Source organism: Triticum urartu, chromosome 7 (assembly GCF_003073215.2).
Source record: "Triticum urartu cultivar G1812 chromosome 7, Tu2.1, whole genome shotgun sequence".
Classification (NCBI taxonomy): Eukaryota; Viridiplantae; Streptophyta; class Magnoliopsida; order Poales; family Poaceae; genus Triticum; species Triticum urartu.
In genome coordinates, this window is record NC_053028.1 from 50,010,599 (window position 1) to 50,082,687 (window position 72,089).

The window sequence follows — 72,089 nt, forward strand, 5'->3', positions numbered from 1 at the left end:
AATGATTGCGGTGAGGTCGTGGGTGGTGTCAGGAAAAGTGCCGGCAAAGCGAGGCGCACAACCGGGCCGGTGGGCCAGCCCTGTCCTAATTTTCCACCTTGTTAATTTGCCAAGTGGGCCCCGCACCAGGGGCTATATGTCAGCAGCCATGTTCCTGTTATCTTTGAAGATGCAACACCTGAACCTGAAGATGAGGACAGAAGGCTTGTAGCCGCTCAGGATCGTGCCGACAAGAGCAAGGCGCCAGTCCCACTGGGCCCAAGGCCCAAGTCTAACCGGCCCAAAAGGCTTCCCCAGTGGCTTGCTAGCCCAAACTGGGCCCGCTGAGCGGGTGTACTGTTAAATAGCTACAGTAGTCCATCGTCTCACTTTGGCTAGGATTTGGACGGCTACGGCCGTGGCTCGATTGTAACAGATAGAGGTGTGGGTGGTTGGGAGGAATCCTCATCCGAATTCAAATTCTTAGCTCGAATCCCCATGAAAATTCCTTCGATCCACTGACCACAAGAGAGATCCTCACATCTAGTAATCAGAGCCTCGTCGACCTAGAGTTGCCACCCCACCACTACGCAACGCGATTCGGCGAGCGGCGACGGATCCAAGCCATGGAAGAGCTCAACACCGATAGCCGCACCGTCTACGAACTACTTCGCCATGAGTTCACAAGCGACATGGACAACAAGCTCCGGACTCACGGTGAGTCGCTTCTCAAGTCGATGAGCAAGATGATCGAGGCCAACAACGCGATCCTCGACAGCCTCATGTCGGCGCGGGCGGATGGGATCCGAGACGAAATCGCCCTCGACATCGAGCAGATCAGGACAAATTTCTACAAGATGGAATCGCCGGATCCGGACCCCAAGGTTGACGGGACCTCTTCGCGCAACGCTTGGCCAGGTCGTAGCGCGGCCGCGACCAGCGCCCTTGGCTTCGACAACGAAAACCGGGGGAAGGCACATAACATCTATGTCCCTCCTCCGGTCAGAGGTGCGCGCGATTCCGTTTTCTCTCCCAGAAATTTTTCTCCCCGTGATCCACATACGATAGATACTGCTGAGTATTCCTCGTTTTCCATGCATCTGGAGATTCCCAAGTTCGATGGGTCAAATCCGAGACTGTGGCAGAACATATGCGAAGACCAGTTCAAGTTGTGGAGCACGCCTCCTCACAGATGGTTGTCTCTGGCTACAGCTCAATTCGAAGGTGCTGCTGCTCGATGGCTTGAATCTATGCACATGCGCATGCCAAATACCAACTGGTCAGAGTTCTGTGCTGCGTTACAGGATCGTTTTGGGAGAAACCAACACCAAACTCTGCTCAGGAAGCTGTTCCGAATTGCTCAAACAACTACTGTAGAAGACTATGTTGAACGCTTTGCAGAGTTGTATGATCAGTTGACAGCGTATGAAGATACACCCAACTCCCTGCATTACACCACCCAGTTCTTGGATGGGCTGAAACCTGGAGTAAGGATGGCGGTGGCACTGCAGAAACCCAAGGATTTAGATGCTGCGTATGAACTAGCTCTGCTCCATGAGGAATTAGGAGAAACGTACTCGTCCACCTCAAGTTCTGCTCCACGGAAATCGGGCACTGCTTCTAGTTATACCAGCTCAAGGGTTCAGAAACAGGATGACAGACGAAGTTCAGACTCTGTCAGTGGTGTAGCTCAGGAAGACAAGTGGACAGCACTTAGAAATTATAGAAAATCCAAGGGCCTGTGTTTTGTGTGTGGAGAGAAATGGTCTAAGGATCACGTGTGCAAGGCCACAGTTCAACTGCATTTTGTTCAAGAGATGATAGAACAATTACAATCCAATTTCACTGAAGATTCTGACTCTCACAGTGAACAGCCTGAACAATCTTTGGTTCATTCCATCAGGTTATCAGCTGCAGCTATGGGAAAGGAACCAGAAGCTCCTGTTTTGCAATTGGAGATTGAATTGCAGGGCCACACCTTTCAATTTCTAGTTGACTCAGGCAGTACACACTCTTTCTTGGATTTGCAGCACGGTTCATTAGCAGGTGTCAGTCCAATTAAAACAATCACAGTTACAGTAGCTGGTGGTTCAACAATTCAGTGTCAACAACAAATCAAAATTGTGTGTGGCAGTCCAATGGTGCTAAATTCATTTCAGATTTCAAGTTGTTGCCCCTGCAAACTTATGATGGCATGTCGGGGTTGGATTGGCTAGCTCAACACAGTCCCATGTATATTGACTGGGTTGAGAAATGGTTGTCTTTTAACGAGGACAGACAGTCACTTTACATGGCATTGGTTTTGAAGAATGTGCTTACACCTGTGTTGCTATATCTGCACTTCAAATTGAAGGACAACCTGCTGTAACCCCAGAAATCCAATTGTTATTAGAGGAATTTGCTGAGGTTTTTGAAACTCCTACTCAGTTACCACCCAGAAGAGAGTGTGACCACAAAATCACTTTAATTCCAGGAGCTAGACCAGTCATAGTTAAACCTTACAGGATAGCACCACAGTTAAAGGATGAACTTGAAAAGCAAATTGCAGAAATGTTAAAGTCAGGCATCATTAGACCAAGCAAAAGTCCTTTTTCTTCTCTAGTGCTTCTAGTTAAGAAAAAGGGAGGGGAATGGAGATTAGTAGTGGACTACAAGATGTTAAATGCTATCACTGTAAAAGGGAAATTCTCAGTACCTGTGATTGATGAGCTTTTGGATGAACTATCTGGTGCTACTTGGTTCACTAAATTGGATCTCAGGGCTGGTTACCATCAGATCAGACTAGCTGAGGGGGAGGAATATAAAACAGCTTTCCAAACTCATCTTGGCCACTATGAGTTTACTGTTCTGGCCATGGGACTGAGTGAAGCTCCAGGAACATTCCAGGGGGCCTTGAACAACACCTTGTCCCCTGTTAACAGGAAGAATACCTTGGTTTTCTTTGATGACATTCTGATTTTCAGCAAGTCATATGAGGAGCACTTAAAACATGTTAGAGAAGTGTTGGTTTTGCTAAGAGCTGATCAATGGAAAATCAAAATGTCAAAGTGTGCTTTTGCTCAACAACAGATTGGTTATTTGGGGCATACCATAACTACTCAAGGAGTTGCAACAGATCCTAGCAAAATCCAAACAATAGAGCAATGGCCTACTCCAACTAATGTCAAGGAAGTCAGAGGTTTCCTTGGGTTGAGTGGTTATTATAGGAAATTCATTCAACACTATGGAGTGATCAGCAAGCCCCTAACTGAACTGCTTAAGAAGGGAGTCCCATTTGTCTGGATTGAAATCACAGAAACAGCTTTTGTAACATTGAGGAAAGCATTGATTGAAGCTCCAGTACTAGCCCTCCCTCAATATAACAAACCTTTTGTCATAGAAACTGATGCATGTGAGTTAGGCATTGTAGCTGTTCTAATGCAAGAAGGACACCCACTGGCCTATATCAGTAAAGCTTTAGGGCCCAAGAGCAGAGCTCTTTCAGTTTATGAAAAGGAATATCTAGCTATCTTATTAGCTGTTGATCATTGGAGACCTTACTTGCAGTTCCAGCAATTCACTATTAGAACTGACCAGAAGAGCCTTGTACACTTGCAAAATCAAAAATTGCACACTGTTTGGCAGCAGAAAGCATTGACCAAGCTCATGGGCCTGAACTATAACATCGTGTACAAAAAGGGGGTGGAAAACTCAGCTGCATATGCTCTTTCTAGAAGGCCTCATTCCTTTAAGTTATTTCACATTTCCAGATCCTATCCTGTGTGGTTGGAAGATGTAGTAGCTAGTTATGCTGCAGATGACAAGGCCACTGAACTGTTGCAAGCATTAGCTGTTAATCCCTCTGCTAAACCTAATTTCCAATTGATTCAAGGGTTGTTGAGATACAAAGGCTGCATTTGGGTCAGGAACAGTGTGGAGCTACATGACAAGATCTTCTCTGCATTCCATGATAGTCCTATTGGTGGTCATTCTGGGTTTCCTGTTACATATCATAGAATCCACTCTTTGTTCAGATGGACTGGTATGAAAAAGTTTATCAAGGAAAAAGTGCAGTCATGTCTAGTTTATCAACAAGCTAAACCTAAGAGAGTAAAGTATCCAGGGTTGTTATCTCCCTTGCCGGTTCCAAACAAAGCATGGGAGACTGTCACTATGGATTTCATTACTGGGCTGCCGCATTCACATCAGTTAGATTGCATTTTGGTGGTCATAGATAAGTTTACCAAATATGGTCATTTCATGCCTCTAAAACATCATTTCTCTGCACAGAAAGTGGCTGAAATATTCCTTGACAATGTTTATAAACTGCATGGAATGCCAGAGTACATTGTCTCAGACAGAGATCCTGTTTTTACAAGTAATTTTTGGCAAACCCTGGCTCACAGGACTGGCACACAACTGAATATGAGTTCTGCCTACCATCCTGCTACTGATGGGCAAACCGAGTGAGTCAACCAACAAGTGGAATCACTACAAGAAATATGTCAACTTGTGACCTTCTGTTAGTGACCCTGGAAGAATTGGTCATAGATCTATGACCATTTCAGACCAATTGGTCAAAAGTTGTTCGGGGGCTCCAAAACCTAAACTATAACGACCATTTTGGTCAGAAATGTCGTAATTTCCTTACACGAAATGGTCATAAAGCAGATATCACTGATCTGCTGCCTTATTTCTAGCTGATCATGACCAATATAGATGGTCATAACCTTGTAAATTGTGGTGGGTTGCTATGACTAGGCGCCATCTCATCAGTTTTGCCTATGTGTCATGTCCATGTGGCAGTTTTTGCCCTAGGTTGTGAAGCAACCTATATTTCTGTCATTCCCAAAATTCCCAAAAAAATCTCATAAATTCTTTGGGTCATATCTTCATCAAATATGTAAAAATCCTTCCTTGCCTAGTTCAAAACTAATTCAACAATATTCATTTTCCTATTCTGTTCACGACAGCACTTTATGAAGGAAGTGCTATTTATATATTCTTGATTGCCCTCGGAATTTTTGGGCACTCTTTCCTATCCAAATCATTACCACATGACAAAATTCAGCTCCACTTGCCTAGCAAATCTTCCTCGGCAAATTTCCAAAGTTTTTGTCCACCTAGAAGCATTGTGAAGGAAGTACCTTTTTGTATATCGAAATGACATGAAATTTATACAGTTCCTTCATATGCCCAAATTATCACCCTCCTCCAAATTGCAGGTCAGTCAAATCATCTATGCGAGCCCAGGTTCAATTTATATTTTATGGCCAAATTGGCACGTTGCAACGCAAGTGTTATCTAGACCCCTCCTATTACCCTCGAACTTTTCGGGCACTCTTCCATACCCAAATCATTGCCACATGATAATATTAAGCTCAATTTTCCTAGTAAATCTTTCTCAAGAAATTTTCAAAGTTTCTACCTCGAGAGAAGCTTTGTGAAGTAAGTACTAGCTAGGCTTACCCAAATGATCTGAAAATTTACCAGCGCATGACCATACCTATGTAACTTACCTACACCAATTTTTAGCTCATTTCATTCATCCAATCTCTCTCACTAGTTTTCCCAAGTTTCTGTCCATAGAAGAGAATTGTGAAGGAAGTACCACTTTGGCATTTCCAAATAGTATCCATTTTCTACAGTGGTTTCCTATGCCCAAATAACCATCCTCCACCTAATGCCAGCTCAATCCGTTCATTATTTTGAGCCGAGCTTCAACATTCGTAGTTATGTCCAGTGTGGTAGTTCGCAAAGCAAGTACCACCTAGGCTCCTCCTTTTGAGCTGAAATTTTTTGAAGACGGTCTTCTTAGTAACTGATCATCCTCAGCCAAAACTCACGCCCATTAGCCATGTACATTTCCCGTACCGCTAATCAAACACTTGGCTGTTAATTCATGTTTGAGTATCGATCGGTCTCCTCGTGAGAATATTATGTTGTAATTTTCTTCCTAGCACCAACCTGGGGAGTGCCCAACCCACTAGACATGCCTAGGCCGCCCAGAACGCATGGCAATGCCACGGTCACGCGGTGACCACGCAGCGGGCATGCGAGTTTACGCGCTCTAGAGTTGGGGCCCTCGGCCACTGCCCAAACCTCTACGTATCGCCACCAAACCATGTATTTATGATTAAATAGGTCCTTATGTAACTAGAAATGATTTTTGTAAAAAATAAATAGCAAACTATGAGGCAGCTGCAGTTCAAATTTGACCCGCTTCCTCCTGAATCGGTGGAAATTTGTCTTTTTCACGAGAGGTGGATCAAAAAAATTTACACCCAAAATTTTTGTCAATTGTGAATTAAATATGACCTATTATTTTATAAAAATGAGTCCAATTTTGCAACAATTATTTGGTAGTTCCTTCACAAAAAAACCTCCTTTTGGGCGCTCGAAAAATGGAAAATGGTTTTTTCGTCCAACGAAAATGAAAACTTCCTTAGGCAACATTGTTTGCCATTCCAATATGCACCCTTGTGCACAATATGAGATCATTTGAACAAACTATGCCATGAATGTGGCCATAAGATTGATCATTTGGCTTGAAAGCCATTGACCTTCACACATGATAGCTTATTTCTGAAAACACTTTTTTACAATAATTATCGTATTACAAGTTTATTATTTTTCCCGGAAACTTAATCACATATAATGAGACAATGCGAATGTTTTCCAATTTTTTGATTTTTTTTGAATTTTTTATACCCGTTTCAAAATGTGGTCAAAACAGCGGGCTTGACCGTTCCTAGGTAGCGGTTGAATCTTGGAATTTTTCTGGTGTTTCTCTGATTAAATAGATACTTATGTACCTACAAATGATTTTTGGAAAAAATAAAGAGCAAACTACGAGGTAGCTACAGTTCAAATTTGACCCGCTTCCACCTGAATCAACGGGAATTTGTCTTTTTCACCAGAGGTGGATAAAAACTTTTTACAACCAACCATTTTGTTAATTGTGCATTAAATATGGCCTAGTATTTTAAAAAAATGATTTGGTCCAATTTTGCAACAAATATTTGGGAGGTCCTTCACAAAAAAAAACTCATTTCGGGCACTCGAAAAATGGAAAATGTATTTTCCGTGCAAAGAAAATGAAAACTCCCTTAGGCAACATTGTTTGGAATTCCAAGATGCACCCTTGTGCACAATATGAGATCATTTGAACAAACTATGCCATGAATGTGGCCATAAGATTGATCATTTGGCTTGAAAGCCATTGATCTCCACACATGATAGCTCGTTTCTGAGAACATTTTTTTAAAATAATTGGCGTATTACAAGTTTATTATTTTTCCTGAGAACTTGGTCACAAATAATGACACAATGCGAAGGTTTCCCAATTTTTTGATTTTTTTGATTTTTTATGCCCTTTTCAAAATGCGGTCAAAACGGCGGGAATGACCATTCCTAGCTAGTGGTTGAATCTTGGAACTTTTTTTTGGTGTTTCTCTGATTAAATAGATACTTATGTACCTAGAAATGATTTTTGAAAAAATAAAGAGCAAACTACGAGGCAGCTGCAGTTCAAATTTGACCCGCTTCCTACTGAATCGACGGAAATTTGTCTTTTTCACCAGAGGTGGATAAAAACTGTTTACACCCAAACATTTGGTCAATTGTGCATTAAATATGGCCTAGTATTTTAGAAAAATGATTTGGTCCAATTTTGCAACAATTATTTGGTAGGTCCTTCACAAAAAACCTCCTTTTGGGCACTAAAAAAATGGAAAATGGTTTTTTCGTCCAAAGAAAATGAAAACTTCATTATGCAACATTGTTTGCTATTCCAATATGCACCCTTGTGCACAATATGAGATCATTTGAACAAACTATGCCATGGATGTGGCCATAAGATTGATCATTTGGCTTGAAAGCCATTGATCTCCACACGTGATAGCTCGTTTCTGAAAACACTTTTTTAAAATAATTGCTGTATTACAAGCTTGTTATTTTTCCGAGGAACTTGGCCACATATAATGGCACAATGCGAAGGTTTCCCAATTTTTTGATTTTTTTGAACTTTTTATGCCCGTTTCAAAATGCGGCCAAAACGGCGGGAATGATCGTTCCTAGCTAGTGGTTGAATCTTGGAAATTTTTTGGTGTTTCTATGATTAAATAGATACTTATGTACCTAGAAATGATTTTTGGAAAAAATAAAGAGCAAACTATGAGGTAGGTGCAGTTCAAATTTGATCCGTTTCCAGCTGGATCGGCGGAAATTTGTCTTTTTCACGAGAGGTGAATCAAAAACTTTTTAGACCCAAAAATTTGGTCAATTATGCATTAAATATGTCCTAATATTTTATAAAATTGATTTGATCCAATTTTACAACATATATATTGTAGGTCCTTCATAAAAAACTCATTTTGAGCACTTGCAAAATGAAAAATGAATATTTAGTCAACTACGACCAATTTTTTAGTTAACTACGACCAATTTAGTTGGTCATGACATCATACACGTGTACTGCATTTTGATTGGTCCGTGGACGTTTCACGCGGATCATGAATGGAACACCGTTGGATGCTCGTGGATCCAACGGCAGTCCTCACCCCAAGCCCACCTAAGCCAAAACCCTAACTCTCCTGAGTCCTCCTGGACTTTTTCCATCCACCCCCCCCCCCCCCCCCCCCCCCCCCCCCTTTTTTCCCCCCCCCCCCCCCCCCCGCCCGCCTCCTGTCTTTCTCCCCTCGCTCTCTTCTCCTTCGTATCTCCCCTCCCCTACGCCGCACGCCCGCGCCCTCACCTCCTCCAAGATCGCTAGAGACCCCCACCCCCTCCTCTACCCCACCACCGCTGGCGCCCCCCACCTTCTCCTTCTTTCCCAAGCGTCCAAAACCCTAGCCCGCGGCGCAGCCGTGGCGACCGAGCTCTGGATCCGCGGGCTGGAGGTGCAGCACCGGATGCGCCGTCGACGACGTCCACGCGATCCTCCCTCCCCTCCCCTGCGTCGTCCGCCTCCTCCCTCCCTTCCCCTACGCTGCCTCCCTCCGCCCTCGCGATCCGATTCAAATCCATCCTCGCAGGGGAGATCTGATCGATCTGGTCCAGGGCGCCGCCATCATGCACCACCACCACCAGCTAGACCAGTGGCTCGCCGGCGGCGTGGGCGAGGTGCTGTGCCCGAGCAAGTCCGCCCCCTGCTCCCCCGTCAAGCCGGCGGTGGCGTCCATGCGGCGCGCACACTCCGACTCCTTCCATGCCTCAAATTCTTCATACTGGCTCGGCCACCTCTGATTCTCCCAGTTTGCTGCCTTGCCTTGCAGATGTGGCAGCGCAAGGGCGAGGTCGGTGTCTTCTCCAGGCGCGGCTCCCAGTAGCCGGCGTAGCCGGCGTGGGCGAGGTGCTGTGCCCGAGCAAGTCCGCCCCCTGCTCCCCCGTCAAGCCGGCAGCGGCTTGGGCGTGGTGCTGTGCCCGACCAAGTCCGCCCCCTGCTCCCCCGTCAAGCCGGCGGTGGCGTCCATGCGGCGCGCACACTCCGACTCCTTCCATGCCTCAAATTCTTCATACTGGCTCGGCCACCTCTGATTCTCCCAGTTTGCTGCCTTGCCTTGCAGATGTGGCAGCGCAAGGGCGAGGTCGGTGTCTTCTCCAGGCGCGGCTCCCAGTAGCCGGCGTAGCCGGCGTGGGCGAGGTGCTGTGCCCGAGCAAGTCCGCCCCCTGCTCCCCCGTCAAGCCGGCAGCGGCTTGGGCGTGGTGCTGTGCCCGACCAAGTCCGCCCCCTGCTCCCCCGTCAAGCCGGCGGTGGCGTCCATGCGGCGCGCACACTCCGACTCCTTCCATGCCTCAAATTCTTCATACTGGCTCGGCCACCTCTGATTCTCCCAGTTTGCTGCCTTGCCTTGCAGATGTGGCAGCGCAAGGGCGAGGTCGGTGTCTTCTCCAGGCGCGGCTCCCAGTAGCCGGCGTGGTGGACGCTGCTCGCGGTCGACCTGCACAACCTCCACTCTCTCCAGCCCGCCGTCTGCTGCTCCCACGCCGTCTAAGCGAATTGTGAGTACTTTTTTCTGCTGGATCAGTTCAGTCGATCCATGTCCAATTGTCGATGGCGAAGAAGGAAAACCCATAGAGAATCTGTTTTGTAAGTAATGCGAATTGGGACCTATCAACTGAGTTATGATTTTGTCCCATCCAAACATGGAGATTAGTGACTGTGTAGTTGCAGAAACGGTCCAAAGTCTGACAGTACGAATGTGTGGTTCAGAATTCGTATACCAGCAGAAGCTTTCACTTCTGCTTTGTTGTTACCTTCATGTTGCAGTCCATGACTGTTCTAAGGATGGCTAGCAGAAGCTTTCACTTCTAAGGATGCCAACAGTAGGAAGAATCATTATAGTTAAGTGGCCATAATACCTATTTTATGGTCCTGAACATTGTTGTTACCTAGATGTTGCAGTCCTTGACTGTTCTCATGATGTCGTACAGGAGGCCCTTGTGGTCGCCGCACTGGATCTCGATTAGGGTGTGCACGGGGATGAGGGAGTTGAAATGATGGACCTTATTTACTAAACATAAGCCATGCAGATTTTGTATTTCAAATGATGGACCTTAGTAAACATAAACTACACAACTGAAGATTACCTAATAAACTAGTATGAAAGAAAACATGACTGAACAACTTTCATACTAGTTCACGAGTTACGTATCCTAGTGTTGGCTGTTGCTACTGTAATTCTGGATATGATGATAACTACATTATGTAATTATTAAGCTCGTGAGATGATGACGATGAACTAGGATATGTATTGAAGTGTATGTATTACATGGTTCATACTAACTCATTGCAATTTTTGTTTGTTTGGTATACATTTATTAATCTGGCTGCTAAAATAAAAATGTTGGGTGCATTCGTTGCTTGTATGTTCAGTTACGTGAGAGCCAACTATCTGCAAGGTTGTTTGCCAGTCTAATGATGTGTGCTCAACTAATTGCAAGGACTTGCTAAGCAATCTTATGCGGGGAACAATACCGGTGTCGTTCGGAAGCCTAACTCACTTGCGGCAAAACGGCAGCAGTGCCATGAAGCAGCTCTGTTTCTTGTTCTCTACTCTGCTTTGAACTGAACTTATTTCAGTTAGCAACTATATACTAAATTTAAGAGTATGGGTGCTTGCTTGTGAATTGTGATGTTGTTCCCATTAGATTAGATTAGGTTAATTACATCCACAAGTATAGTAGCTTCTGCAGCACAGTTCGAATATAGCACATGACACTGATGTAAAAGGTAGCCTTAACACTTTGGCTCGATCCACACATGATCCTCTTAAGCTATAGATTCTGGCATTAGACACTAACCCTTTAGCTTGTTCATTCATGCTGATCCACCCAATTATTATGTATCTTCTTCTTCAGTTGCAAAGGTTACAATAACATGTTCTAGTCTTACAACTCAACTAAACTGCAGTAGCACGTGTCACTTGCAGTACAACTGATTATAGTACATGACACTGGTGTAAAAGAAAGAAAACAGAAATGGCCCTGCTAGTGTAAAGATTAACATGCAGGCTCGATCCACATGAGGATCCCCTTAAGCTTGAGTGCCTAGCTGTAGATTCCGGCAATGGAGTCCAGCATCATGCTTGTGATAAGCTGGTTTATTATCTCTGTTGGATGGACATCATTATCTTGTTCATGCAAATACTTGCTAGGTTTTACATGTTCATGCAAATCCGATGTGAAACTGGTCATCTTGTTCATGCAAATCCAGACTTGGTAAATGTGTTAGGCTCTTCCATCAATGTCGGTAAATGTGTTGTGGTCTGTGCATGTCTATAGATTTTTTTTAATTCTGTTGGCTGTTGCAACACCTGTCCTGACTAGCTTGCTAGCTTATGCTGAAGGGTCGCTGGCTCCAGAGGACTAACAACATATCACAACTTATGTTAGCCGAGGGCTTTAGGACACTTACTTATACGGTGACACTCCCCTCTGGGTTAGTAAAAGTAGAGCAACATAACATCCATAAAAACTGAATTCTGCATGGAAAGCAGAATATATAGGGCATGATGCATGAGTATACTTTGTTCTTTCTCCACAGTAGGAGTATTACTAATGTCTATATTTGGGGAGGGGAGAATCATTATATATAGTGACTGCATGTTGCAATTTTTGGCTGGCAGGCAGGGAAGATGGCTCTCTCATCAATTTTCAGGAGAGTAAACATGAAAGAATTGATGTCAAGTGTTCCAATGTACACTAGCTAGCTCAACAGGTGATGATGAGCAATGCAATAGGCTGCTTTAGGTAGTTTGTGAAATACTCCTAGTACTTGCATAGGTTTAAAAATGACTTGTGTAGGTTTAAAAATACTCCTAGCACTTGTGATGAAACCAACAATTAACTTGCTAACCTCTTACAGTGTTCAATCATATTTTCATTCTTAAATTTCAGTGTTCAATTTCAGATTATACAAACTGGAAGTGTCTGTTCTTTTTATTTTTGAAGTAGGGAGGTTCTTGATAGCAGTGTGGTAAGCAAAACATTAACTTTGTGATGCTTCCAGTAGACCACTAGCATGCATGTTTTGGGTAATCAATTTAGCTGCTCTGCTGTGTAAATTGAAAGTGAAGAAACCTGATAAGTTAAACCCAGGTGCATGATTATATACCTAATCTGATATGCTTTTAAACTGTACCTGGGTACTAAAACCAAGTTAAGTATACTCGAGTATTCTCACGCGTGCGCATAATATGCTGGATAGATAGCTCATGGTTTGTTCCTGTACCATTCTTGCTAAATGGGTAGCTCATGGTTCCATGTAGCAGAATATGTTTAAATTTTCTGGGGTACCCTTTTATACTCTGAATAAGCAACAGAAGTGCTCAACATCCATCATGCATAACCCTGAACATTTATGGTCTCTGTTGATATGTCTTGCAGTGTACGTATAGTGCCTGTACATGCATGGTTGTGTTTTGTAGGTGTAGGGTAACTTTTACTGCACAAGTTAACTTGAGACTGGTTAATTTTTTTTTGAAAGATGTGATGTCTTGCAGTGTCTGCGACAAGAGGGGAGGACTGCTTTGCAATCTCAACGTACCCTGTTCATCAGAGACAACATCTCCGTGGGTGCCTCCGTGCGCTCTTTGGGCAGCTCGGAGCCATGCTGTCAGAGCTCTTCACCAACTGGACCATCTACACCAACAAGGTGGGTGCATCTCCAACCAATTCTGCAGCGGTAGCAGCACCAGCAGTACTTCGTTTTGAAAATCCGTCGAATTTCTGACACTGTCAACATGGCTGGAATGCGTGCAGGCGGCGGTGCTGGTGACGCTGCTGTTCGTGATCGCGGTCAACCTGGCGATCGGCATCCTGCCGCACATGATGCGCCCGACACCATGGAGCACCTCACGGCGTGCTCGCCTCCCCCAGCATCCCAATCTCAACGAGCCTAGCGGCCGTCGTCCTTGTCCTGCTCGAGGAGCAGGAGGAGGAGGGGCATCTAGCCAGCCACAAAGGGCCTGCTCTGTACCACCACATCATCGGCCTTCTGCAGCATCGAGTTCAATATGTCAGGTGACCCTTCCTATCCTGTCTGATATGATGGTCAATAGTTGCTTGTAGATGAATGATGAAGTGTTGCTGTGAATGTGAATGAGTAGCCACAAGTCTGTTTGCATCATTGCCATAGCTAGTGAATGAGCAGCCACAAGTCTATTTGCGTCACTGCCATAGTTACGTGAATACAAATGAGCAGCCACAAGTCTGTCTGTACTGTCACATTGCCATCAATAGCTACCAATCGCTGTAGATAAATAGAATTTCCCCAAAACTATGTGGGAAATTTGGTTAACCTTGTTGAATCAGATATCATTCTGACACCTGATTAGCATATCACTTGTCTATGTTCAGTTAAGAGTATTCAGTTTAGATGCAGATTTAGTCAACACTTTGGATCAACATTCAGTTTAGATGCAGATACAGTCAACACTAGGTATCAATACATGTTTGCTGTCAATTCTTACTTATAAGTTATTGGATCCCTCATTGGCTACTATGATGTTCTGTACAGATTCTTATTCTTATATGTTCATTCTTGTTTTTTGCACAGGTGAAGTGCAAATCCAAGTTCGAAGCTGTGAAGCATATCAACAAAGACTAGCATATTATGTGTTGTAAATGTAGGCAGTAGTAGGCTTATCTGGGTTGTAGTATACTATAATGTTTGTAATAGACTAATGCCGTGTTGTTTTGGACGAATTTCATTTGCTATTTGGATTGTTTGAAATAATGATTGTGTATTGAATACCTGTCAAATGGAAACCTGACAAGGGGGTCCAAGTTATAATAGTTGTTTGACAGATTTTGAAATTTTTGATGTGTGGGATCAATTTTGTGATAAGCATGACAAGTGGGACCAATCTGATTGGTGGGACCAGTGGCAAAAAAAGGACAAAAATAAAATATCAATAGACTGTAAAAGGCTGCATCTTAGAAAAAAAGGCCGAATTAATGGCCCAAGCCCATGTAGCTAGCAAAAATTAACAAGAAAAAAATACAGTAAAAAGGCCGAATTGTTGGGCTAGGCCCATGTAGAAAATCAAATTGGACCGGGCTGAATCTTGTGCCACATCAGATTGCCACGCTGGATGCCTACGTGGCCTGGGGAGGTTGCTAGTGACCAAAACGCCACAGTAGACGTATTTTGGTCATAAACGTCTACGACCATTCCAGAAGAAAGGTCGCTATAGTCAGTTTATGACCGCCAGCTTTTGACCTTATGTTTTTGGTCACAAAAAGGTCACAAATTGAAAACAGTGACCATTCAGTGACCAATAGTGCTGGTCACAAGTTGACATATTTCTTGTAGTGAATGCTACATGAGAAGTTTCATGAGTTCTCATCCATACAAGTGGAGCAAATAGTTATCGATGTGTGAATTCTGGTATAACACTAATTGGCATTCTGCTGTGGGCAAAACACCTTTTGAAGTGTTGTATGGCCATTCTCCAAGGTACTTTGGCATCTCTGTTAGTGATACAGTAGCTCCAATGGACATACAACAGTGGCTGCAGGACAGAGAAGTAGTGGTGGTTTCTGTCAAACATCATTTGTTTCGAGCCCAGCAACGAATGAAGCACATGGCAGACAAGAAAAGAACTGAGAGAAGTTTTGAGGTTGGCGAACAAGTGTTGCTCAAACTACAGCCTTATGTGCAGTCGTCGGTTGTGCATAGAGCTAACCACAAGCTGGCCTACAAGTACTACGGCCCTTACACTATTCTGGAAAAAATTGGTGAAGTAGCCTAAAAACTGCAATTACCTCCTGACAGCCAAGTCCACCCCGTTTTTCATGTCTCTCAACTGAAAAAGGTGGTCTTACCTAACTTCCCTGTTGCTTGTAAGCTGCCGTCGTCTTTTGCTTCTCTACAGGTTCCGCAACGTGTTCTTCAGCAGCGCGTGCGTCGACAAGGCAAGCGTACAATTGCTCAGGGTTTGATCCAGTGGAGCGGATCGTCTCCAGAGGAGGCGACCTGGGAGGACCTGGATTCTCTCCGTCAACAGTTTCCCCGCTCGGCGGCTTGGGGTCAAGCCGTTTCTCATCGGAGGGGGGATGTCAGCAGCCCTGTTCCTGTTATCTCTGAAGATGCAACACCTGAACCTGAAGATGAGGACAGAAGGCCTGTAGCCGCTCAGGATCGTGCCGACAAGAGCAAGGCGCCAGTCCCACTGGGCCCAAGGCCCAAGTCTAACCGGCGCAAAAGGCTTCCCCAGTGGCTTGCTAGCCCAAACTGGGCCCGCTGAGCGGGTGTACTGTTAAATAGTTACAGTAGTCCATCGTCTCACTCTGGCTAGGATTTGGACGGCTACGGTCGTGGCTCGATTGTAACGGATAGAGGTGTGGGTGGTTGGGAGGAATCCTCATCCGAATTCAAACTCTTAGCTCGAATCCCCATGAAAATTCATTCGATCCACTGACCACAAGAGAGATCCTCACACTATATCTCGGTGCGTTGGAAATCATCATGGGCGAGCAGCCCGCACGGCTCGGTCGGTCACAGTGAGCCGTCGATCCAGCGTGTGAGCCGGCTCGATCGACAAACTAAGTTGCAGTATGGAACGATCCTAATAAACTGTCTTCAACAGAGCCGTTGAAATATTGTTTTAAAGAAAGCGCTGAAATATTATTAGGACGTCCAGGAGTTTGTAGGCTTACTAGCAAGATGCCCATGCGTTGCATGGAACATCAAGATGCATTTGTATGAGTAGTTTATCTTGTGGGAGAAAATGATGAACGAGGGAAGACCTTATTTGCAAATGTGGAGAGGGGTGTGGGTATCTTTTTGCAAAATTGCCATAGTTTTCTTCCTATCCGTCAGATAGTTAGGCTGAGCAAACTCTTGTTGTTTGCAAGTTTTTGTAGGTAGCTTACCAGGCTGACCGCTTGGTAGAGCAGGCTCTTGTTGTTGTTGATATCCTGTGCGGTGGATAGTTTTTCTAGCCCTATCAGTTTCATTAAAATGATCAAATTAGCTTACTTTTTTCCCCTTCAACGAGAAGACCAAGATGACCATATATATAGTTCAAGCTCATCTGGGCTTCAATTCGGGGTCCTGTATTCAGTATTCCTTATGTTCTTTACTAATGCTACCAAATGTATCGACGATCAAGTTTCAACAACAAAAAAAGAGTATCGATTATCATGTTATAAGAAGTCGGAGGCCGGTTGTTATCGCTATCCGTCTACCCATACCCAAACCACAGGATTCAAGCATGGATGTATGCATAAACCGGGACAGCTGGTTGCTAACCTATATACAATCAACACAAAATAAGACTACTCTACTTGCTTAATTAATTAGTAAATTTAATTATCGGCTGGCCTAAGAACAACACGTATGTACCAATCAATTTGTAATTAGCCACGCAGCTGTAGTTTTGCCAGGGGACATGGACAGCCGGCCACCCCCAGGAATCCCGACGTGACTTCATTGGCGAATTGACCCTTTCATCCTCCAATCCACCAATCACCGCGCGCCACCTCGACGCCAGCCTACGTACGCGCCCATGCATGCATCGATCCATGCAAACTGTTGTCCGTCAGCTCTACGTGCGCTAGCTAATCTCGGTTGCTTCATGATGCGGTCGTCCCGTGATTTGTTTGCTTGCGTGTTTCGCTCCTCGGAATCGGCGTCGCCGCGACAGGGCCAGATCAATAGACAATAATAGATCGAGTGTATGTAGAGTATGTGCTTGAGTGTGTTGATGGCGACCGATAAGTCGATGATTTCCCCTAAGAAAAGAAAAGAGCTCGCTCGATGATTAGAACTGGTCGTGAGCATGCAGCAAGATCCAAGGTTTCCGTAGGCGATAACAAAGCAAGTAAACCGTACGTACGTGTGCGGACTAGTTTAGCATTTCGTCGTGTGTCCCAGCAGCTAGCAGCTAGCGTGCGGAATCGGTCCAAATCTTACTTAGGAGGGCTCCCAAAAAAGAGTATTGTTTAGCTCAGGTTTTGTTTCCTGCGAAAAAGAGTGAGTATATTATGGACTCACAGCTGGCCGAGTCTTAACTAATTATTACAGGAAATAATGATGATTACTAGCTCACACACCCAGCTAGGGTCTATCAGAAACATGTAACACTCGAACAATCGTCGCTTGGATATAATAAGAAATGAATATGGTGAAGGATATGTCGGGCTGAAACCCTTAAAATAGCCTTTTGTATCTCGTACGTACATGAATTTTATCAGAATTCAAATGGAGGTGAATATATGTGACCATACAAGAAACGAAAGCAGTTTTTCATGGGTCTTAGCGTCTTGTTAGAGGTGCTACACAATTATTATGAGTTGCGCGATTCCACCAGGATGTTTGGTCCACGCTGCATCAATTTTGAACATTGGATTTACTTTTTGATGCTGCAGATGGGAACACGTCGTGCGACGCCCCATCAACTTCAATGCGACCACCCTACCCGATATCACATCGCTTCTCTTGCTCCCTCATCGTGCTTGCTCTGAGTGCTGCCACGTCATCCTCACCGATGCCCATCAGCAGTCGTGTTATGGACTGCCCTTTCCGCCACACATCCTCCTTCAGTGACCTCCCGCAAGCCCATTTATACCTTCTCACCGCTGTTGTCGACTTCAAGTCAGGGCCAATTTTATGTTTCCGAGGGCCACTGGGCGAAGTCAGTAGATCCGTAAGGCTATATATGTACCTGTACATATACATATATGTGTCTACTTTTACATGAAAAGTTTTAAGAGTTATATTCCAACCATGTTTTTAGTTTGAGATGTCTTACGATAAGAAGATTAAAAGAACAACAAGATGAAACTAGTATGATTACCTCAAATAAGAACAAAATTCTTATGACTCCAAGACCATCGACAATGATGATTTTAGGCAGCATTTAAAGTACCCCTTTATTATTCAATAAACTGATCTGCTCGTCTATGTTTATTTTCTTTTCTTGGCACTCGAAAAATACTTTTTAGGCAACATTTAAACGCATAATAAAATTGCAAAAGAAAGTAAAGAAATAGAATTGTAATTTTATACTAGAACCCTAACAAATCTAATATGCTTCAGTGATAAGCAGGACTAAGAAAATGAGGATAGATGAATCATGGATGTTTCTTAGAGAGGACGAGAGGGTGACAAGCTCGTGCATTGCCGATCGTGCTTTCGGACGCGGCACAGAGGTGGCCGAGGTGCACGACAGAAACACGAGATGCCATATGTCTTGTATAGTTCGCCCTTGATATCCATTAGTTCTATTGTTGTTTTGGACGATACACCTTTGTCTTGTAGTTAGATGACCAAAACATTGTAATCCAGGTCACAAGCTTCATATTGGAAGCATGGGAATGCTCCTTACCATGTACTACCATACAATCGACAATGTAATTTTGGTTCTTTGCAATCACACATGGTTGTTTCATATGTTTATAGAGTTAATTTCTACTTCATTGTTTTCATGTTGCAGGACACCTGGGCGGTCAGAAAATTCCATTAGCATTTGAAGTTAAGAAGACCTACAAAAATATCGCAATAAAAAGACGGACATACAATTCAAAAAGGTGGGAAAGGACACTGGGAGCTCAAACTAATATTGGAACTATTGTGTTAAAGTTAAATGTAAAAGTCAATATCCATGTAGAAATTGGTAAACAAAGAAGAAACAAATTGAATTGATGAGATAAAGGTGATTCACTCTAATGGTAGATCTCATCAGGCTAAGATTCCACTTCACTTTTGGAGAGATATGGCTACTAATATAACATGATCTCATCAAACCAAGCAAGCACGAGACAACCACACGTACCAAGATTGGTGTACCCCTTCGGTCCTGCATTGAGTTCCAATGTGTACACATACACACAATTTAGCCAAGTTCTGCAAGCCCAAGGAAACGTCTCGGCTCGGCTGGGAGCCAGACAGGGCAAGGAAAGGAAGAAGATCCAGATCCAGGAGGAGCATGCATCATAGCTGGCTGCTATGATGAGGCGAATGGCATGGAATGGAAACAACTTATCATGATTATCTATTATTTATTTATAGCTAATCAATATAATACCTGGATACAACGAGTGCCAGGAAGGAGAGGATATCCACCTCCCGATCAAACATGATCTTCCATAAGCCGTGTACTTGTGGCATCTATCGTTGGCACTTTTTTATTTGTTGTAGTACGAGGTCTTATATTTTCCCATATAACATATGTGATCTCAATTTTTAATGTAGAAAAGAGCTGGCAATTGGCATTTTCTTAGTAGGTTTTATCAATGCATTAAAAGCCACCAAAGTGTTGGATTGGTATTTTGCATTTGTCTTCCATATATTAAACAATGGTATGAACCACGGTGGCTGGCGATGATGAGCGGGTGGCGCGGAATGGAAACTAGTATTTATCACCATTATTTACTCATTAATTCACGGACACTTAATAATACACCATTATTTACCCATTTAATCACAGCCAAGTAAAAAAAATTGAGTTGTTTGGATTGCTTACCAGAGGAGAGGAGATCCAGGCACCTCCCCCATCGAACAGCTCATCATTTGGTCGCTCCGTTGCCTACCGCTTCCTTATTTATAGCCCACCATCCCGCCGCCGCATGCCCACGGAACACCAGGCCAGATCATCACATCACCACCACCACCGAGCACTGCCACCGTACCATCATCCATCCTCTACACCGGAGAGTTCTCAGATCGGATCGGGCTTACCGGAGATCGATGATGCATCGCGCCGCCGGCCTCGACCTGGACCTCGGGCTGGGGCTCGGGCTCGCCTCCCAGGGCAGCCTCACGTTCTCCACCACCACCGACTCCTCCTCCCCGGCCTCCGCCTCTCACTCGCAGCACTGGACCACCGCGCTCAGCTCCGTCGTCGTCGTGCATGAGTCGTACGGGCTGCACCAGTATGCCAACCAGCAGCGGAAGGACGAGCCGGGGATGAGGCCGTCCACGTCGCCCGAGAGCGGCGTCAGCGGCGGGACCAAGAGGGGCCTGGAGCGCACCGGCTCCGGCGTCTCCCGCGGCAGCGCCACCGCGGGCGGCGACGAGGACGACGGCGGCGGCGACGGCGCCGGCGGGCGCAAGAAGCTCAGGCTCTCCAAGGACCAGGCCGCCGTCCTGGAGGAGTGCTTCAAGACACACAGCACGCTCAACCCCGTAAGTGTCTTCTCCTTCTCCGATGATCTATCCACCTCGCTCGCATAGCGTTCGTCCATGGATTCCTCGTGATCGATCGCATTGGGCTGACCGAGGTTTCTTTATTGACAATTTCCAGAAGCAAAAGACGGCGTTGGCGAACCGGCTGGGGCTGCGGCCGCGGCAGGTGGAGGTGTGGTTTCAGAACCGCCGTGCTCGGACCAAGCTGAAGCAGACGGAGGTGGACTGCGAGTACATGAAGCGCTGGTGCGACCAGCTCGCCGAGCAGAACCGCCGCCTCGAGAAGGAGGTTGCCGAACTCCGGGCGCTCAAGGTTGCACCGCCGGCAAACAACGGTGCCCCGGCGGGGCCCCTCACCACCCTCACCATGTGCCTCTCCTGCAAGCGCGTCGCGTCGACGTCCTCCGCCTCGGCCTGCAACGTGCCCAGCTTTTCCTCCAATGCCGGCATCGGCATGCCCATGCCATCCGCGGAACAACGGCAGTTCTTCTGTGCGTTCAGAGACACCGGAGCGATGTACGGCGGTACTTCGGGGCTCGCGAAGGTGGTCAAGCCGACCAGATAAAACGAGCTATCTCTGTGACGCCGCCATGATCAGCATGGCAGGCAAGCTAACAGAAATGATGGCATTGTCACAACTCACGAACTTAAGCAAGTTTAGCAGAAAGTTTAATCTTTCGTTTTTTTTTGGGGGGGGGGGGGGGGGGGGTATGCAAGTTAATTAAATCTAACAATTTAAGGCTGAATCGATCGATGAGTTCCGGGCTTCCGGCGAGGATGAATGTATGCATGTGAAAAGCTGATGAAATAACATGAGAAACTAATTCATACTGGGAACTTACTATCATGTTGAGTTATAGTACACCGAACATGTTGAGTAATTTTCTAATTTGCTACCCTGTCTTGCATAGATGTTGCAGTGGGCAGCGTAGATCAGGAGTTGGTGTATTATTACATGACTACTTGACTTGGTTTTTCTGGTGTGTCATCTACTCAATTTTGAGCTGCCAGACAGGTTGCATCTTAAAGGTGACTTCTGCTTTACGTTGGTCATCTAGCAAAAGAAGCTAGGCTATTAGTATACTCAGCATTGCACTTGCCTATTTTACCGGTTAATTTTCCATGTCCAAGTAACATGCATATTAGGTGCATGGTCTCCTCATTTTGGTTGTTCTGGTATTTCAGCCTCTATTTTCTATGTGATATTCGGAAAAATAATTTTATAGAAAATAGAGAAATAAAAAGTCTATCATGGATCACAGCGGAAAATCATACATAAAGGTTTCAAAAAATCATGAAAAAATGGATTGCATGTGGAGACAGATAGAAACACGTAATATATGTGAAATTTAGCACGAAAAAGGACTTCTTTGTGGATATAAACTATTGTAACTTACTTAAGCTTGATATAACATAACTTAATTTGTGATCTTTTTAAAAAAGAAAACAATGCTCTTCATAAATGTTTTTTACAACGACTAAGATTATATACTTTCTCACTAGCAACCGCCAATTTCCGCAACCCCATGCATGTCACAAGTCTTCCTTTTCTTTTGGTCGATCTGCAAGATCGTTCATATTTTCAATTGCTTACAAATGTGAAAAGTTGAAGACATCACTTAGATATTGTATGGTTTGAAGCAAACTACATTTCAAGTTTTCCAAATGGTCATGTTTCTTTACCGCAAGTGTATTATCTTAGTCAGTTTGACCAATTTCAAAACTTAAATATTCATATTTCTATGAAAAAGTCCTCAAATCTATTTCGATAGGGGGTAGGTTATTTTCTTCCTCCCGAACATGCTGATGTCGCAACATTCCTGCTGCCTCTCCATCACTGAAGCCAGGCAATAACTGTTGATCATAGATAAGAATCCATCGAGGCCATAGTCCTACTAGACCAGCACCCTGGAGAGAGAAAACGTCAAAGTCGTCGCAATTGGAAGATAACACTTCTCAACCTCGAAAAAATGGGAACGCCTCACGATGTCGAACAATGTAATGGAGAGAAGGGCAGAGGACCAAACTGCAAACGGAAGGTGTTGCCGCTGCCATGCCGACAAACACTGCGAACTTTGAGCTCATCGGCCACAAAGGCCAACAAAAATCTACAATGATGATCTATCAACACCGCCGCAGCCAACACCGTCGAGATGGAGAGGCGCTAGAGAAATATAGTTTGCCAGATCAGCGCCATCACCAATACAAATAGAGTGTCGCGGTCTAACTCTACTTAAACCCCAAAGCGGGGGAAATAGAGCTACCTAATGTAGATCGTGAGCTCCCCGCACTCCTACATCGAGGAGGGGAACGGCGGCTTACCGGAATAGGAGAAACAACGCCAGTTGAGTTTCTAGACCGTTAGATCACCATCGAAAAGGCATGATCGTGTGTGCACTGTTCACCCCCCCCCCTCCCCCCTTGTGCTTCATGTGCGTGACCTCCATCCTTCCCCTGTGCCATGAATCAACGCCGATCGAACTGACTGCTTTCGTCTCCGTGGAAGGCGCACGGTGCTACCGCGCACGCCTCGCTACCTCCCCCCGCCCTCCCCTCGCCACCTCCCAAGGTTGTGCTACCACCGCCCAATGCCAAATCATTAAATCCACCGACCTATTGTTCTTCCGCGCCGGCAACCCCACCATCCCCCAAACTCGAACCACCAACCCTCTTCATTGGCTCCCCCTGGGATGTCACCGTTTATTGCCGGTCGCAGCAGCATCCCCTTCTCTGGTGCGATCCTGGCCTGCCGGCGTCGGCACTCCTTGCCACCGCTCATCATGTGATCTCCGTCTTTGACCTCGGCGGAAACACCTGACGCACGCGAAAATTTCAGACACAAGATGTTTTGCAAATGAAAAAAAAAACTAAAAATGACAAAGACATGCGGACTCCTTTACCCGAGAAAGCAAGACATAATAATTCGTAGGTCGCTAGCCACGGGATGCGCAGCCAGGACGATCATGGTTGATGGAGTATAGGAGCAGTATATAAACACCAGTGTGAGTGGGCTTTGTCTGGTGGAATGTTTGACCGGACGGCCGGCCGGGGCAAAGCGGCCCTCGCCTTGGCTCGCCGGGCTGCACGTGCGGTCGACGTGCCCCCGCTGGCGCCGCTGCCTCGGGATTCCGCGCCACGCTGTCACATGCCTGCGAATTCCTGCGCGCGTACGTGCGTGCCTGCCACTGCCAGCCTAGCTAGCGAGCTTTCTTCTTCCCTTCGCCGCCGGCTTCGTCGTCGTGTTCGCGGGCGGGCGCGGCGACCGAGGGCAAGGGTACGCGCCACTGTCATTAGCATAATACGCGCGTTGTCGCCTGCTTTGCTACCCGTTTAATCTAATTTGATCTAGCCGATCGCCCATTATTAGGCGGGCAAGTGCACGTCGCCGGTCAGCCACCGGACCCGGATTTCATGCGCTTCCTTCCTTGTTTAACCGGAGCTACTACAAGATTGCATGGCCTGCTTAGACTGCCGTGCCTACGGAATAGTACAGTTATACTTCCTCGGGTCCTTTTTACTCTGCATATTAAAAATCTCTTGAGTTAAATTTCATAAAGTTTGACCGTATTTGTACGAAAAAATATCAACATCTGCCATGCTAAAGTTATATAATATGAAATTTTAAGTCATGACACATCTAGTGGTATTGATTTCAGTTTGTGAATGTTGGCACTTTTTTTACAAAGTTGGTCAAACTTTACGAGGCTTGACTTCAGTCAAAATCTTATATGCGAATTAGAAAGGACCGGAGGGAGTACTATAGGTGAAGGTGTGGCAAGTGGCCATTCTGCCCCTGATCATCGAAAAGAAAAGGACGGCCATTCTTTTAGGGGGAGGAGACTTGTACAAATATATAGTGATCAATCGGCCTGATGACAATAATTTGAAGCGTAGTTACATGCTTTTGAGAGCACCTCCAACAGGCGCCCAAAAGAGCTCCGCGCATTAAAATTTTGCTTTTTTGGGCGTCGAGCAGCTCCAGCAGACGCTGTAGCGCTAAAAGTTTTTGGGCGCGCTGAAAAACGCTATCGCGCGCAGCATATTTTGGGCTCCGGATTGGGCGCGCTTCACAATTTGCACTGTTTGTTTTTTGGGCGCACGTCTTTGGACGTCTGTTAAAGCAATATTGATCCCGGCGCATTAAAAATGCTAAAGTGACGCGCTATAATTATTATTGGGCGCGAGATTTTTTTGCGGCCGTTGAAGATGCTCTGAAAACCCATTTGGATTCTGTCATGTTTGCATGCCCGCCAAGCACAGCCCACCGATGGACCGAGGCAGAGCCGCAAGCAAGCAAACAAATACATGAGCACGGGTGCACGCATGCAGCTTCCAAGCTCCATCTTCCCTGCACGTACGCACGCAATTATTGGTGAGATAATCTATGTACACGCACACAGGCATACTCGAATACTACTGGACCGTTGATCGATCGATCTACTGAGGGACGCACGAGAAGAGAAATGATCACCGGCCACCATGGATCACATGCAGCAGGGCCAGGAAGAGAGCAGAGATGGATCGAGGCATGTGCACCAGGAATAATTCAGCAGTTACCCATGGACAGGTCCAGCCTACGGAAAGGCAGTTGCCTTACCAAACAGCCACTTGGTGTCTTTGACAGCCCGGCCATGTCGGCCAAATTCATACGAGTTGCTGCTACGTACCGGCAGAGGAGATGATAAGCCTATAGGCAGTGTGTGTGGTATATCATTGGCGGTGAACAAGTGGAACGGCTTCAAGAACGCCATGTGACATACGTACGGAGAAGTAATGCGCGGCGCCTCTGATCATATCCGTCGTTTTTTTTTTTGCAACAGCAACAAGGTGTGTTCTCGCCCGGCATGTCGACCGAGAGCCCTCGGAAGAATGACCAGGGCACCCTCCGATTTCTGATTTGAATTGAGGAGGTGTTTGGTTCAAAAATGGAAACACAAACGTAAATGGAATCAAATGACACTGTTACTGTAAACGGTATCGATCAAAAACCAAAACTGTTTGGTTACTAACAGTAACGTTAACAAATACAGCAGCGCCTGCTCCTGCTTTTCTTCTGCTAGCTGCCTCCCGAGCCGAGCGCACAGCCTGACCATTGGCGTACCATTCTCATGACCTTCTCGCCCTTCCCCTCAATCATCTTGACGCCTTGAAGGATCCTGCACGCCTCGCCGATCGATGGTCTGACCGAGAGGAATCTCGGTGCGAAGGTGAGGTGGCAGGCCCGGTACTTCGGCAAGCCGGAGGCCACCCAGGCGGCCGCATCGACCGTCGCTGGCTGCGTAGCTCCAGACCAACGCTAGTTTGAACCAGCGACGAAGGCAGGGTTGAGGATGAGGTCGCCGTCGTCCTCGGCTGCGGGATTAAATTGCTCGTGCCATGGGGATTGGTGGGCAGAGATGGCGTGGATGTTCGGGAAGAAGACGACAGGGTCGACGGGAGGGAGAGAGAAACGGCGTATCGTTTTCTGATTGCGCCCGATTTCTCGGGTATCAGTTTTGAATAGGGCGGGATCTGTTACCGGGGTTGTCAAATTACGGAGCAACCTAAACAAACAAGATTTAGCACTATCTATTACCGTCGTTATCAGATGACGTTTCAATTGCACGAACCAAACACCTCCTGGGTGAAAACATTGCAGTTCATTCTTTTTACACCCATTATCATGCATTTATTTAACAGAAATAGATAGATTGATGAGATATTTATCTCGATTCTCCTTGTATGTTACTAATACACCTCACCATGATGTATCCTTGAACGAAAAAAAAAATAGAGATACTCATCTGCTACGCGTGCTAAGGTAGCGGAGTTCATCCATATGCCGTCAATCTGATCGACCTCATTCTAGTATTCATTTTTGCACCCTCCCACACCCCCCATATCATTTTTTTAAACACAGCACACACGCAAACGCTCATACATATGCGCATACACTCATCCTTATGAACACACACACATAGTACCTCTATGAGCACCTTCAAGAGACTGAGTCAGTATATCATCTTGAAATTTACGAAGTCGCCATAATCGCCTTGTCGTCGACGGAACGTCTCCTCCCATTAAAAATGCATCATCGAAAATCCTAAAATAAACCCAGTAATAAAGCGAGCACCAGGACTTGAATCCTGATGGGCTAGGGATACCACCGTCACTCTAACCATCCAATCATATAGTTACTGACTAGCTTGTTTATATACAAACATTAGCTACAATTTCCACGCGTGCGTGTGTGTGCGTGCGTCGGTCCAATCGATCCAAAGCGGAATGATTCGATGGTACTCCCGTCAGGTAACGCCCACCAATAATAATTCCTCGGGGTCGGTTGCGAGCGAGATCTGCTACGATCCACCGAAAATAAAAAGAGGGATCCGCGACGGTCGACACATCTGGCCCGGTGCGCAACTGTACAACGAACCACTCCATGTATGAGCGCTTTGTGTCAGTACTGATGTTAAAAAAACAAACGACTCCATGCATGGATGAATCGGATCGCAACGGAAAGCTAGCCGCTGCCATTAATCCTACCACCAGTTGATCGTTCGCACTCCTACGTTTCACCTTCATACGCACGGGCGGGCCTCCAATTATACGGGCGATTTGATAATTTGCCACCCTTTACTTCTCCCTTTCACAATTTGTCACCCATTGTCTCAATGACGGGCGGGCCCGGACCCCACCTGTCATTCTCGGGGGGCAAATTATAAAAGGAGGAGGTAAGAGGTGGCAAATTATCAAATTTGCCCAATTATACCTACCAGCCAACCAACTCTTGTACGTATATTCTTCCTAATAAAGGTTCTCACTAGAGTGTACTGTAGATAGTGCAGTGCGTGATATACATTTGCCAGATCCGTAGTACGTAATAAAATTTCTACTTAGTACGAAATGATTAACCACTTGTAAAAAAATAAGGATTAACCGGCAACAGCCAAGTAGCAGAAGAACCGATGAATGGGTCGGTCCAGTCCAGTGATGGCCGGTCCATGGATGCATCCAACCAAAACCAATACTAATAATAATCATTCATAAGTGGGGCGAATGATTAGGCCGACCGGTGCGCACGACCGTCTCCACGAGTGCCGCACATGGCTCCCAGCCCCCGCCAGCCTCGTACATGTGGGCCCTCACGGTCGCCTCCCCTTCCATCATTGGCCGGGCACACCTGAGAGACAGCTCCTCGCCCATGTGTCCGGGGCTCACTATGCTGCTGTTCCTGCAGGATGTGTTGCGGACGCATGGGATAGGATGAAACTGCACCAGCCAGATCGATCAGACCCGAATCAAACGGGATGTACACGCACTACACTTCTGTCAGCCCTTCCGCTAGCTTGTTTGGTGCAACTCATGCACACCATTCCTTGTTTCTCTGATAAAAAAAAGGAGAAGAAATTAGCGCATGTATACTTGCTGTACATTATACTACTATGTCGTAGAAGCTTGTGAGAGGATTGGATTACTTACTAAGAAACGATGCAGAATGTGACTTGGGGTGGGGATATGTATGAATCTTGCGTGTGTCCCCCTTCCTCGGCTGGCCCATCCGATGGAGACGGTGGCAGCTGAATGAATCACGGAACCAATCATTGACACGCACCTGATACTAGGATTTTTTTTCTTCCCCGGTTTCGAATAAGCATGATTACAAATTCTCAATGCTTTCGGTTTAAAAGAATCTCTCAGGTCTCAACCTACCATTTCCTAGTGATATTAATAATCACAACTAACACAACATATATGTATGTAGTGCTGACTGATTTCTTAATCAGTGGAATGCTGCTCATCTTTTCTTGATTGATTAACCACCTCTATCACCTACTTGCCATAAATACTCTATGGTTTCATATACGTACTAGTAATTATTAACATGCATGAGTGCTGCTCACTCAGCCTAGCATATGCATATGCAATGAAACCAGGTAGGGTCAACAAAGAGCTAATAATTTGAGGATAAAAGAAGCGCCCACTTGAGCCGACAACAACATCTAGGGGGGGCTTGAACGCCAACCTACACCATTATTCAAACACCCCATCTGCCCTTGCTCTTTGATGATATGCGGCTTTCAGTACAAGATTGCCCGTGTCCGCCCTGTCATGCCAAGACACATAAACATGTATGGGGCATCTCATTGCGTCCATGCGTACCAGTTCCCTCCATCTGCACTGCACAATCGAAATAAAGGGCCAAAAAGTTAATGGCGACGCAAACTAGAAAAGCGTGCAAGGTAGATCGCTTCACAAGTTTTCTTCTTTTTCTGCGGGATGCTTCACAAGTTTTTGAGTGTCCAATGCAACAGTTTCTTCACTAAAACCAAGGTTTAAAGCAGCTTTCAGGAGAAGAGCATAGCTTTTGTCGGGTGGACCAGTATTACAAGTTGTGTACAGAAACTATTGCAGCAGTGTAAAATGATCAATCAAATTGCGCTGATGTACTACTAGAAATTTTTAGGTGCGAACAAAAGACCAAGTTCATTATTAAATTCTCTAATCCTTATTCTACATACACCACTTTGCTTCTTATTTTTGCGACATCAATAGTAGTTTATTCCACTTTGCTTAAGTAAACATTGTTCGTTGTTTCGCTAAAAAAAGATCAGTCGTTGTTCCCCCCAAGATAAAAATAGCCACCTGATGTCTTGTCAGATGCCACCAGTTTTACCCACATTTTTCTCTCCAAGCACAGCATATATCCCAAAACTTTATCAGTATAATAGTAGTGAAGAAAATGTCATGCGTTGATAAGAAAGGCATACTAATTTATAGTGATAGAAAGCACAAAGCAAACTCAACTCATAGTAACAGGATGCAATCATTTGGTGCATCAGGCCAAAAGTGCAAGGTCCCACATTTCCATGCAGTGAGTGAATGGAGGAACAAGGGCAACCACTATGGACTGGGAGGCATGACATGGCCCATCCAATAATTCCTTCAACATGTGGATGGGGTAGGTCAGAGTAATTGAGTTGGATCCGGGATCACATAGATAGTGAGGAAAAAGCTGGAGATTAAACTGAATAATGACAGTATCAAAATAAAAAAAGGACAACCAAATGCCCTGTAAATAGCTGATACTTAGTTTAGTTGACATCGGCGGTCGGCGCGCACCACTGGCAGTTTACCAACATTCATAGCTAATATTTACCTTATGGCAGCTGATTATTATGACTTTTTTTTACATATATCAGAAAATAATTGAAATTTACTACTACATTGAAACGTAAAATTAAAGTACTGTGTCTATTTTTATTTGTGTGTGTGTGTGTGGGGGGGGGGGGTCATATTTGTAACTTTTTGTTTGTTGAAGTTATTGATGAAAATAAAGCGACATGTATGGTTAGAGTAATTTTAGGTTTGGATGGGCGAGTGAAATGAAAAAAGAATACAAATACAGTAATTTTAAGTACAGCAGTGGAGTGACTGGCGCCCCCGATGATTGCGGGGAGGTTGTGGGTGGTGTCAGGAAAAGTACCGGCAAAGCGAGGCGCACGGCGGGCCGGTGGGCCACCCCTGTCCTAATTTTCCACCTTGTCAATTTACAGGTGGGCCCGCCCCAGGGGCTCTCCCTCTCAGTGCGCTGGAAATCATCATGGGCCTTCGGTTTCTTTTGTTTTCCTCCCCGATCGAGAGAGCGAGCACCCCGCCCGGCTCGGTTGGTCGCGTGAGCCGGCTCGATCGAGTTGCAGTATGGCTCGATCCTAAACTGTCTTTAACAGAGCCGGTGAAATATAGTTTCAAAAAAAAATAGACACTGAATATTATTAGGACGTCCAGGAGTTTGTAGGCTCAGTTGGTATCCTGTGCGGTAGATAGTTTTTCTATCCCTACCACTTTCATCAAAATGATCAAATTAGCTTAGTATTTTTTTCCTTGAACAAGAAGACCAAGATGACAATATATATAGTTCAAGCTCTTCTGGCGTCAATTCGGGGTCATGTATTCCTTATGTTCTTTACTAATGCTACCAAATGTATCGATGATCAATTTTCCAAAAAAAATAAATTGCATCATGTTATTAAGAAGTCGGAGGCAGGTTGATATCCGTACCCAAACCACAGGATTCAGGCATGGATGTATGCATAAACCCGGACAGCTGCTTGCTAACCTATATATATATACAATGAACACAAAGTAGGATACTCCACTGCTTAATAATAAAATCAAAGCTATCGGCTGGCCTAAGAACAACACGTACCGATCAGTTGTAATTAGCCACGCAGCTGTAGTTTTGCCAGGGGACATGGACAACCGGCCACCCCCAGGAACCCCGACGCGACGTCATTGGCGAATTGACCCGTTCATCCTCCAATCCACCAATCACCGCGCGCCACCTCGACACCAGCCTACGTACGCGCCCATGCATGCATCGATCCATGCAAACCGTTGTCCGTCAGCTCTACGTGCGCTAGCTAATCTCGGTTGCTTCATGATGCGGTCGTCCCGCGATTTGTTTGCTTGCGTGTTCCGCTCCTCGGAATCGGCGCCGCCGCGACAGGGCCAGAGCCATTCCTTGTTTGTCCTTGGCCAGATCAATAATCATATCTGTTGGAGTAAGATCAATAATCATATCCCTCGAGTGTGGTATGTGCTTGTGTGTGGTGATGTTGACCGATTACTCGATGATTTCCCCTACGAAAAGAAAAGAGAGCTCAGTCGATGATTAGAACTGGTCATGAGCATGCAGCAAGATCCAAGGTTTCCGTAGCCGATAACAAAGCAAGTAAACCGTACGTACGTGCGCATGCGGACTAGTTTACCATTTCGTCGTGTGTCCCAGCAGCCAGCTAGCACCATGCGGAATCGGTCCGAATCTTACTTGGGGATAGTTAAATGTTACGTATATTGTTACCTCAGGTTTTGGTACGTGCCAAAAAAGAGTGAGTATATTCTGGACTCACAGCTGGCCGGGTCTTAATTAATTATTTCCGAAAATAATTAATGATGATTACTCACTCACACACATAGGGTCTCCCCGAAACATACGGTCCTAGTCTTCTAGAAACCCTTGAACAGTCGTCACCAGTATAACACAAAATTAAAATGGATGAAGGATATGCCGAGCTGAAATTCACCATGGGGATGGGCCAACGTTACCACTTAGTCGTTGGGAAACCGGCCGGGCCCATAATTTCAAGGCCGATGGGTCCTCTGGGTCGGCTTCATAGGAAAATTGGGTCAAGGTTGTCTTCTGGGCCCGCTTGTTTTTGTTTCGGAGCAACAAACATGCTACCATGGGATGCAAACTATTCATGGTTGAAATAGAAAACGATGATGCATATACTCTCTTTTTTCTTTTTACAAAAAATCTAAATATATTAACTTACTAATGATTCCTACAGTCAAAGGATGCGAGTTGAAGTAATATTGTTATGTAAATGCTCCTTATTCTTGTGGAATATAGTATTGAAATAGGTTGGACCATGTTGCCCAATGAGACGTGAGGCCACTTGGTATTGGAACATTGGGCAGCTCCATGTCCCTGAACATATTAGATGACCGCTAGGGACCAGGTACGGGTCAGGGCGGGCCAGCCATTCCCATCTTGAGCTGTAATCCTCGGTACCAAAAAATTAAAACATTACTAAAATAGCCTTTTTGTATTTCATACGTACATAAATGGTGAATATATGTGTGACCATACAAGAAACAAAAGTGATTTTCAAGGCTCTTTGTGTTGTGTTGAAGCTGCTACACAATTATTATGGGTTGCACAATTCCATTAGAATGTTTGGTCCAAGTTGCTTCAATTTTGAACATTGGATTTATGTCTTGAAACTGTAGATGAGAACGCGTGCAAGGCCACATCAACTCACGCACAATCACCCTATCGAGACCGCATCACTTTTCTTCCTTCCCATCATGGTTGCTGAAAGGATCGATATGGTTGACTAGAGGGGGGGGGGGTGAATAGGCAACTACCAATTTTTAGCTTTTCTTTACCAAATTAAACTTTGCATCAAAGTAAGTTGTCTAGATGTGCAACTAGGTGAGCAACCTATATGATGCAATAACAACAAGCATACAAGCAAGCAAGGGTAGAAACAATAAAGAGCTTGCACAAGTAAAGGTAAGAGATAACCAAGAGTGGATTCGGTGGAGACGAGGATGTGTTATCGAAGTTCCTTCCTTTGAGGGGAAGTATGTCTCCGTTGGAGCGGTGTGGAGGCACAATGCTCCACAAGAAGCCACTAGGGCCACCGTATTCTCCTCACGCCCTCACACAATGCGAGATGCCGTGATTCCACTATTGGTGCCCTTGAAGGTGGCGACCGAACCTTTACAAACAAGGTTGGGGCAATCTCCACAACTTAATCGGAGGCTCCCAACAAGAACATAAAGCTTCACCACAATGGAATATGGCTCCGAGGTGACCTCAACCGTCTAGGGTGCTCAAACACCCAAGAGTAATAAGATCCGCTGGGGATGAGTGGGGGAATCGAAAATCCCTAGGTGGAAGTGTGGATCGGGGCCTTCTCAACCACTCCCGAGCAAATCAACAAATTTGATTGGCTAGAGAGATAGATCGGGCGGAAATGAAGCTTGGAGTATTTAATGGAGCTTGAGCAATAAATGGAGCTTGGGGGAGGAAGAGGTAGGTGAGAAGGAGGAAGGGGACTCCCTTTTATAGTGGGGGCAACAATCCCGTTGCCCCCCACCAACCAGCCCCGCACAGGGCGGTACTACCGCTGAGAGGGGGCGGTACTACCGCCAGGCGACGGTACTGCCGCGCCAACCAGCGGTACTGCCGCACTGAGGAGACTTAGTAGGGAACGGACCCAAATGCGGTACTACCGCGGTGGTAGGGCGGTACTACCGCTCCTAGAACGGTACTACCGCCACTACAACCGTGACTAGTGCCGCAAAACCCGACACGAGAAAAAGACCTCTCGAATCGAGGCGGTAGGAGCCAAACTACCCAGCGGTACTACGGCAGTGGGGTCAAGAGCGGTAGTACCGCTGTGGAGCGGTACTGCCGCTTGTGACCCTTCGGCATCTTCATCGTGGGTCAAAAACTGCTCGGCATCGGAGTCGGTCCAGTGGCAATTCTGATGAATCCAGTCCTCCTCTTCAGTTATCTGACCCTCAGATACACTGACAACAGTTGCTCCCATCTGACACATGAGCTCCTTGTGGCGCGTCCTGCCATGCTTCTCCGCCACATGAGTCATGTACTGACCATGAGACTCCATGCAGAAAAACTTCTTCATCTTGCGCTTAAGCTTCTGTGCCCACGACGGTTCTGCACCAGAGGGGCCAAAGTTCTCCTCATGATCATCAGTAGCAGCCTCACCCTCGGTCCCCATGGCAGCAGTAGCAGCAGCATCAGCAGACGGACCCCCTGTGGCAGCAGTAGCAGATGGACCCCCTGTGTGAGGCGCTGTCCAGTTGTCCTTCTTCTTCAGATGCTTGATCTCATGAGACACCGAGTCTCCAGTCTCTAGCAGCACTCTGGGATAAGTCTGTGCCCAAGCCTTCTCAATGAGCCTCATGATGAATGGACTATAGATAGGACACTTGCGCTCAGACACGGCAGATAGAAGTTCAGACCACATGACATGAGAGATATCCAGGCTCTCTCCAGTGCTTGCTTCCTTCTCATGCTGACAGAAAAGGAGCATGTCCACGAGGTAAGAGTGGACCATATCCAGATTCCCGATCCGAGGGAAGAGAGTCTCACGGAATATGCGATGAAGAATGTCCAGATACGGAGACAGCTCATAGGTCTTCTTCTGAGTGACTGGGTGAACCTTCACAGTGCAGTAGGGCCAAAGGGCTTGCTTGTGGGTGGATGTAGCATTGCGGTGAGGACGAAAACCGACAGGAGTCTCAAGCCCGGTATCCACCACATCAAGTAACTCCATGAAAGCCTTCCACTTGACAGAAAGCAGCTTGCCATTGGTCATCCATGTCAGAGTCCTGTCGACATCCGTCTCAAGGTGGACGGTGGCATAGAATTGAGCCACAAAATCTGCATCGAAATCCTTATTGAATTGCATGATCCTGAGAATGTTTAGCTGAGTGCACATCTGAAGAGCTTCGCCAAAGTACTCCGGATCCTTCTCCATAGCATCAGTGTCAATGGAGCGAACATCAACAAAAAGATTCTTCTTGGCCTTGATCACATCAAAGTAGATGGCAAACTGAAAACGGTTCTAGAACGGGCGGTTGCCCAAAGTGGGTTCCTGGTCCATCGCATAGGGGTTGCGGCGACGCTTCTCCCAAAACTCCTTGTTGGTCAGCTCAGTCACAGTCTTCCCTTTTGGCTTGTTGGCGGCTCGCTTCGATTGCTGAGGAGGTGGAGGAACACTTGCAGAAGCACTTGCTGGAGGCGGTTGGGTGCTCGAGGAACCACCGGCAGGCTCTGAGGTGCGGTAGCATTTTGATGTGGCACGCCCGGGGTTGATACGGCGACCTTGCTGCTCGGAACGGTCATCACCTGGAGCCAAACACAAGAACAACGTGAAACAACCAGAAAGAACGAGCATAAGCCAACAAACACAACAAAAAGATCAAGGTAAGGCAGGAGAATGATGGAAATTGGCATACATCGGTAGTACCGTGACCTGCCCGCGGTAGTACCGCCCCACGCGGTAGTACCGCCCCAAAGGGAGCGGTAGTACCGCTCTAGGTCAAGCGGTAGTACCGCCCCAAAGGGAGCGGTAGTACCGCTCTAGGTCAAGCGGTAGTACCGCTCCAAAGGGAGCGGTAGTACGGCTTGAGGCGGATAAACAGCAGTTTCATAGCACGAGGTGGTGAAACAGTGATTTCCTACTACCATGGTCAGATCCGGCACTACCGGCCTACCAAATTCAAAAATAATCCTACCAAACTATAATCTAGAAAGTCTAGTTGCCTTCTCCAACCAACTCATGCCTAGATTTCGCCAAAAATCTAGAGATGCAACCACCATTGCCCCTAAGAAACAAGAACTAAAAGGAGACAAAACGAAAGAAGGAACGGGGGCAATACCGGCATCCATGGCAAGAGGACGAGGTGGGGATCGACTCCACCAAAGGAAATGGAGAGGGACGCCCCGGAGACGGAGATCCGCCGGAGCCCTCCCGCGGCAAGAGGAGGTTGGAGAGAGGAAGAGACAAGAGGGGCGAAGTGAATGGGTATGGGAGAGAAGAAACCTCCCCCTGCCTCGACTTAACCCTCAAGTCCCGTCCCTCAGCGGTAGTACCGCGCTGGAGGACGGTAGTACCGCTTATAAGCGGTAGTACCGCGCACCACCAGTGGTAGTACCGCCCAGCACGCCACGGCAACTAAACAGACACGGCTTTAGCTCGACGAAACGATAAAAATGGCAAGAGAGAAACAACAAAGCACAACAGCAAATGACCAAGACACACCTCTTCAAAAGAGGGCGGCGGCCAAGGCCACCTATGTTTGAGTCAAAAGGTATGGCACCGCAAAGATTTTAACCTTGGGCCCATGACCAAAACTCGTCTTTGAAGCACAAGTGCCATCAACAATGGCTAAGGTGAAAGACTTGATCAATTTATGCATAATGATGGGAGGGAGAGTTCATTGAGAGAACAACACTCCCCCTATGTCCATGCCTACACCTAAACTAGACAACAAGTTGAGCGTGATAGGGTGTGCGCGAGTTCAAGCAACATTGCTCGAATCAATGATATTTAGCTCATGCCTTAACTCGCGAAATCTTGCTTCATCCAAGGGCTTCGTGAAGATATCTGCAAGGTTATCATGAGTGTTGACGTAGTTGAGCTCGATCTCTCCTTGCCTAATGTGATCCCGGATGAAGTGATACCGGATCTCAATATGCTTCGTCTTGAAGTGTTGCACCGGGTTGAGAGAGATCTTGATGACACTTTCATTGTCACACCAAAGAGGCACTTTGTCACAAGTGACACCGTAATCCTTTAAAGTTTGCCTCATCCATAAGAGTTGTGCACAACAACTACCGGCCGCCACATACTCCGCTTCGATGGACGAGAGAGACACACAACTTTGCTTTTTGAAAGACCAACTTACCAAAGAGCAACCAAGGAATTGGAACCCTCCGGAAGTGGACTTCCTATCCACTTTGTCTCCCGCCCAATCGGAATCCGAGTACCCTACAAGCTTGAAGTTTGATCCTCTTGGGTACCATAAGCCAAAGTTTGGGGTATGAGCCAAATATCGAAAGATTTGTTTGACCGCCACATAGTGACTTTCCTTAGGTGCGGCTTGAAACCGTGCACAAATTCCCACACTCAACATGATGTCCGGTCTAGATGCACAAAGGTAAAGCAAGGATCCAATCATGGAACGATATACCTTTTGATCCACCAATTTACCATTGGGATCTAAGTCAAGTTGGCACTTGGTGGGCATTGGAGTGGAAGCCGGCTTGATGTCACTTAGCTTGAATCTCTTGAGCATGTCTTGAGTGTATTTGGATTGATTGATGAAAGTTCCTTATCTTCTTTGCTTCACTTCGATCCCTATAAAGAACTTCAACTCTCCCATGGAGGACATCTCGAACTTTGAGGTCATGAGAGCGGCAAATTCCTCATTGAAAGCTTTGTTAGGAGAACCAAAGATAGTATCATCAACATATAATTGGCACACAAACAACTCCCCTTTGACCTTCTTAGTAAAAAGAGTGGGGTCGATTAGCCCAACTTCAAAACCACGGTCTTGTAACAACTCGGTAAGGTGGTCATACCACGCACGTGGGGCTTGTTTAAGGCCATAGAGTGCCTTATCGAGTTGATACACATGATCGGGAAGGTAGGGATCCTCGAACCCGGGGGGGTTGCTTGACGTAAACCAATTCATTAATGGGACCGTTAAGAAAAAGCACTCTTCACATCCATTTTTTGTAACTTAAAGTTATTATGAGAAGCATATGCAATCAACATGCGAATGGATTCAAGACGAGCAACGGGAGCAAAGGTTTCACCATAGTCGATACCCTCGACTTGGGAGTAGCCTTGTGCTACCAAACGAGCCTTGTTGCGAATGATAATCCCATGGGCATCTTGCTTGTTCTTGAATATCCACTTGGTTCCAATGACATTATGGTTCCCCGTTGGCCTTGGCACCAATCTCCACACTTTGTTGCGCTCGACGTTGTTGAGTTCTTCGTGCATGGCATTGAGCCAATCCGGATCTTCTAGCGCCTCATAGACCTTGTGGGGCTCCACACAAGAGACAAACGCGTGATGCTCACAATAATTTGCTAATTGTCTACGAGTGCTTACCCCCTTTCTTGAGCTTCCAAGCACATTCGTCATGAGATGATCCTTGGTGGAGAGCTTGGAAGCAACCTTGGCGGCACGACGCTCTAATTCCTCCTCGTTGGTAAGTTGAGGAGCGGTTACTTGATCATCTTGAGCGCCGTCATGAACTTGTTCTTGATCTTGAACTTGCTCGGGGGAGAGAACTTGACCTTGGGCATCACTTGGTGTGTCAACACCGTCTTGAGTATGATCTTGCCCTTGGTCTTGTTCATGAGGTTGAGGGCCTTCACTTTGTTCTTCGGAAGCGTGTGGGCCTTGGGTTGGTGATGGCTCCACTTGAGTGGAGCATTGTCCTTCTCCTTCGGCCACAAGGGGTTCCTCAATGGGTAGGATGAAACCAACACCCATTATTCTTATGGCTTGAGGAGGAATTTCATCACCTACATCACAAGTGCCACTTTGCTCCACTTGGGAGCCGTTATTCTCATCAAACTCCACGTTACACGTCTCCTCAATAAGTCCCATGGATTTATTAAGGACACGGTAAGCATGAGAGTTTGTAGCATAACCAACAAATATGCCCTCATAAGCTCTAGCCTCAAATTTAGACAACCGAACACCTTTCTTGAGAATGAAACACTTACACTCGAATACCCGGAAGTACTTGAGGTTGGGCTTGTTACCGGTGAGTATCTCATATGGGGTCTTGTTCAGGCCCTTGCGGAGGTAGAGCCAATTGGATGCATGACACGCGGTGTTGATGGCTTCGGCCCAAAAGTTGTATGGAGACTTGAACTCCGCCATCATGGTCCTTGCCGCATCCATCAACGTCCGGTTCTTCCTCTCCGCAACACCGTTTTGTTGAGGGGTGTATGGTGCGGAATATTGATGCTTGATTCCCTCATCACTAAGAATTCATCCAAGGTGTAGTTCTTGAACTCGGTGCCGTTGTCACTTCTTATTGTCAAGATCTTTGCATTGTGTTGACGTTGTGCTTCATTTGCAAAGTCAATGACGGTTTGTTGGGTCTCGCTCTTCCTCTTGAAGAAATACACCCATGTGTACCTTGAGTAGTCATCCACAATCACCAAGCAATACTTCCTACCTCCAAGACTATCAAAGGATGGGGGCCCAAAAAGATCCATGAGAAGGAGCTCCAAGGGCCTCTTTGAATAAATGATAGTCGTGGGAGGGTGAGCCTTCTCATGTAGCTTTCCTTCGATACAAGCACTACAAGCACGATCTTTAACAAAGCTAACATTCGTTAGTCCACGGACATGGTCCCCCTTGAGAAGACTTTGCAAAGATCTCATATTGACATGGGCTAAATGGCGATGCCAAAGCCATCCCACATCAACTTTAGCCATTAGGCATGTCGCGGTCTTAGTGGGTCGCTCCGAAAAGTTAATCACATATAGACCATTCTCGACATGCCCAACAAAAGCTACTTTAAGAGTCTTGCTCCACAAGAGGGCCACGGTATCGATATCAAAGAAAGTGGAAAAGCCCATGATTGCAAGTTGACGAACGGAAAGTAAATTGTATGCAAGGGACTCAACAAGCATGACCTTCTCGATCGTGAGATCATGAGATATGACCACCTTTCCAAGTCCCAATACCTTAGAGGATGAGGCGTCACCCCACTCGACATTGGTGGGCATAGATGGAACTTTGTGCACGTCCACCACCAAGTCCTTGCTTCCAGTCATATGATTTGTAGCTCCGCTATCGAGCAACCATGATCCACCACCGGAAGCAAACACCTACAAGAGATCAATGCTTGGTTTTAGGTATCCATTTTGTAATGGGTCCTTTGATGTTAGTAACAAGGGTCTTAGGAACCCAAATAGACCATTCAATGTACTCATGAAGAGAACCAACAATTTTGGCATAAACATGCCCATCACTAGCACGACATAACACATAAGAAGGATTAAAATCGCCGGCTTTGTTGTGAGGGATGACATTGCCCTTCTTGACATTGTTCTTCTTCTTCTCCTCGGGGGCACTCTCTCCCTCCCTCACAAAGGTTTGCATGAGGGGAGGAGGTCGTTTGGTCTTGTCATTCTTCGTCTTGTTCTTGGAGTCAGGCACATACCCAACCCCTTCCTTGGCCACACCTCCCTTTTGGTTGATCAAGAGATCATTGAGGTTCTTCTTGCCTTGTATGCAAGTCGCAAGACCTCTCTCAAGTTGCTCCTTCAACTTAGCATTTTCCTCAACAAGATGTATATGCTCACAACACGGGTTAGTAGCATTTGCATTATCAATTAAAACCATATGAGGAAAAGTTGCTTTCTGCTTAGTTAGCTTCACTTGGAGTTGATCATGAGACTCCTTGAGACTAGCGTGAATACCCTTCAAGGCCTTGTGGGCCTTGTCAAGTATATCAAACTCCTCTTTGAGTCTAGCAAGATCAACTCCGAGTCTGGCCTTCTCGGAATTTAGCACATGAGAAACAATGAGGGCATGATCATAATCTTTCTTTAACTTAGCATGATCAACATTGTGTGACTCCTCAAGAGCCAAACGAAGGCCACGCTCTTCCTCAAGAGCATTGGAAAGATCCGAAATCTCATCGGCATAGTCACGACTATGCCCTTCCATCTTAGAGATGGTGTCTTCGTGAGCCTCGATCATGTCATTGGCCTCACCAAGTTGTTCCAAGAGAGCAACAAAGTGCTTCTTGGATTTTCCCTTGAGTTTGCTCATAAAAGCCTCAAACTCGGTAGCCTCCACATTAGCTCCCTCAAGTTCATTAATGCTATCCATTTGGGAAGGATGATTAATGATGGTAGTTTTGATGTTGGAGGTTACCTTGTTGGTGGGTTTAGCCATGAGGCACTTGGCGGTGATGCTCTCGTTGGGTGAGTCGAAGAGAGACACCCGTGACGTTGTTGCAATGGCAACAGAGGCCATGGCAACCGACTCATCATCTTCATCATTGTCATCATCCTCATTGTACTCTTCTTGCACAACCAAAGCCTTGGGAGGAGTCTTCTTGGTGAAGTTGTTCTTGTTGGGGAACAACTTGGCCTTGTCCTTTCGGATGAGTTTGCCACCATTGTCTTCCCTCTTCTCATACGGGCATTCCACAACGAAATGACTCACGTTGCCGCAATTGTAGCAAGTTCTTACACGTTGCTTGCCCCTTGTGCCACTCGAGTTGTTTTTTGCTAAAGTTGGGCCTCGAGTTTTTCTTGCTCCAAAATTGCCTTGAAGCAAGTGCCATGTGTTCATGATATGCATACTTCGTATCTTCGGGGTTGCTCTCCTCTTCTTCCTCTTCTTCTTCTTCCACGGTGAGCTTGGCCTTCAAAGCAAGATTAGGCTTCTTTGCCCGTTGAGAATGGAGCACCGCATTATCGGCAGTCTTGTCCAAAATGTTCATGGCCACAAACTCATCCAACACTTCGCTTGAGGTCAAAGTGTGGAAGTCCGGTCTTTGACGAATGACGGAGGACATGGCCTTGTGGTAGGGCATCATTGCCTTGAGGAATTTGCGCTTGATCCAATTGTCATCCGTGTCCTTGCTCCCGTGATCTCGTAGTGAGACCGCGAGTTTGGTTACTCTCCGATAAAGCTCACGAGGTTCTTCATCTTCCTTCATTGCAAACTCATCAGCCTCATCTTGTACCACTTCATAGTTGGAGCGTTGAATGCTTGCACTTCCCCGGTAGAGAGACACGACACAATGCCATGCATCTTTGGCCAAGGCGAAGGGACGAAGATGAGGTAGGTCTTCGGGTGGAATTGCATCTTGAATGATGAAGAGAGCATTCTCATTGAATTGATTGTCCGCGGCTTCTCGAGGAGTGAAGTTGCTTGGATCATGTGGATAGAAACCTTCTTCAATGATTCTCCAAAGGTTAGTGTTCACATGATTTAAATGACGTTTAAAGCGGTAAACCCAAGAATCAAAATCCTCATTTTTCACAATCTTAGGGGGAGGACCGGCATGATTCAAATGAGTGGAAGGAACCGGTCCACCATAAACAAGTGGTGGTTCCACATGGGCAAAGATGCCGGTGCCATTCTTGCCACTTGAAGAGGGAGCCTTTTCACTACTAGCTTCCCCCTTGTCGGGGATAGCATCCGACACCTTGTTGGCGGAATCACCCACTTTCAACGGTGCGGTGGATAGTTTAAGCCCCTCAAGAAATTTAGTAAACATGCTTTCAACTTCGGTCGTCATGAAAGTTTTCAATGTCTCCAAGGCCACATTGAACTCCTCATGAGAGACCGAAGTTCCCCCATCTCCCGTAGACGAGATCGGATTCACACCGGAGTGTTCCTCCACACCGTCTACAGTATCAACCATACTCTTTGGACGGTAAAGTCCTTAATAAAGAGACGAGGCTCTAATACCAATTGAAAGGATCGATATGGTTGACTAGAGGGGGGGTGAATAGGCAACTACCAATTTCTAGCTTTTCTTTACCAAATTAAACTTTGCATCAAAGTAAGTTGTCTAGATGTGCAACTAGGTGAGCAACCTATATGATGCAATAACAACAAGCATACAAGCAAGCAAGGGTAGAACAATAAAGAGCTTGCACAAGTAAAGGTAAGAGATAACCAAGAGTGGATCCGGTGGAGACGAGGATGTGTTACCAAAGTTCCTTCCTTTGAGGGGAAGTATGTCTCCGTTGGAGCGGTGTGGAGGCACAATGCTCCCCAAGAAGCCACTAGGGCCACCGTATTCTCCTCACGCCCTCACACAATGCGAGATGCCGTGATTCCACTATTGGTGCCCTTGAAGGCGGCGACCGAACCTTTACAAACAAGGTTGGGGCAATCTCCACAACTTAATCGGAGGCTCCCAACAAGACCACAAAGCTTCACCACAATGGAATATGGCTCCGAGGTGACCTCAACCGTCTAGGGTGCTCAAACACTCAAGAGTAACAAGATCCGCTGGGGATGAGTGGGGGAATCAAAAATCCCTTGGTGGAAGTGTGGATCGGGGCCTTCTCAATCATTCCCGAGCAAATCAACAAATTTGATTGGCTAGAGAGATAGATCGGGCGGAAATGAAGCTTGGAGTATTTAATGGAGTTTGAGCAATAAATGGAGCTTGGGGGAGGAAGAGGTAGGTGAGAAGGAGGAAGGGGACTCCCTTTTATAGTGGGGGCAACAATCCCGTTGCCCCCCACCAACCAGCCCCGCACAGGGCGGTACTACCGCTGAGAGGGGGCGGTACTACCGCCAGGTGACAGTACTGCCGCGCCAACCAGCGGTACTGCCGCGCTGAGGAGACTTAGTAGGGAACGGACCCAAATGCGGTACTACCGCGGTGGTAGGGCGGTACTACCGCTCCTGGAATGGTACTACCGCCACTACAACCGTGACTAGTGCCGCAAAACCCGATACGAGAAAAAGACCTCTCGAATCGAGGCGGTAGGAGCCAAACTACCCAGCGGTACTACGGCAGTGGGGTCAAGGGCGGTAGTACCGCTGTGGAGCGGTACTGCCGCTTGTGACCCTTCGGCCGTAGTACCGCAGGCAGTGCGGTACTACCGCTGGGGCGCGTGCGCGAGAGAGAGAAGGGATCTCTCAAAAAGCTGAGGACCAGTGGAGGAGCCAGGCCCCCAGCGGTACTACTGCTGTGGAGCCACGGCGGTACTACCGCTGCGAAGCGATACTGCCGCTTGTGGCTTCTCAACGGTACTACCGCTGGGTGCGTGGTACTGCCGCTTAGACCTAGACAGAACAAGGAAGAGAGGAGAGATCTCTTCAATGGACAAGAAAAGCTCGGAGGGTGAGAAGCTGATGTGTACGTGATGATTCCACCCAAGCAAAACCCCAGCGGACCCCCTCTTGATAGTACGGTGCCCTCTACGCAACTAGTCCACCTAGAAAGAAACGAAAGAGCTACACCGTCTTGAAATACACTCCGAGGGGAAGAAAGCGTCTCGTGCCAGGGGAGAATCTGAGAATAATTCAACGCACAAGATTAGTCCGCAAACATGTTGTCATCAATCACCAAAACTACCTTGAGAGAGATATGCCGTAACAGTTGCTTCTAGTGTCATCACCGCATCCATGCTAATGCTCATCGTCAGTTGTGTCCTTGACCGCCCCTGGCGCAACACATCCTTCTTCGATGGCCTGCCTCTAGCCCATCTATACCTTCTCACCGCTGTTGTCGACTCCAAGAGCCACCAGATATAAATGGCATTCTCCTCTATCTTCGGAGGCCACGATCCCAAGTCTTCAATATTACCCTGGTAAATCACAATCTCGAGCTATCTTGGGGGTGAGATGAGCTACCCATGTGCCTCGGCCACGGGTTGTACCAGAGCATGCCGCGAGATCTTTTGCGATATAGAGGCACGAAGCAGCCCACAACAAAAAGTATGCAAGTTGTGTATTTATGGCGTGCTTTGAAAGGCATCATTGGTGCTTATTTCATTGTTTGCAAGTAGCATCAAATTTAGTATCCGCCCCTAATTAAGTTACACATGATTTCAATTTTTAATGTAGAGATTAGCTAGACATTGGCTTTTTCTTCGCAGATTTCAACAAAAGATACAAGCCACCAAAATGCTGGATTGGTATTTCACATTTGACTTTCATGTATTCAAGAATCATATGATACTACGTAGATAACATTAAGTTAATCATTTTACAACACCGGTCACCCAAAAGTAAAGAATTATAGTATTATACTTATCTTCCAGCTCATTTCTTTCAGTTGTGAGTATAAACCGAATTCACCATGTTCATTGCTTTTCTTGCCTAGGTAACTTTGTATGTGCAAATGCGTTGTATAGTTTGTCCTTGATATTCAGCAGTTCTATTGACGCTTTGGAACAAACTCTTTGCCTAATAGTTGGATGATCAAAATATTGTAATCCATATTGCAAGCTTTATATTTGGAGCATGGGATTGCTCCATACCAGGTGCTACCATACATGCAGTAATGTTATTTTGGATTATCGCAATCACACAAGAATGTTGTATATATATTTTATATTAGTAATTCTTACTACATTGTTTTCATGTCGCATGAACCTAGGCAGTAAAAAAATACCATTAGGATTGGAACTTATGAACACCTGTAAAAATTACACAATAGAAAGGACAACCAGGAAGTTCAAATAAGGTTGGAGGACACAATGGGAGCTTGAACGAATACGATAACTACACTATGTTGAAGTTAAATGTGAAACTCAATATCCAAATGAAAACCGGTAAAAAAACAAAATGAACGATCTGATGAAATAAATGTGATGCATTCTAATGGCAGATCTCATCGGACAAAGATTCAACTACACTTTTTGCAGATGCCTGCTAATATAATATGATCTCATCAAACCAAGCCAGCACGAGGCTACCGCGACCACAAACCTAGTCCCATGCCGAGTTCCACCCTATAGACATGGCCACAATTTAGACAAGTTCCGCAAGTGCAAGGGAATGCCTCGGCTCGGCTTTGAGCCCGATCGGTGCAAGGAAAGGAAGAAGGCTCAAATAGAGTAGGAGCATGCACGGTATCTGGGCGCTATGACGAGGCGAGTGGCATGCAATGGGAACTATTTATCATGATTATTTATTACTTCTTTAGAGTTAACTAATATAATAACTGGATACGGCGAGTGCCAGCGAGGAGAAGTAATCCAGCTCTCGTTCGAACAAGATCCTCCATGATAAGGAGGCACACAGAGCAACCCATGACGAAAATTCTATAAGTTGTGTACTTGTGGCGTGCATTGTGGGTGTTTTTTCACTTGTTGTGGCATGAGGTTTAGTATATGCCCCTATGACATATTTGATCTAGAGCCTCAATGTAGAAAAGAGGTAGTTGTTGGCAGTTTCTTGGTAGGTTTCATCAAAGTATACAACCCACCTAAGTGCTGGACTAGTATTTCACATTTATTGAACAATGGTACGAACCAATGTAGAGAACATTAAGTTTGTTACTCCAGTCGTCCAAACTTTAAGAGTTACCATTTTGTACTCGGCTGTCAGCTGTTTTCTTCCAATTGAAGATATAAATGGAATTCAACATGTTGATTGCTTTTCTTGCCTCGATACCCATGAGTTATAATGATGTTTTGCAACATGCACATTGTATATGGTAGTTTTTTTTAGTGATATGATCAAAACAAACATTGTAGTCTAGATCGCATGCTTTTATCTTGGAAGAGTGGGGTTGATCAAAACATACATGTGGCGATGCTATGTTAGATCGCCGCAACTGTACACGAAAGTTTTCTCGTTTATATAGAACTAATTGCCACTACATTATTTTTTGCAAGACTCCTTTGGTAGGCTGCATTTGGAGAGTACCCTTGGGGATTAGTAATAGTATGAGATTTAAAATCAGACATGTACAGTAAAAACAGTGCTATAGCTTGATTTTTTTTTAAAAAAAAATGTGGCTTCTAACACGATCTGATGGGGACCAAGACGAGACGAGCGCACGCGCCAAAGCTTGTCGTACCCCCGCAGCCGCGCACCGAGTTCCAACTTCCAACGCACGCGCATACTCGCAGCCAGCCACACGGCCACAACTTAGCCGAGCGCCTCCGCCAGCCAAGGAAACGGCTCGGCTCGGGTCGGACCGGGTCAAGGCTCAGATCGAGGAAGGCAGCATGCACGGCGCCATGATGAGCGAGTGGTGCACAAGGGAAAGTATTTATCGCCATTATTTAGGTATTTATTTACAGCCAATTAATAATAATAATATAACAATAATTGGATGCCGCTGGTGGTAGCGAGGAGAGGAGATCCACCTCCCCCATCCAACCGAACAGCTCATCATTTGCTCGCCCTCCGCTGCCCTATTTATAGCCTCGCCACCCGCCGCCGCATGCCCAGACCAGACCAGATCATCACATCTCCACCACCGAGCACTGCCACCGTCCTCCCTCCCACTCCGGGCAACTCTCAGATCGGATCGGGCTCACCGGAGATCGACGATGCATCGCGCCGCCGCCGCGGGTCTCGACCTGGGCCTCGGGCTGGGGCTCGGGCTTGCGTCGCAGGGCAGCCTCACGTCCTCCACCACCACCGCCTCCTCCTCCCCGGCCTCGCAGGCGCACGCGCAGCACTGGACCGCCGCGCTTAACTCCGTCGTCGGCGCGCAGGAGTCGTACGGGCTGCACCCGTATGCCAGCCACCAGCGGAAGGAGGAGCCGGGGAGGACGTCCACGTCGCCCGAGAGCGGCGTCAGCGCCGGGACCAAGAGGGGCCTGGAGCGCACCGGCTCCGGCGTCTCCCGCGGCGCCGCCACCGCCGGCAGCGACGAGGACGACGACGGCGGGGACGGTGCCGGCGGCCGCAAGAAGCTCAGGCTCTCCAAGGACCAGGCCGCCGTCCTCGAGGAGTGCTTCAAGACGCACAGCACGCTCAACCCCGTAAGTCTCTACTCCTCCTCCCTCGATCGACACACCTCGGGCCGTCCGGCGCGTGGTGTTCGTCCATGGATTCCTCGCGATCGATCGCATTGCGCTGACCGGGGTTTCTTTCCTGGCGATCTGCAGAAGCAGAAGACTGCGCTGGCGAACCGGCTGGGGCTGCGGCCGCGGCAGGTGGAGGTGTGGTTCCAGAACCGCCGCGCGCGGACCAAGCTGAAGCAGACGGAGGTGGACTGCGAGTACATGAAGCGCTGGTGCGAGCAGCTCGCCGAGCAGAACAAGCGGCTCGAGAAGGAGGTGGCCGAGCTCCGCGCGCTCAAGGCCGCGCCCGCCGCGCACGCCCAGCAGGCCGCCCCCGCCGCCACGCTCACCATGTGCCCCTCCTGCCGCCGCGTCGCCGCCACCGCCGCCGGACCGGCCGCCACGCAGCACCAGCACCAGCACCAGCACCAGCAGCCGCAGCAGTGCAGCCCCAAGCCCAACGCCCACCCCGCCGGCAACGTCCTTCCCAGCCACTGCCAGTTCTTCCCCTCCACCACCACCGCCGCCGCCCCCGACCGATCCGGCAGGCAGCAGGGCGCGTGGAACGGCGCCGCGCAGCCGCTGGTCACCAGAGAGCTCTTCTGAGACGACGAGATCTCGCCGCCGGGGCCCAATCCAGGCGATAAATTAGGAGATTTGGTCAGGCGGCGGCCGATTGGGTCAATCAAATTAATCAATTGGCAAATCAGTCAGTCGATCGCCGGAACAAGATTTGATTTGGTTTGGAATCTGCATAGCAGTAATTAGCCGCGCTAGCGATCGATGGATGGTTTGGTTTCGGTTAGTAGTAATTCGGTTTGGGTTTTCTTTCTTTTTTTTCTTTGGGATTCGATCGACGAACAAAACAGAAACAGATTAGTAAGAAGAAGGAACAAATGGCTGTCCGCTTTTTCCTGGACGGCGTGTACCCATCCACCAAACCCCTGCCGGTTGTTGGATTAACAGCTTGTTGATTGATTTGTACTACTGCTACCACTACCACTAATTCATGATTGGTTGATGGAGGAAATTATTGAAATCTTTCATTCACATCCTTTACCCTTCTCCAACAAGAGTAGTATTTGGAGCCATGTCCTTCTCTTTTTATTAATATTCTTAGCATTTTTGCGATAAAAAGCATGAATCAAGTTAGCGCGTCGACGAACCCGATCTCCTTTATGTGTATATATCTCATTTGCCGGAGTATAATTCGATGAAAAAAAGTGGCCCGGTTCGAAAAGAATGGTTTTTTTCCCAAGGTACTAGCCTACTAATCATGATGAATTTGCATCTGAGAGCAGACATCTCAGCAACTTGTTTAAGCGAAAGCAACGCACCCACACCTCATAATCATATACTAAACAGTTTCAGACAGACAAGCGTGCGTGTCTACGACGAGCCCTGCCTGCACACATGCGCCTCAGAGAAGCTTTAATCAAAAGGCCAATTAACTAGTCCGCAGACAAAGTGGCGGACTAAAGTCATGGCGAGATCATTAGGAGATCTGATTAGAGTAGACCACCTGCAACTGCAACCCAGCTTGATTAGTGCGCGTTGGACCCCTGGGGCCGGCCCGAGTTGTTTTCGACCGACAGTTGAATCCCTACGCGATCCGCGGCGACCAAAGTTTAATCGGCCGAAGAGGGAAAAGCCTCCCTTTGCTTTTGCTTCCGGCCTTTTCATCACTTGTGCTCCATCGCAAACAAGTCGCAGGTTGTGATGCCGACCGACCAGTGGATGCAAGAGGGAGGGCTGACCTAACTATGTGACGGCAGGATCAATTCAGATGGCCGCATGGAACGGCCAGCGACTCGCTTGATTCGTTGGCTTCTTGTTAGGCTTATCGGTCACTTTGCACTAGTTGGATGAGGGAACATGCCAATTGGTCCCAGTTGCTAACAGACACGTGTCTCTTACCATCAAAGGACAAAGTGATGTGCGACGATTTATGATTTTGGCTGAAAATGATCCACATCTATTATGAATGTTCTCCAGAAGTACAAATCACCCAACACGTAAAAAATATTGCATCGAGATCCCTCGACGATCGATCGACCACTATCACTGGGAGAACGAGCTGCCGACGCATCCATGTCGCCGCTCCCCCTACCACTTTTACTACCGCTACATAGTAAATAGTTTACACAAAACACCTTGTAAAATCTTGTCCGCCACCTCGGCCCAGTTAAAGCTGTTAGACGGCATATCGCCATGCGTATTCTAGGAAAATGTTGACCATTAACTTGGTCAAAAAATAGTAGGTATGTGTCAGAAAGTATATCATTAGATTCACATTGCCGAAAAGTTTTATTTGGTATGATTTTTATAACTCATATTTTGTTAACCAAAATAATAGCCAATTTTTTTCTTGAAATGGATGCGAGACTTCGAAACCAAGATAGAGAGGTATTTTTTTTGTGGGACGCGTCGATTTGGCTTCCAGGTCCACATGGCCTGTGCACGAACAGTAAAATCGAAAACGTAGCAAAAAATTCTGATTTTTTTTGGCTTGCAAGATGCTCAAATGCGTTATGTCCATGCCAAATTCGGCGGTGTTCGGACATTTCAGTATCTCACAGCAAAAAAAAACCCGGGCTCGGAGATGAGTTACCGTTTTTTGTGCAATTTTATCTTTTTTTTTCTTTTCTTTCATGATGTCCCGTGGTTGTGATTTGTTCCTTCACCTTTTTGCGATATTATGGTTGTGCTGGTTCAATATTCATGTGTTCATGTTTCATTTTTAGCAAAACTAGGATTTACAAATGACTTTCTTATATCGTGGAGATTTTTTTCTTTCAAATAATCAAATTTATCTATTCCACTACAATATTTTGTATACGCACACTAAATAAAATGTTGGTGCTACGCATTAAAGATTTTCTCCATTTCCGCACCATACATAAAAAATATCCAAGCATCACAAAATAGATATGCATTAAATTTATAGAGAAAATGTCCATGTATCTGAACAAAATATATTACGTATTAACCGCATACAAAGATGAGTACGCCGAGCGGGGCTCATGGCGGCAATATTATTTTTTCATATTTTTTGGTGGGGGGAAAAGGGTTTTCCAGATATTTCTGTGCGAACTTCTCTCTTTATCGCTTGTTTTCCGCTATTGAGTGAACCTGACTTGCCAGATTCTTTGTCCCAATGCTTGTGTGGTTGTTTTGCGCCAAACTAGTCGTACTAAAGGAAGGCGTGCGCGCGATCATCCATCCACCCGACGGACGGATCCGAGATCGATCTGCGTATGTGACCAGCTCAGAATTGGCGGGCGACCTCATCATCATGGGCATGATGAGTGGACTGTGGACGACCACATAAGACTAACCGTCGAATCATTGCACAGCCACACACCACATGGTGCCTGTCAGACTAATGCCAAGTGTGTGTGTCCCCCTGGCTAGCTAAATGCTAGCCGCTGATGATTTATCAGTGCCGTGCCGTGGCTGCTCCTGGTGATAAAATGATTGTGCTAGCTACTGTAGTTCGATCATTGATTTATACTTCCTCCTTCCCATTATATTAGGCGTATTAGTCATTAGCACGAAAATTAGCGCATGGAGCATTACGTGAGCCGAGCGAGGCATCCCCGACTGGAAAAATAACAGGGAGGCATGCACGGAGTGGGCGCTTGTTAGCGCTAACAGCAGGAGAGACTCATCGCCATTTTTTTCTCCAGAAAAGTAGCGATCTCTGGCGTGGTTGTAACTGTATGCCTTATAATATGGGACTGCATGCAAAATCTAATACGCCCAATATAATGGGAAGGAGGGAGTAGTAGCTAACTAGTCGTTGCGGATGTATTATTCGTACGTGCAAGCGATAATGCACTACTGCTAGCATTATGTGTACAGGTATGCCAATAATATAGAGTATAACATGCGCGCATAGTGTAATGGAGTAGTATCAAATGATTCTCTTCCCACATTCCAGCGGTATCTAGCACACAATAATTCTGTTGTCTACCAAAAAAACAAAAGCTTCGTCTACCAGTAATTCTGTTGTCTGAATTTCAGCGGTATCGAACCCACAGAACGGTTGGCTGATTTTTATTTCTAGCATACCTATGATCGATCAGAGCTCCGAATCAACGAAACCGGAGTACTCCGTAGTTTGCAACGAAAATCCAGTAGCTGTACACGCCGTTTTTACACGCTAAACAACACTGTTAGTAATGCGTAGTACTGACCTCACGAACTGAGTTGTGCCTCTGCATAGGGTACTATAAATAAAGACGCATATAAAGGGCTGAAAAAAGGGTTGGACTTGCGGTGAACAGCACTACTAGTCCAGATCTAGCGGCAACCAACTAACTAATCAGACATATTGTCAAAAAAGAAAAACTAAGTAATCAAACATGAAGGGAGTAAAGCGATGTGATGGGAAGCAGGCAGAGGGACGACAGGGAGGGCCAGTGATACACGAGTTTTGAATCTAAGCCAGCCAGCCGAGGGCATGCCACTCATCTCCCACTAATCATTGCCGCCTCTGAATAATTCTTGAGCACGTATGCAGCAGGATGGCACGCGGGCGCATGTGGCGAAGCCGGGAGTCACGAGGCACGCCAGCACACACGTGCGCTCGTCGGCTTGGTCAGCGGCGGCTTCCGGCACCTGTTTGGTTGGCAACTCGCGGCACCAATCCCAGGGGTCCATTTTAGGAGGCCTGGGGTTGGACGTGGCTACCGGGGATTCACGTGCAGAGATTGACAGTGTGTTGTGTGTTTCCTGTTTGGGTATCGTTTTACTTCTCTTTTTGTAAAATAAAAAGAAAGCCATTGTTGTGTGGTTTTACGATGGAAAAATTAACGTGCATCTCTGCACATTACTAGGGAAAAATTACAGTTATTATTAATCTTTGCTGCCTGTCCAACCGAGTTGTCTCCATCCTGCATCGTCGTAACCACCTCCATACAATGGCCATTGATCATTAAACACTCTAAACTAGTCTACATGTACTAAATACAGAAAAACAGAACGTGCATGATCATTGGAGGTCTGGTGACGGGCCGGGCATGTGAAGAGAAGGAGATACAAATGACCAGTTGATCATGGCCGTGGTGACTCGGACGTAGAGAAGTTAATTGGCCGTTAATTCCATGATGGTATACGGTCTGATTCTCGCGACTATCCAGTCCAGCTAGCTTAACTAGCTACCCGTTGGCCAGTCAGAGAGCATCTCATAATCTAATCTAATCTAATCTAATCTGTCCCGAGAGAATATATTTGTGGTCGTTAAACATGCATAACCGAAGAGCCCTGTGCAGTTGCAGGAACAAACGTCATGATTAACCGTCACAGTAGGCATTATAGTCTCATCAGAATAATTGGAGTGTTATTTATTGCTTAATGAAATAATCTTACATGGCAACAGCCTATGGTGGCTTGGTACTATTAGCCCGACACAAGAGCATGTTATTCGAATCATGCACGGCATACCAGGAATGCAACGGCTGCCTGATTGTAGTACTTTGTATAGCTAATGACCCGATCATCGATGATGGATCTATCTGTGGGAGCTACCTGGCGAACCACTGAATCATTTTGCGACGGCACATGGCGCTTTGGTGGCCCTGATGATTGTGTAGGCAGGATGAAACTCCAAAATAGTGCTCATCATGTACGTGCAAGTTGCAAGAATATGTTATACAGTGCGGCCTCTTCCTACGGCTTTGATTTGACCGCTGATTAGTTAGTTCGTAGTTTGTTGGAAGGAGTTTGCATTGTTGGGGTATCTCAATCCTCTGATGTTGTGTTCTATCATCTATGACACGATTAATCAGGCATGTTGTGGTGTCCGTTTACATGGTTTTTCTGCTACATACTAGGATTCATTTTCTTTCTGGAGATTTAGCGAGTGATGAGTCCGTGGGCAGTGTAAGAGCTTGTGAACAGTGGCCCCGGAGCGACCATGTATGGATTTTTTTTTTTTGGCAAGGAAACCACGTAAGTTCGTACTGTAATTAACATTTCGGTTCTTATGTTTTTTTATTTATGTCAAGCATTTCTGAAACCGGCCATAGTACCATACAGGCAAGCTAGTGACCTTTGTATCTTCACATCGCACATGAGTTTAGCTAGCCAGATCTACGGTTCAGAAAAGCCAGCCAGATCTGGCTTTCGGCCGACAGCCCCAACGTACAGCGACGCGATAAAGATCGGCTGGCCGGAGGGCCGGACAGCCGAGGGGGTGGTTTCTGGTTTGATTCCACGGCGGGGCAATCATTTGCTCAGCGTGGGCCTCCGGTAGTTTAATCCGACGGTGACTGTGCCGCACGTACGCCTCTGGGAGCATGTCATGTGCCTCGGTTGCCGACATGCAAGTGCACACGGTCGGTTTTCTGATTTTTTTTCTTTATCTCTGTTTTTTTATAAACTTTCGATCTATTCGTAATTATGGCAGCACAACGAATACCAAAAAAGATAATAATTTATATTCAGATCCGTAGACCATCTAACGATGACTACAAACACTGAAATGAGTCGAAGGCACGCCGCTGTCATCGTCCCTCTCTCGCTGAAGACGAAAGACTTTGTTGTAGTAGCCAGTCGGGAAGTCGTCGTGCTAAGCCCTTGTAGAACCAATGCATTAGAACAGCAACCGTCGCACTGTTGAAAAGTAGCATTGATTGAAAGGATCCAACATGAATACACACGAACGTAGAAGAATTATGACCAGATCCAAGCAAATTCAATCAAGGACATATTCGTTAGAGACATACCTCCACACGCCCACCGACGATGCTAGACGCACTGCCGAGACGGGGACTAGGCAGGGAGAATCTTATTCCATCTTCAGGAAGCCGCCGTTATCTTGTCTTTCCGAGCAGGGCACAAACTTAACGAAACTCGAAGAAACATCTAAAAACAAAGCCTTCCTACTGATAAAGATTGGAATCCACCGCGCTGCCATGCCCCAAAGTCCACCGGAGACAAGGCGGACCGGCGGTTGTGCCGACGGGCGGCCTATAAACCCTAGGCTTTTTATGGAGGAGGCGGCTGCGTGAGCTTTTCGTGAAACTGCTACAAGTGGATAGGTCCAACTAGAGCTTATTCTGTTGTTTCTTTGCACTGCTGCATTGTTTTTCTATTTTTAGGTTTTTGTTCCAGTTTTTCCTATTGTTTCTTTGCATTGTTGTTGCGGCATTTTTGTTTTCAGTTTTTCTATTTCCTTATCTTTGATTTTCTTTTTTTCCTTCCAATTTTATTCTTTGTTTTTGTTCTACATTTTTTAGTACATGGCAAACTTTTTAATAAGTGAATATTATTTGAATACATGAAAATTAGTTTTCCTATGTGGAGAATATTTTCTAAATACACACTGACCATTTTTCAAGTAGAAGTTAATTTTTGTAAATTTAAATTTTCACGTATTTACAGAAAGCAGACCACAAAAAATTGAAGCAAAACGCTACAAAGTGCTGCATCGCGGGAGCTATATCACTTCTATTGAGAGACTATAGGACGACCGAATTTGTTTGTTCCCAGAAGCAGTTTTAGGAAGCTTCTACGCCTTTTTTTTCTTCTGCTTTTATATGTTTCTTCACTGGTTTTATTCAGGTTTTTACTTTTTCTTCTTATCTCTAATTTTTCGTTTTCTCGACCCATGTCTGGATTTTCAGTAAACATCATTTATTTGATACACGTTGAACGTTGTTTTAATACATGATGTATTTTTTTCAAAATCTTTGGAACATTTTTAAACACATGTCAAACATTTTTAAAGTACAAACTGAACTTTTTAATGGCACAGATTTTTTAATGTCAAGAACATATTTTAAAACGTGTAAATATTTTTTGAAATATCATGGACATTTTTTAAATGTTGTGAAACATTTTCTTTTAATTGCGCGAGCGTTTTTTCCCACATTGTAGAAACATTTTAAAAACTGCCTCAAACATGTTTTTTGTAACACGTGAACATTTCAAACGCCCCGAACATCTTTTTCAATAGTACATACATTCTCTAAAAGTTGTACTTACATTTAAAAACCGCGTTAATATTTTTGTAATGCGCAATGAACACTTTTTTAAAAAGAAATTAAGTTTAATCGGTGAGGGAAAGGAGGAAAGCTGACGTTGCTTTTGCTTCCGGCCTTTTCACCAGTTCGGCTCGATCGCAACAAGTCACAAGTCACAGCAACTTGTGAAGTCGATGAGTGGATGGAAGAGGGAGGGCTGACCTAACTAAGTGACGGCAAGATCAATTCAGATGGCTGCATGGAACGGCAGCAACTCACTTGATTTGTTGGCTTGTTGATAGGCTTTGGCACTTTTTTGTGCAATTTCATTTGATAGGCTTGGTCAGATGGCTGCAACCAGGAACTAGGACCAATTGGCATGTTCCCTCATCTGACTGGTAAGAAAAAAAAATCCATCATTAATTTGGTAAAAAATAGGTATATGGCAGAAAGTATGTCATTAGATTCAAGTTCAAGGGAAGTTTCATATGGTATAATTTTAAGTGTATATAACTCAGATTAACCAAAATAATAGTCATTTTTTACTAAAATACGTGTGAGACTTATAAACCAAGATAGAGAAGTACCTTTTTGTGCATTTTCATTTCTTTTTTCTTCCTCTTGCTGCTTTCACTATGTTATGTGGTTGTGCTTTTTTCCTTCACTTTCCCCCCCGGTGTTGATTCAATATTCATGCGTTCACCTTTCATTTTACAAAAAGTAGAAATGTAGTTACAAATCAGTTTCTTATTCAGTGGAAAAATATTTTAATTTTGTGTTGGTAATTTTCTTGTTGCAGTACAAGACTTTTTTCATATACACTAAATAAAATGGTGGCACTACTCATGAAAGGTGTTTCCATAGTATCACAAAATTTTCCGCACCATGCACAACATTATCAACGTGTCACAAAATAAATAAGCATGAAATGTCAAAAAAAAATGTTCATGTATATAAAAGTATATTATGTATTCACCACAATACAATATGGGTACATCAGGTGGCGCTCACAGCGGCAAATAGGATTTGGCAGAAATGTTTTTGGCGAAGAAAATTTTGCCAGATATTTTTGAGTGAACTTGCTTGCTTGTTTTTTTTTTAGAGTGAGGTGGGAGGCGGCATCGGCGCCGCGAGCAGCATCCCGGCGGCCGTGCAGGCCAGCAACGACGACGCTGCGGCAGCAAGCTTTTCAAACCCGAGCCGTGTGCCTCTGCTATACTTGGATCCGGTTGAGGCTTCCTCGCCGCAGCTAAAGGCAACCACCATACATCGCGCGATCGGGTATACTGTATACAGATGGTTGGATCAGTTGTCCACCGCATGTAATTTCCCGACAATGCCATGTGGCGGAAAATGAAATCATGCATGCATGCGGGGCCGGCCTAAAGGCAGGCGTGCGAATGATCATCCATCCATCCGATCGATCCCACATCGATCTGTGTATGTAACTGGCTCAAAATTCGCGGGCAATCTCATTATCATCGACATGATGAGTGGACGACCACATAATAGGACGAACCATCGAATCATTGCCTGCTGCATTGCGCAATTCCGACCTCACACAGTCACGCATCACATGGTATACACCTGGGCTGTCAGACTAATATCAAGTGTGCCTAACTAAACGTTGGCCGCTGATGATCAACGCCGTCGCTGCTGGTGATGGAATGGTCGATACAGCTGGTTCAATCGTCCGGTAGCTAACTGGTCGTTGCGGATGTACGTACGTGCAGGACTGCTGCTGATAACACATACTGCTAGCATTATGCATGCGTACAGGTATATGCATGTGCAATATACTACTCTCTTCGTCTCAAAATAAATGACTGACTTTATACTAAAGTTAGTACAAAGTCGAGTCACTTATTTTAAGACGGAGGGAGTATATTGCTAACCAATAGTAACAGTATGCATGCGCACATGGCTTATGGTGCAATGAAGTACTATAAAGAATATCACCCGCAAAAAAAATAGTATCAAAATGATTCTCTTCCCACATATTCTGCAGGAATCGCATCCAAATACATGCTTGGTATACCAATAATTTAGCTGTTGAATTTCAGCAGTATCTCCAACACAAAACGGAGACGGCTGGCTCTTACTCTTTTCAGCGTACTGTGATGTGAATATGTGATGCCCAGTTGCCGGAATGAACCAGAGTTTTTAAACAATTATCCAGAGTTTACATCAGTGAAACAAATTTGCAGGACATCATTCCAGTACAGTACTACTAGAAATAATGGCGAAAGTTTTACCGCTATAAATTAAGTTAAACGCACGTACAGATCCTACTTGGGCATCTACGTAGAGTATCTTGAAAGACATATAATAATAAAAAAGGGTTGGACTTATGTGAACAGTAGTCCAGATCTAACGCTAGCAGCAACCAACAAACTAATCAAACAGGGATGGAGGAATGTGATGGGAAGCATGCAGAGGAACGACAGGGAGGGCCGATGGCACAGGAGCTTTTCATCTAGAGGTAATAGCACCCCAGGTACCCTAACTTGCATAAAATGTGATGATTTAGTTCAAAACTTGCAAAACTTTACTTCACCATACCTCAACTTGCACCTCATGTGATGATTTAGTCTCAGGCCAATCACAGCTCGACAATTGGCAGCCAGATGGTCGGACCGGTCAGCACACACACTTTTGCAGAAAACCCCCTACCGTTTTCTTTAATCAACCAGCACTCACCTCCCATTGATTGCAAAAGCATAAATAACCTAGTGTAAAGTGGAGTACATCCAAGATTTCAAGTTTGCTTGGAACTACGAATGTTCATGTATTTCATATTCAGAACGACATGTGTTGCTACTGTTCCAAAATAAAATGTGTAGTTTCTACTAAAAACCACAGGATAAAACTGTTCAGACTGTAACAGAACAGGTATCAGTGCACAACACCATTTTCTTTCAGTCTTTCAGGAGAAGAGAGGTTGCACCTCATGAACATCTTTACTGCAGCACAATTTCGCGGTAGAACATGATTTCAAGTTCTCAACGGAGAAAAGAATTAACATTGCTCGATCAAACCAACATACAAATTAATGAGGAGAAAAAAGAATCACGGAAGCAGCATGAATCCTTGGCCGCTACCTGCAAGGACTGCAGAGCGGGCTGGGGGAGGGGTCGGAGGAGGAGTAAGCGTACTCGCCGGAGAAGTCGGAGCTGGTGGACGCGGCCGTCGTTCATCATAGGCCGCTCCTGCTCCTCACGTCGCGGGTGCAAATCAATCTGCGATATCAAAACCGTCTGTGCCAGAATGTTTTGCGTGCATTGGTACTTCCCAGCCAAATAGTACTTCTTTAGCACGGTGTTCAGTGCTAGTATGCTTATCGTGGACGTCCTATAGCTTTGCAGTCAATAGATGATCTCTTGTTTTTGTACCATGGGACAGCACGCACTACGGCTCCTGTTCACCAGTGCACGTACCCAAACTTGAAGAGAGACCAGCAGCCTCCACACTGGCTGGTTCCAACACATGACACGGTCCTTCTCGTTGAAGCATCGAACGGTGCCTTCCATGCACATGAAGCTGAAGTCAACCGTGTACTCGAACCAAACTCTAAACTGGTGCCCTGTCACCTCCACGAGGAAAGGAATAGTGTGGCGGAACCATTGGCTGAAACAGTCAACAGCAAAGCAAGCAAATCATTAATCATTAAGCAAAGTAAACGAATGTACAAATGTACTAAAACGGAGCACGTACCCGACGAGTTACTTCTTGTCTCCGCACTGCTGCACAGCTTCATAGAAGACTAATGACAACTCGTCGTCGTTCTCCTCATGTCCCATGCCAACATTGAACGGTGAAGATCCAAACTCAACGACCATCAACATCTGGTGCAGTGGGTTGGCTGAAATTTTGTTCATTTAAATTGTCGTTAGTTTCCTAACCAAATTACTATTCAAGGATCTGCACATCCCAGTTACAATTTTTTTTGTCATAGCCTGATAGACACGCACCTGTGGAGGCATTCAGACAAACATTCTAGACCTTGACAGCCGGTGTCATGCCGAAAGCCACAGGGTTACACCTCCTTATCTTGTTCTGTGTGAACAAACCAGGATCGAACATGGGACCGGTTGAGTTGTTTGCTGAGCTCAGATCATGATAGGGAACACCCGGGAACAAAATCATGGGAGATGAGTGCGGGTTGATTAAAGAAAACAGTAGGGGTTTTTTGCAAAAGTGTGTGCGCTGACCGGTTCAACCACTGGCTGCCAATTGTCGAGCTGTGATTGGCCTGGGACTAAATCATCACATGAGATGCAAGTTGAGGTATGGTGAAGTAAAGTTTTACGAGTTTGGGACTAAATCATCACATGAGATGCAAGTTGAGGTATGATGAAGTAAAGTTTTGCGAGTTTAAGACTAAATCATCACATTCTGTACAAGTTAGGGGACCTGGGGTGCTATTACCTCTTTCATCTAAGCCAGCCGCCCAATAATCATTGCTGCTCCTGCGCTGCTCTGGCCACTGAATAATTCTCTTCTCAGGGGAGGGGAGGGACGATGAGGCCAACGATGGAGCACGTCGCAGCAGCAGCTCGGTCTGCAGAATGGCACGCGCGCGCATGTGCCGGAGCCGGGGACTTCCCGGGGAACGCCAGCGCCCAGCGAGGAGGTGCGTACGGCCGCGTCCCACACACGTGCGCCCGTCGGCTCGGTCAGCGGCGGCTTCCGCCACCTCCTGTATAGATAGGTTGCCGTCCTGGCCAGCTCGCCTGCCTGGGCCAGGCAACAATCTCAGGCCTTTGTTTTAGGAGGCCTGGGTTGGATTTGCCTGACTGGGATTCATGTGGAAATATTGACAGTTTGTTTTATGTTTGGGTCTGATTTCAGTCCTCCTTCTTGTAAGGTACTCCCTCCGTCTGTACATACTTGTCCTGAAAATGGTTGTATGTAGACTTATTTTAGTTATAGATGCATCCATTTTCAACCATTTCTAGAACAAGTATTTTCGGACGGAGGGAGTATGCTCTTTAGAGCAACTTTAGCATAGTACTAGCTATATCCTCCGATTGCCACAATAATTGTCCATATGGCGATTTTGCTTGAAAAGACCGCTCCATCAGCATAGTCAAGTGTCTTCAGATATCCATAATTTATAGAGGGTGCTACATATCGAGCCCGCGAGTCTGAAGGATGTTCCTTTGGAGCACACTCCGTCGCTAAATGCTCGCGTGGAAAGGAAGTTTCACCCTCTTGTCGTCCTCCATGCGCCCCTCACTGCCAATGGCGCAGATAGCCAAATGTCCATGGCATCGGGAAGCGGGCCAATTAATGGCGGCCCTCGTGTGCCCAACTCCTCGTGCACCTTCCTTATTTTCTCACCGCATGCATCCTTTTTGCCACGTTTCCTCACCGCCCGCCACTATGAAAATGTTATCCATCTCCACTTCCACCATGATGCACAGAGCTCATCTTTGTCTCTACTTCCCTCCCCACTTTCACCATGCCGATTTCCCTTCGACTGGACTGGATTCCACCCTCGAAAGAGTAGCAACGGATGCTCGATGAGGAGGAAATGGAGGAGGATGCCGTGGGCATCACCGAGGAGAAGTAGGATCACAGCGGCGCCATGAGGGCCACACCTGTTGAAAATATTTCCTGCCCCTCTCCATTTAGGACTTTTGAAGCAACTGGCTGAAGCATAAATTCAATACCGCCCTCCGCAATGAGTGGCCTGATTGGAACCCTAAAACACATGCCATTGTTAGGGATGCTGAGCACGGCTACGTATAGATCCTGTATGGGCAAGAGTGGCCTCGCCCATGGCGCGTCACAACATCGACTCTCGGTCGCCTCACCATTAAGGAGGTATGGGATAAGGTTCCAACAAAGAATTGATTCCTAACTCAAGATGGATATCGTTTCGTTAGGGTTAGGCGACTTTGGGGCGTTCGCCCCCTCGCGGCCGCCATCGCCCGGCCGGCCGACCGGAAGGCAGGCAGGCACCGTCTCCACATGCAACCCAGGTCTGCATGTTGGACTTGTTGCGGCTCCGTCTGCCCGCAACTCGGAGGAACGCAGAAGCGTGACTCTCGAGCGGTTCCTCGACAAGGCAAGATTAGTCCAGGTTGGGAAGGTACTAGGCATGGCGCAACTGGAAGCGGGATCTGGAGGTGTTGGCAGTCCCCTGATCCACAAGAGTCTTGGTTCAGGAGCGGAAGAAGAGAAGGATCCTAGGGTTCCTCAACAAGCACAAACCGATCTACACACGAGGGAACCGCCTGATCGAGACTCACTAGGTCTCTCTAGCGGGAATATGCAAACCCGAACGACAACTATGACAGGAATTGCACCCATCATGGCCTTGCTCCTGACGGCACCGGTGGTGAACTCAACGGCTGGTGGGGGCGATCATGGGACACCCGGCGAGGGAGTTTCCTGCCCGAATCCAACTGTTGATGAAGGCCCGAGCCCTGCAGATGTAGATCACCAGGCTAGAATTAGGAAGAAGATACATGCAGCTCCAGTGAAGAACGATCTGGCAGAAGTTTCAGCGAAAAAAGAGAAGGAAATAGGGGAAGTGGAGGTGCAGCAGAAATATCTGGACATCCAGCAAACAAATGTAATAGAACTACCATTGGTGCATGATGTTAGCAACATGGAGCGGGAGGTCTCCCTGGGTAACGTTGTGAACTTTCTGGAGTACAATGTTTTCATCCTTGGCAAACGACAAGTGGCTGGTTTGTTTGGGCATGGAAAGGCTGCTAGTGAAGGCAAAGACCTGGTACCATATGTTGAGGCTCCAGCTGGAGGCATACAGAAGAAGGGAAAGACTAAGGGCCAGCAGAGGGAGGATGGAGCAACCAGCATGGAAGGCGAGGTGGAATTGGAGGCAACTGGCCCAGGGGCCGCCGGTAAACTGATGGGGCCAGATGTGGCGCCCCGTCAGGAGCAATGAATTGCATCGTGTGGAACTGTCGAGGTGTGGGGAATGCTTCGACAGTTCGGGATCTCGTGGCTCTCTCTCGAGCCCATTCCCCAAGTATGATATTTTTATGTGAAACTAGACAACAGAAAGATAAGATGTATCGTCTTCGTAATAGACTCGGTCTTCGTGGCTTTGAAGGAGTAAGCAGTGAGGGTAATAGCGGTGGTCTAGCCTTATTTTGGGATGAATCTTTGCACGTCGATATTCGTGACTGCAATAAAAGGTGGATTGATGTGAATATTCGGTTGCCCGCTGATGATCAAGTTTGGAGAGTCACTTTTGTCTATGGTGAACCGCGAGTGGAAAATAGACACTTAATGTGGGAGGGATTGAAAATACTAAAAGCCTAGGATGATTTGCCTTGGCTCTTGGCAGGAGATTTTAATGAAGTTAGTGGGACTACGAACATCTGTCAGAGACACCGAGATCGCTTGGACAGATGATTTCTTTTAGGGATGTGCTTGAGGCTTGCAACTTAGCTGATTTGGGGTTCTCTAGCTACCCCTTCACTTATGATAATAAGCGCAGTGGAAGAGCGAATGTACAAGTCAGACTTGATAGAGTTGTTGCCGATAACAGGTGGAGGTACAAGTTCCCCGAGGCATCAGTAAAACACTTGGTGTCTTCCTGTTCGGACCATCTTCCCCTACTGATGCGATGCATCCCTGAGTCCAAAGGTAGGGAGAGATGTGTTCGTCGCTACGAGGTTATGTGGGAGAGAGAGGCCGCCCTAGAGGAGGTCGTGGCACAAGCATGGAATGATGGAGGTGCAAAACATGGTATGCATGACATCAAAGTTTCACTGGACGTTGTAATGGAGAAACTTCATAAGTGGAGCCACAAAAAATTTGGAAACGTGATCAAGGAAATTGAAAAATCTAGATCCCGCCTTGAAGAACTAATGCACATGAATGCAGACCGTAAAGAAATAAGAAGGGATTCTGATCACTTGGAGGAACTGTTGTACAGGGAAGAGATGTTGTGGCGGCAGCGCTCTCGCATTGATTGGCTCAAGGACGGCGACCGTAATACCCAGTTCTTTCACCGGCGGGCTGTATGGAGAGCTAGGAAAAATAGAATTAAAGGCCTTGCTGATAATTCAGGGGTGGTGCACACAGATCAGAGAGCGATGGAAGGTATGGCAATGGACTTTTTTCAAAATCTCTTTACTGCTGACGCCTCCCTGAATGCAGATAATGTGGCGCCCTTGTTCGAGCGGGTAGTTACAGATGATATGAATGATAAGTTGGTTTCGCCTTTCTCTGATAAGGAGATAGCCGATGCGATGTTTCAGATTGGGCCACTAAAGGCGCCAGGGCCGGATGGCTTTCCGACGAGATTTTTTCAGAAGCAATGGGCCATTATGAAAGATGATATAATTTCAGCAGTGCGACTATTCTTTGAGTCGGGACACATGCCAGAGGGAGTTAATATGAGAACTATTGTGCTTATCCCAAAGATCGATGAACCAATCAAGTTGTCTGATTTCCGTCCAATTAGCCTCTGCAACGTGATTTATAAGGTTATTGCCAAATGCCTGGTAAACAGGCTTAGGCCTCTACTAGGTGGAATCATCTCACCGGAACAAAGTGCCTTCGTGCCCGGTAGGCTTATTACAGATAATGCATTCATGGCATTCGAGTGTACTCACTATATCCGACATGAGAAGAACCCAGATAGAAGTTTTTGTGCGTACAAGCTAGACCTGTCAAAGGCATATGATCGGGTGGATTGGATTTTCCTGGAGCGAGTGATGCAACAGTTGGGCTTTGAGCATCGATGGGTGAGATGGATAATGTCATGTGTCACCTCGGTGCGATACACTATAAAAATCAATGGAGCCCGCTCGGATTCATTTGCACCGTCGCGTGGGCTACGGCAGGGAGATCCGCTATCACCATTCTTATTTTTGTTTGTGGCGGATGGTCTTGCGGCACTTCTTAGGAAAGAGGGGAGAAATGCACATATATCACCACTGAGAGTGTGCCCAAGGGCGCCAGGGATCTCCCATCTCCTATTTGCTGACGACACACTTTTGTTCTTCCGTGCAATAGAAGGAGAGGCAGTACATATTAAAGGTGTCCTGGATGAGTACGCTCGAGCTACAGGGCAACTTATTAACCCCCAGAAATGTTTGATACTGTTTGGTGAAAACTGTAATCAGGGAGACAGAGATGATGTGGTTCGAGTGTTGGGTGTGCACAATGTGAGTTTTGAGGAGAAGTACCTTGGACTCCCAACACCTAATGGCCGCATGTCTAAGGGGAGGTTCGAGAATATCCAGGAAAAGTTTACCAAGCGATTTGTGACATGGTGTGAGTCAATGGCGCAGAGTGGAAAAGAAGTTCTAATTAAATCTATTGCTCAAGCATTGCCAACATACTTGATGAGTGTGTTCAGCTTACCGGTGTCTACATGCGATGACCTCAATCGTATGGTGAGGAATTTTTGGTGGGGAGCTGAGAAGGGCCAGCGGAAAACGCATTGGCGAGCATGGGATAAATTATTGCAGCCCAAATCACATGGTGGTATGGGGTTTTGGGAATTTCGCTTATTCAACCAAGCACTGTTAGCATGACAGGCTTGGCGCATCCTCAACTTCCCGGATAGTTTGTGCGCACAATTGTTAAAGGCTAAGTACTTCCCTACTTGTAATCTGGAGGATACAGTGTTTCCAAATGGAGCGTCACCAACATGGCAAGCTATAGTGCATGGACTTGATCTTCTAAAACGTGGCATAATTTGGAGGGTGGGCAACGGCCGGTCCATTCGCATCTGGAGGGATCGCTTGATACCGAACGGGGGCTCAGGCAAACCTATCACTAGGCAAGGAAGATGCCGGCTGCGGAGAGTTTCTGAACTGTTGGATGACCGAGGAGCTTGGCGTGTAGACCTCCTGCAGCAATATTTCTACCCTGTGGACGTGGAACAGATTGTAAAAATGCGCACTTCACCTCGACTAGGAGAGGACGTCCTGGCATGGGAACCGGAGCGCAATGGTGTCTTCTCGGTTCGGAGCGCGTATCGGCTGGCGCTCGGCGATCGTCTTCGTCCATCATCAGTCGCGGTGAGCAGGGCACCGGACGGGTGACGAGCCGTCTGGGCTTTTTTATGGAGGTGCCCTGCTCCTCCTAAGGTGCGTGTGTTCGCATGGCGGGTGGCTACAGACTGCTTACCTACATGGGTTAATAAGCAGCATCGTACACTTGAAGTTTCTAATCTTTGTCCTGTGTGTGCCGCCGAACCGGAGGACACATTTCATGCTCTTTGCAGATGCCCTCGAGCAGTCGCGCTGTGGCAGGCAATGGCGCAGCAATGGAGTATTTCGGACGTCCGACGACTGGTGAATACAGGGCCGGAGTGGTTGCTCCAAGTGCTAGCGGAGTTGCCGGAGGAGGAGCGTGTGTACACGCTCATGACGATTTGGCGATGCTGGCACGTGAGAAATGAGATCGTCCATCACAAACGGCCGCCACCAGTGGAGGCAGTTTCTCTCCAGCTACATATGCTCCTTACTTGCTTTGCAGGCCAATCCCAATGGTGATCATGTTAAAGGCAAGATGGTGACTGTACCTCAGTACGAGAGGCGTGCATTATCACATGCAGGTGACGTAGTAAAGAAAAGGCAGGGATGGGACGCGCCGCCGGCGGGCTGGACGGCGTTAAGTATTGATGGCTCATTTTCAGAGAAAGATGATACAGCAGGGGCTGGGATGGTCCTTCGGGATGATAGGGGAGCGATCATCTACTCGTCTTGCTGCGAACTAAGACGGTGTGCGTCTCCATTGGAGTCTGAACTACATGCATGTTGGGAAGGCATTTCCCTTGCCATTCAGTGGTCAGCCCTGCCCATTGTTATTCAAACTGACTGCTCAGAAGTCGTCAAGCTAATCACTGAAATGGGAGAGGATAAATCGGCACACATGATGATGGTGCAAGAAATTAAGCAACTTCTTCAGGAGAATAGGGAATTCTTAGTCAAGCATATTAAGCGAGAGCAAAACATTGTTAGTCATTACCTAGCGAACTATGATAGAATAAAGAAGCGCACTGCGGTGTGGCTTCGCTCAGGACCCGAGAACGTACCTGACCTATGTATTGCAGACTTGGCTGCCGCTTGATTAATGAATTCTCATCCCCCTTGCAAAAAAAAAGGAGGTATGGGATGAGTGATATGCCACCTACGTGTTGCCCATCCACCCCGGCAAAATCTTTGAGCAGAACGCCGATGGGCAGGCGCGGCCGTCAAAGAGGAGCGCTGCCGGATGGCTCCCCTACAACAAGGCACAGAAAAATTTCACAGCGGAGCAGTAGTGCGTCACATGGCGCCAATTATATTTGAATATGGTTCGATTCAAGGAAACGAGTCACACCATATTGGGCCTTGCTCCCATTGAGAAAGCCGTCTCTGACCTCGATGACTACACGAGACAGGAATAGGACGAAAACGAAGTCACCGAACCGTCACACCGCCGCGCGTAGCGGATTTTCTTTATTAGGGAAACTTTCAAGACATGCTTTATTGGTTGGCAGAAATAGTTACAACGCTGGATAGACTATCGACAGAGAAAAGGAGACATGTAAACTAAACTCCATGGGATCTACCTGCAGTTCCCCCTCAGCGTACAATTAGCTTTCCCTAGGCCTATGTACTCAAAGATAACATGATCAAATCATGAGATAAAAGATGTACATTTTTCATGAATAACTGCCGCCGGTCCAGCTGTGTTCTCATCACTACTAGGAAAAAGGCTACAGATGGAATGGACACTAATGGCGCACCAGACATGTAGTGCGCCATTACTATATACTAATGGCGCACCATGTGTCGGTGCGCCATTAGTGTCCAAATACTAATGGCGCACCACATCCCTGGTGTGCCATTAGTAACAATTTTTTTTAATTTTTTTTCAAAACTACTAATAACGCACCAGGGGATAATGCGCCATTACTAGTTTACTAGTTAAACTAGTAATGGCGCACCACATCCACGGTGCGCCATTAGTAAAAAAAAATTCATTTTTTTTTCAAAACTAGTAGTGGCGCACCAGGGGATAGTGCGCCATTAGTAATTTTAACTAGTAATGGCGCACCACATCCACGATGCGCCACTAGTAAATTTTTTTCAATTTTTTTTTCAAAACTAGTAATGGCGCACCGTGGGAGTGGTGCGCCATTACTAGTCCCAAAAATTCCACCGAATGCACCCCCCTCATGTGGACCGCCTTTTCAGTTTTTTTAAAAAATAAAAGAAAATGATAAAAATGTCAAAAAAAATAAAATAACTTTCCCATGTGATATGTGGTCTAATTGTTGGGAAAATTTACAAATATGAATTTCAACTTTATTTGCAAAATCTTTCTGGAAATTTGTAAAATGGGCATAATTTTTGCATAAGAACTCGGATTAAAAAGTTTTTTATATGAAAAATCATCTACTCAAAAAGTTACATCCGAATTTAACCGGGGGAACCCCGTTAAACATTTTCAAAATCCCCAAAAACCTAACAGAAGAAAAGTTACGGGGCTTTCAAGATCTAGAGGCAAAAAAAAAATTTCAAACTTACTAGTGGTAAACCGTGGATGTGGTGCGCCACTAGTAACAGAAAAAAAATTGGTTAAAAAATTTTTTTTTGAATTTTTTTTCAAAAAATGATACGTAATATGACCGGAAAGTTTGATATATTTTTCAAAATTTCATCATAGTCATGAACATGAACAAAGTCCTAGACATCAACAAGGTATAATAGGATTGATATGCTACATATATCAACAAGTGCCTGTGAAGTTTGACCACGGAGTGCGATTTGACCTGAGATTAAGCATATTGACCCGAGATTAAGCCATAGTAACCAGATACTAATGGCGCACCGTTGGCTATACTAATGGCGCACCACAGGTGCGCCATTAGAAAAAAAATCTAATGACGTGGTGCTAGTGGCGCACCTGTAGTGCGCCATTAGAAGCGAAAACAGGTGCGTCACTAGCAGCCCTTTTTCTAGTAGTGCATTGGCCGGTTAGAGCATCTAATCCAATCTATTCCCAGAGAATACATTTGTGGTCGTTAAACAAGCGTACTAACTGAAAAGCCTTGTACAGTTGCAGGAGCAAACGCCATAACTATTGAATAATTTCAAGCGTTGGTTAACTCGACGTGATCAATAATGCGTAACGAAATCTTACTTAGCCAGCCATGTATGGCTTGGTTGGTAGTAGTATTGTTAGCCCGACAAGGGCATGTTATTCGAATCATACTACTAATGCATTGGTATACCAGCTAGTACTGTACGCAACGCAACGGCTGGCTAACTGTACTTGGTAACCAACTCGATTATCACTCGTCAGGATCTATCTGTGCGAGCTTGATTAGTTAGCTAGCGAGCTACCTGGCGAACCGCTGAATCATTTGCGGCCGCACATGGCCATTTGGTGGTGATGATTGTGTACGCAGGAGGAATAAAATTCCAAAGTACTACTGCTGATCATGTTCACGACACTGCATGCATTGCTCCGTACGTGCAAGTTGCAAAGTATGTTATACAGTGCTGCATCTCCGATAATACATGCATACGACTTTGATTTGACCGCTGATTAGTTTGCAGTTGGTTTTGGAGGAATGTGCATTATTGTACCTGAATCTTCTGATATTGTTTCTCTATGACAAGATTAATCATGCATGCCGCGGCGTCAATTTAAATGGTTTCTGCTACGTCGGATTCATCTTACTTTGCCGAGTTCGCGGGTGGTTTATGAGCTCGCGAACAGTGGTCACGAAGCAACCATGTACAGTAGATTCCAAGATGGGGGTAATCAACATCTTGGTTCTTATATTTTTCCATGTCAAGCATTTATGAAACCGACTACAGTCCCATAAAAATAGTACTCCCTCGTTTCGAATTACTTGTCTTAGATTTGTCTAGATACGGAGACAAATCAAAGACAAGTAATTCGGAACGGAGGGAGTACCTATGTACCTTCACATTGCACATGATTTTTTATTTTTTGCGTGGAAACATCGCACATGATGTTAGTTAGCCAGATCCACGGGTGAGTAAAGCTAGCCAGATCTGGCTCCGGCTGGCCGGAGGTTGGTTTGATTCCACGGCGGGCGCAGCAATCATTTGCTTGCTCATGTGTATGTGTGGGCGCTTCGGGTAGTTTAATCGGATGGTGACTGTGCTCTGGACTGGGAGCATGTCATGTGCGGCGGCTCGGTCGTCGGCATGCCAGGCGCGCGCGGTCGTTCCACCCTGCTCCTTCACTCGGCAGTCGCCAAACCATCCTATTTGACGCAGGATGTCAAAATGGATGGATGGATGGGGCGACACCCACGCGGGTCGCCCATTGGGTCGGCCCATCTCAGCGTCTTCTGCTGTTTTTCGTTCGCTAGGCTGCTGAAGCGTTTTCTTTTGGTTTATGACTTTATGTTGTCATTCCAGTTGATTTTGGTTTTTCTTTCTGAGGTTTTGTCATTTTTTTTCTGGTTTTGTTCTGATTCTATTTTGCGGCATACTTCTTCTATTACTCAAATCAAAGGGCACAGTCACGCTTAACAGCGTCCAAAACGACATCTGGCCCCGACCCAAGCCATGTAACGGTGCGGTTTTTCCTGCTGTTTCCTTACATTGCTTCAGCTTTCTTTCTGCAGTTTTTCTGTTGTGGTTTCCGTTCCGTTTTTGGTTTACTGTTTTTTTATTTCCCTACCGATTTCTTATATTATTTTTAATTTCCATATTTAATAAATGGTGAATAATTATTTAAATATGGCAGACATTATGTCAATACACGGAAATATTGTTTCAATACATGCCGAACAACTTTTATTACACGGCGGACACTTTCATTAAGCCTGATGAACATTTTCTAATACATGGTGAACTGTTTTAATATACAGTAAACATTACCTAAATACACGAGGAATTTTTTTCGTATACGGAGCAATTTTTTAAATACATGTTACACATTTTCTAAATGCGTGCATAACATTTTCCGAGTGTTTACAGAAAGTAGATCATAAAAAAATCGAAGCAAAACGAATAAACTGAAGAAAACACGTTACCGAGCGTTGCATCGTCGTGTCAAACGTGTCGACATATTTTGACTGTTTTATGCTATGTTTACATCAATTTGGCATTGTTTAATTGATACCATGTACTAACTCCAAACTAAAATAATTCCTATGTATAAATGTCTTACATTTCGGAATGGAGGTAGTAACTACCAAACGATGTTTAGCATTTTTAAAATTATTTTAGAACTGCAGAAATATTGATGGGCACCAAAAGAATTCAACCTCAAATTTGAATAGTTTGAACTAAATTAAAATCCAATTTTTTATTTGATTGATATTCAGTGAACTTTGATCAAAATCGTTATAGTCTTTTTGCGAATAAAAAGGATTGTATTAATCAACGGAGATCATTACAATCCTGTTGGCAAATGGTGCCAATTTCATTAGGTCCATGGCGAAGCCAAACAGCGGTACGAGGTATAGAAATCCTCATCTGAGCTAGGGAATGGCTAGCTTTATGAAATTACTTGGTGGGCAGCGAAATATGTCGTACATGGAAATTCCCGGTTAGATTCAAACTAAATTAAAAATATATTTGGTCAAAATTTAATAACATGTCCCTCCCCCCCCCCCCCCCCCCCCCCCCACAAAGAAATTGCCTACATGTCTTGAATTTTCATCGGATTATGTTTGTGGCCCAAAATCTACCTATTTTGTTTGGACAGGCACAACTACTGTTAATCTTCTAGACTTTTTCAAAAGTCCCATATTTTGAAAAAATTCTCAAATATAATCTTTTTGCTAGTTCCTATTTTTCACCACATTTCATTTTTTAATAGTTCATTGAAAAATTGTGTAATTTCTCTAAAATCTCTTAATTTTTTCCCAAATTTATATTTTGATTAGTTGACTTAAAAGAAAAACCCGTATGTCATGTATTTCTTTCCCTAATTTCTTATAGTTTTTCCTAAGTGGACCCGCGCGTGTTATGGACGATAGAGATGCTGGGTGGCCATGGATGATGAGAACATCTACAACCTGGCTCTTCAAACGGCCACATATGTTCGGGCGGACAACCTAGTCGGTGATTGTTCACAAAATTGTGACCCAATCGGTCTTCCCAAACCGGTTCTATACATTCGGGCTGACCGACACCCTCCATATTGATCCATATTAGGGGTGGATACGAGGAGGCTTGGACGCGCCTCGGCACTTCCGTCACGTTAGACTGACATGCGGGATCCATGTAGACACCCGTCGTTGCCCAGCAGTCCGATGAGGCCGTCGCTCCTATGTGCTTGAACGGCCAAATCTGGCTATTTAAGCGAGACGCCGGCGCCCAACCCTAGCCAGAGCCCAATTTCCCTCTCCTCCGCACATCCACCTCCCATTCGCTCACAGCTCGGACCTCCGGTAGCCATGGCCCGACAATCACCACCTATGCCATGCTCACTCTGGAGCACCGGTGGCAGCTTCTAGAGGAGATTTAGGCCCGGTGCGCCACTCAGATTGCAGCCAGCCTACCTCCGGACTCTCCGGAGCATGATGAATGAGGAGAAGAAGGCGCTAGACGCAGACATGAAGGAGGAGGAACAGGAGGCGGATCCGGCCCCTCCGAGTGCCGGATTTAGCATGGGCAACGCGCAAGTGGAGGCAGTGGCCGAGCAGCAGGCCATCCTCGACTCCAACCAGTAGGAGGTGAAAGTGGAGGCGAACCGCCGCTTCCTCTCCGAGGCGCCAACGGAGTGCGTTGAACTTTTCGCGGACATGGAGTCCGAGCTGTAGGTGAAATCCAACGACCGGGAAGCCGGTCCGTACGGCACTGCCGGCACAGAGATCGTTTATATCTTCGATGACGAGTAGTAGTAGGCTAGTTTGTAGCTAGTAGTACGCAGCTTTCAGTGTTGCATGATATTGTATGGATTTAGAGTGTTAAATTTGACGTATATGGTTGTAGCGGACGAAAAATGAGGGGTGAGCAGGCCCTGTCCGCGC

The 72,089-nt window shown here is 46.1% G+C and overlaps 2 protein-coding genes across 2 annotated transcripts; both read left to right on the forward strand.

The window, feature by feature from the left end:
- Nucleotides 1-20,054: 20,054 nt before the first annotated feature.
- On the forward strand, nucleotides 20,055-21,271 carry LOC125522661 (homeobox-leucine zipper protein HOX28-like). The gene is made up of 2 exons (XM_048687707.1): nucleotides 20,055-20,593; nucleotides 20,712-21,271. The coding sequence occupies exons 1-2, from the start codon at nucleotides 20,156-20,158 to the stop codon at nucleotides 21,156-21,158; spliced, it is 885 nt and encodes a 294-aa protein (XP_048543664.1). The 5' UTR covers nucleotides 20,055-20,155; the 3' UTR covers nucleotides 21,159-21,271.
- Nucleotides 21,272-46,588: 25,317 nt separating this feature from the next.
- On the forward strand, nucleotides 46,589-48,219 carry LOC125523102 (homeobox-leucine zipper protein HOX2-like). The gene is made up of 2 exons (XM_048688152.1): nucleotides 46,589-47,144; nucleotides 47,271-48,219. Exons 1-2 carry the CDS (start codon nucleotides 46,707-46,709, stop codon nucleotides 47,769-47,771), a joined length of 939 nt encoding a protein of 312 aa, XP_048544109.1. The 5' UTR covers nucleotides 46,589-46,706; the 3' UTR covers nucleotides 47,772-48,219.
- The last annotated feature ends 23,870 nt before the right edge of the window (nucleotides 48,220-72,089 follow it).

What these genes read in the sequence shown, in the direction of transcription:
- LOC125522661 (XM_048687707.1), top strand. Translation starts at nt 20,156, where the DNA reads ATGATGCATCGCGCCGCCGGCCTCGACCTGGACCTCGGGCTGGGGCTC. An exon ending in CACACAGCACGCTCAACCCC is followed by an intron (nt 20,594 to 20,711) that starts GTAAGTGTCTTC and finishes GACAATTTCCAG; the next exon opens with AAGCAAAAGACGGCGTTGGC.
- LOC125523102 (XM_048688152.1), top strand. Translation starts at nt 46,707, where the DNA reads ATGCATCGCGCCGCCGCCGCGGGTCTCGACCTGGGCCTCGGGCTGGGG. An exon ending in CGCACAGCACGCTCAACCCC is followed by an intron (nt 47,145 to 47,270) that starts GTAAGTCTCTAC and finishes GGCGATCTGCAG; the next exon opens with AAGCAGAAGACTGCGCTGGC.